The following is a 72,089-nucleotide window of genomic DNA, read 5'->3' as shown; positions in this document are numbered from 1 at the left end:
TTTTCTCTAATATGATCTAAAGGGAAGAAGCCTGATTAGTAGATATTAAATTAACCCTTTTTGATAGCATTTGCACCACTCGAAAATACACAATTTTGTAGATCTGTGAACATTTCTAAAGGAGAACATAAGAACCGGAAGTACAGTAGATGCATTTTTCTCCCTTTGGTACAGACTGGTACTGTATCCTAATGTCTGTGGGTTATGGCCTACCAGAGCTGGTAGCTATACTGAATACTACATCATACAGTGCATTCAGAAAGTATTCAAACCCCTTCACTTAAAAAAAATAAATAATACGTTACAGCCTTACTCTAAAATGTACACTGCCGTTCAAAAGATTGGGGACACTTACAAATGTCCTTATTTTTGAAAGAAAAGCAAAACATTTTGTCCATTAAAATAACATCAAATTGATCAGAAATGCAGTGTTGACATTGTTAATGTTGTAAATTACTATTGTAGCTGGAAACGGCTGATTTTTAATGGAATACCTACATAGGTGTAAAGATGCCCATTATCAGCAACCATGTTAGCACAGCTGAAAACTGTTGTTCTGAAAGAAGCAATAAAACTGTCCGTCTTTAGACTAGCTGAGTATCTGGAGCATCAACATTTGTGGGTTCGATTACAAGCTCAAAATGGCCAGAAACAGAGTTTCTTCTGAAACTCGTCAGTCTATTCTTGTTCTGAGAAATTAAGGCTATTCCATGCGAGAAATTGCCAAGAAACTGAAGATCTGGTATAACGCTGTGTACTACTCCCTTCACAGAACAGCGCAAACTAGCTCTAACCAGAATACAAAGAGGAGTGGGAGGCCCCGGTGCACAACTGAGCAAGACGACAATACATTAGAGTGTCTACATTGAGAAACAGTGTAACGACTGTCTTCGGGTGAAAGAGAGGAGGACCAAGATGCAGCGTGAATATCATCCATATTTAATGGGAAATACTTAAACACGGAATAAAACAACAAACCGACAAAAAGGAACGAAGAGGATACAGTCCCGTAACGTGAACACTAACACAGGAAACACTGGAACAGGAACAATCACCCACAAACAAACAGTGAAAACAGGCTACCTTAATATGGTTCCCAATCAGAGACAATGAAAAACACCAGCCTGATTGAGAACCATTTTAGGCCAAACAACAAACCTAACATAGAAACACAAAACATAGAATGCCCACCCAGCTCACGTTCTGACCAACTAAACAAAGACTAAACAAAGGAAATAAGGTCAGGAACGTGACAGTATCCCCCCTCCCAAGGTGCGGACTCCGGCCGCAAAACCTGAACCTATAGGGGAGGGTCTGGGTGGGCATCTGTCCACGGTGGCGGCTCTAGCGCTGGACGTGGGCCCCACCCCACCATAGTTAATTCCCGCTTCCGTGGCCTCCTCTTAACGGCGACCCTCCAAATTAACCCCACTGGACTGATGGGCGCCTCTGGATGGAGGGGCAGCTCCGGACCGAGGGGCAGCTCCGGACCGAGGGGCAGCTCCGGACCGAGGGGCAGCTCCGGACTGACTGACGACTCTGGCCGGTCCTGGCTGGCTGACGACTCTGGCCGGTCCTGGCTGACTGACGACTCTGGCCGGTCCTGGCTGACTGACGACTCTGGCCGGTCCTGGCTGACTGACGACTCTGGCCTGTCCTGGCTGACTGACGACTCTGGCCGGTCCTGGCTGACTGACGACTCTGGCCGGTCCTGGCTGACTGACGACTCTGGCCGGTCCTGGCTGACTGACGACTCTGGCCGGTCCTGGCTGACTGACGACTCTGGCCGGTCCTGGCTGACTGACGACTCTGGCCGGTTTTTAAAAAACAAAAAAAATCCTTATTTGCATAAGTATTCAGACCCTTTGGTATGAGACTCTAAATTGAGCTCAGGTGCCTCCTGTTTCCATTGATCATCCTTGAGATGTTTCTACAACTTGATTGGAGTCCACCTGTGATGAATTCAATTCATTAGACATGATTTGGAAAGGCACACACCTGTCTATATAAGGTCCCAGAGTTGACAGTGCATGTCAGAGCAAAAACCAAGCCATGAGGTCGAAGGAATTGTCCGTAGAGCTCCGAGACAGGATTGTGTCGAGGCACAGATCTGGGGAAGGGTACCAGGGAGGCGACTAAGAACCCAATGGTCACTCTGACAGAGCTCCAGAGTTCCTCTGTGGAGATGGGAGAACCTTCCAGAAGGACAACCATCTCTGCAACACTCCACCAATCAGGCCTGTATGGTAGAGGACTCTCAGACCATGAGAAACAGGATTCTCTGGTCTGGTGAAACCAAGATTGATCTCTTTGGCCTGAATACCAAGCTTCACGTCTGGAGGAAACCTGGCACCATCCATACCTACATGTACATACTACCTCAATTAGCCGAACTACCCGGTGCCTGTATATAGCCTCGCTACTGGTATAGCCTCGCTACTGTTTAATTCAATGTCTTTTTAATGTTGTTTTTTAATTCTTTACTTATCTATTGTTCAAAAGTGCACTGTTGGTTAGGTCCTGTAAGTAAGCATTTTACTGTAAGGTTGTATTTGGTGCACATCACAAATACACTTTGATTTGATTTGATCCCTACGGTGAAGCATGGTGGTGGCAGCATCATGCTGTGGGGATGTTTTTCTGTGGCAGGGACTGGGAGACAAGTCAGGATCAAGGCAAAGATGAACGGAGCCAAGGACAGAAAGATAATTGATAAAAACCTGCTCCAGAGCGCTCAAGACCTGGGTCGAAGGTTCACCTTCCAACAGGATAACGACCTTAAGCACACAGCCAAGACAACGCAGGAGTGGCTTCGGGACAAGCCTCTGAATGTTCTTGAGTGGCCCAGCCAGAGCCTGACTTGAACCCAATCGAATATCTCTAAAGAGACCTGAAAATAGCTGTGCAGCAATGCTCCCCATCCAACTTGACAGAGCTTGAGAGGATCTGTAGAGAAGAGTGGGAGAAACTCCCCAATTACAGGTGTGCCAAGCTTGTAGCGTCATACCTATGAAGATTTGAGGCTGTAATTGCTGCCAAAGGTGTTTCAACAAAGTACTGAGTAAAGGGTCTGAATACTTATGTAAATGTAATATTTTTTTTTTATTTTTTTAATACATTTGCAAAAAATGTCTAAAACCTATTTTTGCTTTCTCGTTATGGGGTATTGTGTGTAGATTGATGAGAGAAAACAATTGAATCCATTTTAGAATAAGGCTGTAACGTAACAAAATGTGGAAAGAGTGAAGGGGTCTGAATACTTTCCGAATGCACTGTATACGTCAACCCATTAATGTGATATACATAGAAGCACACAACGTTCATTTTGCCAAGTACAATCCTTTTAGTGATTGAGGGTGAATGCGGGTGTCATGTCTACATACAGTATATACTGTAGTAGCACCCATCCTGCCTCTCAATCATTGGGGTAATCACCGGAGTGTATAGTCTTCTTCCTACCCTGCTGTCTGTTAGCTACCTGCCTTTACCACTGAGTCGAGCTGGGCTATTTAACTCAGATGGGAGGGAGGGATAGAGGGAGGAAAGGAGGGAGGGAGGGATTTGTGATCTCCCATCAACCGCTCAGGAGAGCGAAGCAGCAGCCTCCCGCGGCATTAAGATTGATGACACCCTCCGGAAGAAACAAAAGATGTGGCGTCTGCGAGAACGGGCTTATGAAACCTGATAGACTCGTCTCTTAATAAACATCACTGATATGTCAGCCACTACACGCTGTGGTTCCACCAGGAGACCTGCTGCTGCCTGCCTGCCTGCCTGCTTGCCTGCCTGCTTCGTGGAGCAGAGAGAGAGAAAGAGAGAGAGAGAGATTTATTTTTCTCCATAAAAAAAATCTTAAGTTAACATGCAAATGCCATTTAATTTATGGTCATTTATTTATTTGAAATGCTCCATAAATGGCCATAAATTAAATAGCATTTGCATCTTAATAACTTGATTGGCGCAACTGACAAATAAATAATTGGTGAAAATGAACGAAAGAGCGCACCGTAGAAAATGGGGCATTTTGAATAATTTCCACAGGCAGCAGGTTACCTGGAAACCAAGCAACACTGGAACATATAAGGGCAGTTTTCACTCTGAGCTCACCATCTTTATTGACTGTCTACTATTTACAATATTCTGTATTTACACGCAGAAAGTGTTGTATCTGTCACAATTCTATCTCCCTGAGTCTGCCTCAACACTGTATAATGCTAGTTAAAGCCACCCGGGTGTGAAATAGTGTTTGGAAATAAATGAAACCGACCAGGAAAGTGAGGACGGGGGAATATTGCCATGTCAAGCTGACAGACAGGCAGTGAAAATGTAACAAGAGCTATCATCTTAAGGAAAACCGGATTAAATAAGAACCTACGACCGTCGGTGCATCTCCCGCCCTGATATTGACAAGCCACTGGCGGGGGCCATTTTTCATTGTCTCATCAAGACCAAGCATTATGGGAGATCAATCTCGCCTCTCTCATCTCTATTCCTGCATCAGATAGGCCCCTGGTAGGCTGTCGGTGTAGAATGGCTTGGTGATGCTACTCTTATTATGCCTGGCGGAGACTCAGTCAAAGTTTTAGACACAGTGGAGTGGAGAGATTGGTACCTGGCTGTCTCAGCTGTGGTTGGCTGTTTCCTTGGAGTGAGTGCATGTAGTATGTGATGGATCCTGAGGGTCTCTGTCCAAGCCTAGACCAGTCCAGTTGATCTCCATGCAATGTTGCACCTTGGCTCTACCGCAGTGGTGGCTGGTGGCACTTCAAAATGGGGAGGACGGGCTCATAGTATGTGTTTGATACATCGCCATTCACTCCATTCTATTCATCCTTATGAGCCGACCTCCCCTCACCAGCCTCCTCTGATATGCAGTACAAGTATCCTAGATTAGCACAAACATACTCAGAAGCAGAGAAGACCTACGGATAAGATTTACAACTTGCATTACTAGACAATTTTTATGTAATTCTATTTTAATATAACAAAGCACTGCAGGTCCAAGCCATCTGACAGAGTTGTGAATCGATTAAGAAAATGAAGAACAACATCAAAATCCAGACTTAAAACCAGGTGTTGGCTTCATCCATTCTGAACCTCTCTGAACCATGAGAAAATAAACCAACCACAGCACACTCAGCACCTTCACTCTATGCTGATTTAACCAGCACAGCATACCTCGTTACGCAACCCTACCAAAACAAAAGCCTCCATTTTTATTTTGGCCAGTGGGAATAAGAGCATGGAAGCAGTTCGGCTTACAGTAATTACTACATTAAATCATATATCATGGCTCTAACATTGAGAACTTGTATATCTTTAAGGGTCGTTAATTTTACAAGTCCACCGTTAACCTGGCGTGAGGTGAAGCGGTGAAGTAGCGATGACAAGCCGATATAAAACAAACGTAAGCAGACGATATGGAGACAGAGAGACAAAATCCAAGTAACTGGATTTACTAAAACTATCTGAGAATTGAATGTATATATTTTTCCATGTTCGTACAAAGTTACAGTAGTTGGTTGCTGTTGAGGTCTTGCTTTTGGCCCTGTTGCTCCACTATATACGTATAGGAGGGTACTATAATTACATAATTATAACCTATTTCCGCAGAAAGTTACAGTTTAAAAAAACAAAACTCATTGCAATATCAGCTCCCCTCCATGTGAATGTGAACACATCATGCTTCCTGGTTCCATCTGAAGCATAAACAAACTACTACCGTAACTCGTCTCCACCAGTGAGCTCCACAACCCTGCTCTTCCCCAGAGCGCCGGCCCTGACTACGTCCCAAATAGCACCATAATATTTACTATAGTGCACTACTTTTGTCGAGGCCCCATAGGGAGCCATTTGGGAAGCAGCCCGACTGCAGTACAGAACCCAGTGGTATAAACCGTATAGCCCCACAGGGAGTTAGCCATGGAGCTTTGGCTCAGCCTGTTGATTGCACTTTGCCCGATCATTTCCTTGAACCTCTGCAGAATGTCACATTCGAGGAGGTTTCTGTTCGTCTCGCCAGAGCAGTACAAAGCTAGTTTTCACTTAGCACTCTGTTAAGAACCCCAAGTCGAACCACGATCAAAGAGGAACGATCTTGTCACTCTCCCCAACTTCCCAGTTAGAATGTCATCATTCATCTTTGTATCATGGGAGGGGGAAAAAAATATTTTCACATTTTGTTTGGACTGCGTGGCCTGCCCAGCCTACCATATTAAACTAATAAAGAAAAACTAAGCATATTGCCTCTCTAAATCAAATACCTGTTCATCAAGCATACACTATGCTAATGTTTAACTCACTCTTTACTTAATTGTCCATGGCTAACAAATGCTTATTTTCTTAATTACATTTCATAATTCTTTTTCTGGCATAAATCAAAGCCAAGCCAGAGACAACCTCTTGCATGTCTCTAGACTAGCTACACGTGATCTATTAGTTTGCAAAAAATGCATTCCATTGTTATGATGAACATCATTTTCCACCGTTCTTTGAAAACGCTTCTAAAACAGCAAAAGCATGAAGAGATTGGTTCACCATACTAGCTGACAGTAAGAAGCAACCCCAGCTTGTTCTTTCTGAGCTTCTTCTGCGAGCTGCGTTGGTCGGTTTAGAAGGATTAAGATGTTTGACTAGCTAGCAGGGACCCCTGCTTGCCGTGACCAACGACGCGAGGGAGTCGGTTTCTGACCACAAATAAACATCAGTCTGGATGGTAGGGTCCCAGTGCTCAGGCCTCAGCACCATCAGCTACAGGAGCGCATCAATCACAGCTGGACTGGGCTGAGGTGGGGGCTGGGAGCTGTGGGTTAGGGCTAGGGGCTGAGATTGGGCAAAGGCAGAGCACAGGAAAACAGCCTGGACCAGCTGCTGCTAATGCACACACACACACACACACACACACACACACACACACACACACACACACACACACACACACACACACACACACACACACACACACACACACACACAGAGAAGCACAGTCACACACGCACACATATTCGTAAACTGTACACACACACACACACAGAGAGAGAGAAAAACATGGATACACACAGTGACGCACGGATTGCCACAAACAGACACACAAGAACACACACGTCTTAATCCCCTTTCAACGGCTGAACTCTGATAGACACTCCATGCAGAGAGAGAGAGAAGAGGAAGGGAGAGAAAAGGAAAGAGAGAGAAAGAAAGAAAAAAAAGAGTAAAGGAAAGAGATAGGAGGGGAGGAAGAGAGGGAGCAAAATATGAAATCGATAGTGTCAAGCAGAATTGACTATGGTTTATTCAATAACTTGTTTTGTTTTCAGTTGCCAGCTCATCATTGCATTTGTGATCATAATGTGAGTGTATTCAGTCAACCCACATCTGGATATTGTACCTAAATATAAAAATACACAGTAAAGTATATGTCCTATAGGGATACATACTACAGGAATAACAATAAGATAGTTAACAATATCACATATTTTTTTGTTTACCTAAATATGAACCAAAATCCCTTATAATTCGGTGAAGGCTTTTCTACCACCTGACAGAGGTGAAAATAAAGCCTATGCATAATATGCAGTGATAATAAGATAGTACCAGTGTGTTAGATTATAACGTATCCTGAACTCATGGATGTGATAGAACAATTCTATTTTGCAACTTGATTCAGATGTGTGTGTTAAAATGTCTGCACATACCGCATCCATTATTCATTAAAATGAATAAATGAATTCAGATACAACATCAGGGAAATGGAAATATTAAATTTAGTTTGTTTATTGTAGCCTATACTTTTCATCGTTTTGTGCTCACTCTCATGATAATACATTCATGCTTATAAATCTGGTAATAGTCAATGCCTTTGTAATTGTAATCAAATTTGATATCAAATGAAAATTCGATTCTAAATCACAATAACATAAAAGCAAGCACGCACCAAATGAAAAAATAAATCCTGATGTGCAAAATTGACAGCTTCATAGAGAGAACCTATTTTTCTAAAGATGTCAACCTAATTTTACTTTATTTGCAGTATTGAGATCATGTAGAAGGTATTATGGGTTTTCCTGAAGAACTTGGCCTGCTGTTCCTCTGTTTATGTCCCCTGTCCAAGGCGATGTGGTTCAAGACGTGGAGGGCGATCCACTGATCACCTCGCTCGGTTATACTGCCCCCTGGTGGAATGAAAGCGAAAATGAACGTCGACAGTAGACTACATTAGTGCAAGATTATAAAACTAAGAACATGTAATTGTAATTTATAAAGTGTACTATTATAACGTCGATTAATACTTCAGCTAGAAAATGTTTAGAAACATAAACATTTGTATTTTCTGGATTTGACACTCACCTTCAGCTTCCTTACAATTTGTGGAGTGAATATTCTGGTAGGTCTATCTCTGGGAATGTTTTAAAAACGCCAGCATTAATCTTTGCGATGTGCACAAACAGCAAACTCTATCAAACTGCTGAATATTCCGGTTTCAGAACGCAGTGTGAGCAAATTAAAAGAGCTGACCTCAACTGCTGCTTCGCTGGATTTATAACTGACCGTCACTGATTGATTGATATCTCTGTAACAAGTGTAAGGACCCAGACAGACAGAACGAAGACTCACCTGTCAAACGGACGATTATGGTTCGGCACACCTGATAAAATAAAAGTTCTGCACTTCTGAGCGCTTTTATTACCATGAATGCACTAGATTTGTCATATTTATGTTAAAATATGTTATATTTTATATGAAAAAGTTACTGTTATGGATAATCCCATTATTATTAAGTAACTGTTTTCTATAACCAAATGAATAAATTAAATGTCACACAATCAATATGTTCCTGTGTTTTCTTTGTAGGCTACATTATGCTATGGTCTCATGAGTCATGACCTACAAACGCGTTTTAGTGATTAAATTTAAATTAAATGGTTATAACGATGCATTAATTAGCCTAGTCAAGGATTCTTCCCTCATAGCTCCCCTATTATTAACATCGGCCATACAAGCCATTTCATGTAATTGATATTGTGAAAGAAGATCATAAAATATACCTAAATCAAATAAAAATGGTTAATTGGCAGAGTTATTACATTCCGGAGTCTATCATTAAGAATTATATTCAATGAAACCTCCCTTTCTTGTAATTTATTTTCTGAGGCCGGTAATTGAATTTGTAATAGGAAACGCCGTTTTTGAAATGACCTTTTTGCAATAATGCTTCGTTAATTGAAAGTAAATCTTTTTTTTTCTATCACTGAGTGTTAAACGATTTTCTAACTATGCTGGTCTTAGAATCAGATCTTCTCAGAGTAAAGAACAGCTCTGCACCATTGGGTTGTTCCACCTTAAAAAAACAAGAAAGAGGATTTTGACACCTACCATCTCAGATTGTTCTGAAATCGTTTCTGTTCTTACAAACATATAGGATTAGCATTCCTGCAAAATTATATTTGTCGAAATATAATCAGATCTCTGAGAAATAAAGCCAATTGATTGCATCCAAATTGGCCAAAATGGTGGGTGTCATGGGTTGCTGAAATGATATGGAACGACCCCATTAACACGACCTTTTCAGTTAGGCTGTGACATTGACAATCTCTGTAACATTGACAAACTGTCAATTCAATATAGTCAACATTATTATTATTGTTACTTTTATTACTGATAATAATATTTAGGAGGGAAATAACTTAATGAATACTTGAAGAGTTAATTTCGAAAACACTACATCCACAATTTTTTCACATTTGTTTGTTTCATCAGAAATGATTGTTTATGGGTACCTTCATGTGTGTAAAATATTACTGTTCTCAGATTTTTAATTAATCGATTTAAGATATGTATGAAAATGTGTTTTTTTGCTAAATGCTATACAGTATATTAGTATACATTGTTTAGCTGGAATGGAATGTCCATATCCTGTATACACTGTGTATACAAAACACATGCTCTTTCCATGACAGACTGACCAGGTGAAAGCTATGATGCCTAAATTGATGTTACTTGTTAAATCCACTTCAGTCAGTGTAGATGAAGGGGAGGAGAAGCCTTGAGACAACCGAGACATGGATTGTGTGTATGTGCCATTCAGAGGGTGAATGGGCAAGACAAAATATTTAAATGCCTTTGAACAGGTACAGTAGGTGCCAGGCACACCGGTTTGTGTCAAGAACTGCAACACTGCTGGATTGTTCCCGCTCAACAGTTTCATTTGTATATCAAGAATGGTCCACCACCCAAAGGAGATCCAGCCAACGTGACACAACTATGGGAAGCATTGGAGTCTACATGGGCCAGCCTTCCTGTGGAACGCTTTTCACACCTTGTCCAACAAATTTTCATTGTTGGACATAAAAGATTGTAAAAACACCAGGAAATCAGCTCCAAGTGATTTTAACTTTGGAAATCTGTTGCCAAGTATTCCCACGCATGACAGACAGATAGAGAGACGTGACCGCATACTAATATAAGCAAGGTCTGAAAATATTATGTTTTAGTCAAATATTATATCTGTTTGGGCTACTTGCAGTCAATTGGCAGTCTACAAATGATTTGTAACTATGTTCCGGCCCCCTGACCATCTGCTCAAGAAAAATAAAATAAGAAAAAATGTTAAATTTTTTATTATTTTTTTTAATCAGGCTTGCGGCTAAATCTAGTTGATGATCCCTGTTCTGGAAAATGTTAAACATTTTAAGGATTTTTTGTTGTTGCAGTATGTAAACTGAACATGAAGAACAGGAATGACATTTACTCTCACGAATGGCCAATAAGACCTACCTGAAAGCCACACCCCTAATAAGCCACGCGTCCTGGAAATAACCTAAGGATTACATTAAAAAAGACCCAGCTGCTAGGTTAACCCAGCATGAAAGTAAAAAATAACAATTGACGGTAAATCAACCTGTTTGGGGAATCCCAACAACCCAACTGGCTGTGTCAAAATTACCCAGCATGTGATCTGTCCAATATTTAACCAGTGCTGGGTTATCAATCATTTTGTTTGAGTGTGAACAAGTTGAGGAGACTAAACTTCTTGGTGTCACCTTAGATTGTAAATTGGCATGGTCAATGCATATTAATTCAATTGTAAAGAAGGGGAGAGGTCTGTGTGTGATAATGAGAACTCAGCATTTTTAACACCACAGTCGACCAAACAAGTCCTGCAGGCTCTAGTTTTATTGAATCTTGACTACTGCCCAGTGATATGGTCAAGTGCTGCAAAGAAGGATCTAGAAAAGCTGCTGCTGGCCCAGAACAGAGCAGCATGTCTTGCGTTTTAATGTACAGAGGGGGTGAATGTCAACAGTATGTATGCCAGTCTCTCTTCGCTCAAAGTAGAGGAGAGATTGACTGCATGACATTTTTAAATGTTCTATTACTGTGCTGAAAATTCCAAATTGTCTGTATAATCAATAATCAGGCTCTGACAGACATACTTACCCCACCAGGCGTGCCATCGGGGGTCTCATCACAGTCCCCACATCCAGAATGAATTCAAGGCAACGCACAGTATTATATAGAGCCATGATCACATGGAACTGCCAATGACTGCTGCCAATGACTGGAACGAATTGCAAAAATCACTGAAGCTGGAGACTTATTTTTCCCTCACTAACTTTAAACATCAGCTATCAGAGCAGCTAACCAATCGCTGCAGCTGTACATAGTCCATCTGTAAATAGCCCATCCAATCTACCTACCTCATCCCCATATTGTTTTTATTTACATTTCTGCTCTTTTGCACACCAGTATTTCTACTTGCACATCATCATCTGCTCATCTATAACTCCAATGTTAACTTGCTAAATTGTAATTACTTCGCGACTATGGCCTATGTACTACCTTACCTGCTCACTCCATTTGCACACACTGTATATAAATTTTCTTTTTTTCTATTGACTGTACCCTTGTTTATTCCATGTGTAACTCTGTGTTGTTGTTTGTGTCGCACTGCTTTGCTTTATCTTGGCCAGGTTGCAGATGTAAATGAGAACTTGTTCTCAACTAGCCTACCTGATTAAATAAAGGTTAAACATTTTTTTTTTTTAAGAACTGCCTTCAATCTCAAATTACTCAAACAGCTTAAAAAAAACCCAAATAAAACAACACCTTACAGCACAGCGCCTCTCCCCTAACTGACCTAATTAACAAAAAATGCACATGTACAGTTGAAGTCGGAAGTTTACATACACCTAGGATGGAGTCATTAAAACTCGTTTTTCAACCACTCCACAAATTTCTTGTTAACAAACTACAGTTTTGGCAAGTCGGTTTGGACATCTACTTTGTGCATGACACAAGTAATTTTTCCAACAATTGTTTACAGGCAGATTATTTCACTTATAATTCAATTTCACATAATTCCAGTGGGTCAGAAGTTGACTGTGCTTTTAAACAGCTTGGAAAATTCCAGAAAATTATGTCATGGCTTTAGAAACTTCTGATAGGCTAATTGGCATAATTTGAGTCAATTGGAGGTGTATCTGTGGATGTAATTCAAGGCCTACCGTCAAACTCAGTGCCTCTTTGCTTGACATCATGGGAAAATCATAAGAAATCAGCCAAGACCTCAGAAAAAATATTGTAGACCTCCATAAGTTTAGTTCATCCTTGGGAGCAATTTCCAAACGCCTGAAGGTACCACGTTCATCTGTACAAACAATAGTACGCAAGTATAAACACCATGGGACCACGCAGCCGTCATACCGCTCAGGAAGGACACGCGTTCTGTCTCCTAGAGATGAACGTACTTTGGTATGAAAAGTGCAAATCAATCCCAGAACAACAGCAAAGGACCTTGTGAAGATGCTGGAGGAAACAGCTACAAAAGTATCTATATCCACAGTAAAATGAGTCCTATATCGACATAACCTGAAAGGCCGCTCAGCAAGGAATAAGCCACTGCTCCAAAACCGCCATAAAAAAGCCAGACTACGGTTTGCCACTGCACATTCGGACAAAGATCATACTTTTTGGAGAAATTACCTCTGGTCTGATGAAACAAAAATAGAACTGTTTGGCCATAATGACCATCGTTATGTTTGGAGGAAAAAGGGGTTATGCTTGCAAGCCGAAGAACACCAACCGTGAAGCACGGGTGTGGCAGCATCATGTTGTGGGGTGCTTTGCTGCAGGAGAGACTGGTGCACTTGACAAAATAGATGGCATCATGAGGGAGGAAAATTATGTGGGTATATTGAAGCAACATCTCAAGACATCCGTCAGAAAGTTAAAGTTTGGTCGCAAATGGGTCTTAAAAATGGACAATGACCCCAAGCATATTTCCAAAGTTGTGGCAAAATGACTTAAGGACAACAAAGTCAAGGTATTGGAGTGGCCATTAAAAAGCCCTGACCTCAATACTATAGAAAATGTGTGGGCAGAACTGAAAAAGCGTGTGCGAGCAAGGAGGCCTACAAACCTGACTCAGTTACACCAGCTCTGTCAGGAGGAATGGGTCAAAATTCACCCAACTTATTGTGGGAAGCTTGTGGAAGGCAACCCGAAATGTTTGACCCAAGTTAAACAATTTAACGGCAATGCTGCCAAAATACTAATTGAGTTTATGTAAACTTCTGACCCTTCTGTGAATGTGATGAAAGAAATAAAAGTTGGAATAAATTATTCTTTCAACTATTATTCTGACATTTCACATTCCTAAAATAAAGTGGTGATCCTAACTGACCTAAACCAGGGAATTTTTACTAGGATTAAATGTCAGGAATTGTGAAAAACTGAGTTTGAATGTATTTGGCTGAGGTGTATGATAACTTCTGACTTCAACTGCATATGTACTGTATGCTTGTAATTGTTCATAGGAGCTTTTTTGGTTCTATTGTTCTTATTTTACATTTATGTAGTTCTGTACTTGTCTATTAATGTTCTGTATTATGTCATGTTTTATGTGGACCAAAGGAAGAGTAGCTGCTGCTTATGCAATAGCTAATGGGATCCTAATAAAATACTAAAATCATTGCACAGCACCAGGGACCTGAAATGGTCCCACCACACGACACCATGATGAAAAAGGAGGCTAAAGAAATTTGGCATGTCCCTTAAGACCCTCACGATTTTCTACAGATGCACCATCGAGAGCATTCTGTCAGGCTGCATCACAGCCTGGTATGGCAACTGCACCACCCGCAACCACATGTCTCTCCAGAGGGTGGTGCAGTCAGACCAACACATCACAGGGGGCACAATGCTTGCCCTCTTGGACAACTACAGCACCTGGTGTCATAGGAAGGCCAAGAAGATCATCAAGGACCTAAGCCACCCGAGCCACAGGCTGTTCGCCCTGCTATCATCTAGCAGACGGAGACAGTACAGGTGCATCAAAGCCGGGACCGAGAGACTGAAAAACAGCTTCTATCTCCAGCCCATCAGACTGTTGAACAGTCATCACTAGCCGGCCAGCCCCCGGCACATTAGAGACTGCTGCCCCATGTATATAGAGACATTGAACACTGGTCACATTAACAATGTTTACATACCGTTTAACCTGCTTTATACATATATACCATATTCTAATCATTGCTCATCCTATATAACTACTGCTGTAAACACCTTTTCTATTCATATACTGTCCATGATGTCTATAGACACCATTTATATACAGTAAATTTAAATGAAATTACATTTCCGGACTCTGACATTGCTCGTTCTGATATTGATTGCTCATATATTTCTTAATTTGTATTTGTTTTACTTTTTGTTACGCTCGATGAGGATAAAGGTAAGGAGTCAGGCGCAGAGAGCAAAGGTAACGGGAAAAAAACCACTTTTAATGTCCACCCAGAAATACAACTGGTAATGTCAAAAAAACATTGGCGTACAACTCCAACCTGAATAAAGTCCAAAACTGGAAACATAAATTCAGTCTGTGGTAAATCCCAATGAAAAATAGCAACCTCAACATACAAACAGAGAAACAAGCCCGCACAAACATAAACGGGCTAAACGAACTTAAATAACCCCACCCTAACAACCAAACACTAAACAGGTGAAATCAATTAGACAAAAACAAACGAAAAGGAAAAAAGGATCGGTGGCAGCTAGTAGACCGGCGACGACGACCGCCGAGCGCCACTCGAACAGGAAGGAAGGCCACCTTCGGTAATACTCGTTACACTTTTTGAACGATGTGTGTATTATTGTATTGCTAGATATAACTGCACTGTTGGAGGTAGAAACATAAGAATTTCACTGCACCTGCAATAACATCTGCAAATCTGTTTACGTGACCAATACAATTTTATTTCTTCACAAAAATGTTTTAGTTATTTGTAACATTTGACTGTGTAAAACCTAGAAGTACTACTTATGTCTCAGTCTAGAAGCGCAGACAAAGGATATCAATGATCTGGAAAGATTCTGTATAGAGGAATGGTCTAAGATCCCTACCAATGTGTTCTCCAATCTCATAAAACATTTTAGAAAAATAAATATAGCACAGTATTTTGTATTGTTTATTTTAAACAGTCTTTTTTGTTCATTTTTATGGACCCCACCTACATATGCAGTTACAGTCAACATAGATATAGCAGTGTGAATCAAACAAAGCCAACATGTTCCACAACAATAACATTAGTTGTTGGCTTCCTGTCGTCGACAGGGATCAGGATTTATTTTTTTAAAGACAATAATAAGAGGGTTCGTCTCATAAAGGTCTCATCAACCACAACAACATCTGACAAACAGTATACTTTTCTTTTTTTCCCCCATTATTTGGTCGACGCAGACACGGAATTATCCCCAGATTTATGTCTCACCATTTGGCAACACAGAAATTCCTGCTGGCCGCTTCCTGTTCCAGAGCTGCAAAAAAATAAAAATAATAATAAACACACACACACACAGGGAGGGGAGACAAGTTCCCTGGCCCGCTGCTCTCTTTTGTTCCCTCCGTCAGAGGGTCTTATCCATGTCCAAAATGGCACCCTATTTCCTATACAGTGCACTCATTTTGACCAGGGCCCATAGGTACTATATAGGGGGATAAGGTGTCATTTGAGATGCACACCATGACTCGGGGAAGCTGAGTCTCTACAAGAGCCATATTTAAGCCCTAATAGGGTGGATGAGTTTTAGGAGTGGTCACTTGAAGTAGACTGCCTTTTACACCTGCCTTCCCTCTCTAGAATCATGGTTTTGTACAGCACTGCCTTTTGTACTGTTTCTACATTTCTCTATCACTGAAAGACTCAGGGCCAGTTTCCTAGGCCCAGGTTAAACCCTAGTCCTGATCTTAAAAGCATGTTCATCTCCTGGGCACAGAAACATGGAAATGGACAGGCTACAGAATCATATTTTCTAGGGAATTTCCTAGGTCAGTTCAGAATGGACTTGAGAAAACAGTATAACACTACACATATTTTCTTCAGTAGTGGAACAAAGCTCTTACTCATTCTATTAGTATATTCTGGTCATGCTCTTGGGTCATAAAAGAGAAATTGAATGTGATGTTTTGTCCGCACAAAGTATTTTGAAATACTTTTGAGGAGGATATCAGAGTTCCACATCATCCAGCAGAGTATTCACACTGTAATGAAATTAGCTTAATAAACGGGGCCAAAATACAGCCCACAACGGATGATGTCAACTTGGGTCCCCGAGCTCAACTCTAAGAGGTACAGATATGTGACAGGGTCTGACCAACAGGGACTAATAACTAGAGGAAACACAGTCTGGATCACAGATCCCAGATCCAAGGCGGGAGTTGTTTGTTTCGGGAATCTGCCCTTGTATATATCACCCCTCTAAACATGAGATGTATTTGCATGCAATGTGACAAGATTCTTCTATTCTTAACTTTTGCTCCTGTGGCTGTTGAGGGGAGGTGAGGGAGGAGGGGGGATGATGGCGGTTGGTCGCCTGCTTGACAGAGCAGCGTCTGACATGGCCTTCCTTTCTTCTCTCCTCCCTCCTCCCTACCATCCTCCCTCTCCTCCTCTGCAGGGCTGGGTTGTGCCTGCGAGGAAACGTGCAGCCATCTGCCTGAGCCCTGCCGCTGTCCCTCCCTCCTTCCTTCCTTCTATCCTGACCGGCCGCAACACACTGACAACAACACAACAAGCTAATTAGGAGTTTTACTGTGCTTATTACATATGCAACACAAGTGTTGCGGCTTAATCTGGCTTAGTGTCTCTGTCGTATGATGCGATTTACCCTGCAATTAAAAGCAATGTAGTATCTAAAAATGGTACGATGGTCTTCCTTCTTGCCCCAGCATGACACTGATTGAGACCGACACTCGACAGACAACTGGAATGGCTGAGGGCCACCTGACTACTGAGTGCTGTAAGGAGGAGACCCATCCACTGGCCCCTGGCCTCCACAGCCCCTAGCTGGATCCAAAGTAAGAAAATAGTTCAGGATGGATGTCAGACTGGAGATACTGCCCACAATTTTTAGGCCCTAATATTCAGATGGTAACACAAGGCCTCAACATGCAGTACACTCTTAGAAAAAAAGGTGCATAGTAGAACCATATAGGGTTTTTCACCATAGGGGAAGCCTTTTTGGTGGTAGGAAGAACCAATTGGAAATGGTTCTACCTACAGTAGAACCCTCTATGAAGGGATCTACCAAGAACCATTTTATCTTTAAAGGTCTCTTCCTAGAACCCTCTTTGAACGGTTCCACTAGCCTTATTAGCCTTTAAAATTAAACTCTTTATGACAAAACATTACATATATTATAAGGCCTTTCTTTGAAGGCCTAGTTATACCCTAACACAGTGGTGTTATGAAACTCCTGGTTTACAGGCCGCATCAAGCCTGCAAGTCACATTATTAGTCACAGTATGCCTCCCGGGTGGAGCAGTGGTCTAGGGCACTGCATCGCAGTGCTAGCTGCGCCACCAGAGTCTCTGGGTTCGCCCAGGCTGGGCTGGGTTCGCGCCCAGGCTCTGTCGCAGCCGGCCGCAACCGGGAGGTCCGTGGGGCGACGCACAATTGGCATAGCGTCGTCCGGGTTAGGGAGGGTTTGGCCGGTAGGGATATCCTTGTCTCAGTACGTAAAATGTAATGAAATGTAAAAAATTTAATAAAATGTATGCACTCTACTGTAAGTCGCTCTGGATAAGAGCGTCTGCTAAATGACTCAAATGTAAAATGTAAAAAAATTATGCTGGAAAGTGATGTGTAATTCCTATTGGAATAGAGTGAGAACATACACAATTAGAACTTTTAATCACCCGCAACGTGCATTCAGAATGACTGCCAGAGTAGGGAAGATTGATTAATGGGATAACCATTAAAAAATAACATTTTAGTAACGCTCTTGTCCAGAGTGACTTTGAGTAGTGAGTGCATACAGTTTCATAATTGTTCGCACTGGTCTCCCAAGGGAATCAAACCCACAACCCTGGTGTTGCAAGTGCCTTGCTCTACCAACTGAGCCACACAGGACCAATCATCTCTCACTCAACTCTGGTTATTAACAACAATACTAGGGTTCTTTTACACCACTGGGAGAACACTAGAAATGTTACACTGGAACATCAACAGGTAAAACAGGCCAATTGGCTGTGTACCATACAATACACTCCTGGTTCACTCACACTCCCTTTGATTCTTCTACTCTCTGCTCAATAAAATAAAATAAATACTTATTTGAAAGACAGAAATCATGGCAAAGAATAAGACGGTGCCGGACAAGATGGCTGATGTTTTACGTGCTCCTAACCGATTGTGTTTTTATGTTCGTTTTTTTGCTTTGTTTGTAACTTGTTTTATTACTTATTTTGTACATAATGTTGCTGTTACCGTCTCTTATGAGCGAAAATAACTTCTGGACATCAGAACTGCGATTACTCAACATGAACTGACAGAAGCTATTTTTTCCTTTAACGAGTCCGACGAGCCCGATGTGAATGACATACTGCTTTCCCGGGAACAGGCCCAAATCCCCATAATTTGCGTGAAGAGACGACGGAGAAAAAGAGGATGGATATTGGGCTGCCTTCTGGGAATTCGTAGGCGATCGAATAAACCCACCTGCCCTCCGTTCTACTAGCTAACGTGGAATCATTGGAAAATAAAATCGACGACCTACGAGAAAGGTTAAACTACCAACGGGACAAACTGTAATATCTTATGCTTCACGGAGTCGTGGCTGAACGATGACATTATCGACATACAGCTGGCTGGTTATACGCTGTATCGGCAGCTTAGAGCAGCGGTGTCTGAGAAGACAAGGGGTGGAGGTCTATGCATATATGTAAACAACAGCTGGTGCACAATATCTAAGGAAATCTCAAGGTTTTGATCGCCTGAGGTAGAGTATCTCATGATACTATCTACGTAGAAAGTTTTCATCTGTATTTTCGTAGCTGTCTACATACCACCACAGACCGATGCTGGCACTCAGACCACACTCAATGAGCTGTATTCCACCATAAGCAAACAGGAAAACGCTCATCCAGAGGTGACATTCCCAGGGGCCGGGGACTTTAATAGAGACGAACTTAAATCTGTTTTACCAAATTTCTAACGTGTTAAATGTGCAACCAGAGGGGAAAAAAACTCAGGACAAACTTTACTCCACTCACAGAGACACGTACAACGCTCTCCCTCGCCCTCCATTTGGCAAATCTGACCATAAATCTATCCTCCCGATTCCTGCTTACAAGCCAAAATTAAAGCAGGAAGCACCAGTGACTCGGTCAATACAAAAGTGGTCAGATGAAGTGGATGCTAAGCTACAGGACTGTTTTGCTAGCACAGACTGGAATATGTTCCGTGATTCTCCCTATGGCATTGAGGAGTACACAACATCAGTCATTGGTTTCATCAATAAGTGCATTGATGACGTCTTCCCCACAGTGACTTTATGTACATACCCCAACCAGAAGCCATGGATTACAGGCAACATCCACACTGAGCTAAAGGCTAGAGCAGCCGCTTTCAAGGATCAGGACTCTAACCCTGAAGCTTATAAGAAATCCCGCTACGCCCTCCGACTAACCATCAAACAGGCTAAGTGTCAATACAGGACTAAGATCAAATCGTACTACACCGGCTCCGAAGCTAATCGGATGTGGCAGGGCTTGCAAACCATTACAGACTACTAAGGGAAGTACAGCCGAGAACTGCCCAGTGACACGAGCCTACCAGATGAGCTATACTACTTCTATGCTCGCTTCGAGGCAAATAACACTGAAACATGCATGAGAGCACCAGCTGTTCCGAACGACTGTGTGATTACGCTCTCCGCATCCGATGTGAGTAAGACCTTTAAACAGGTCAACATTCACAAAGCCGCAGGGCCAGACGGATTACCAGGACGTGTACTGCGAGCATGCCCTGACCAACTGGCAAGTGTCTTCACTGACATTTTCAACCTCTCCCTGTCCGAGTCTGTAATGCCAACATGTTTTATGCAGACCACCATAGTCCCTATGCCCAAGAACACTAAGGTAACCTGCCTAAATGACTACCGACCCCTAGCACTCACGTCTGTGGCCACGAAGTGCTTTGAAAGCCTGTTCATGGCTCACATCAACACCATTATCCCAGAAACCCTAGACCCACTCCAATTTGCATACTGCCCCAACAGATCCACAGATGATGCAATCTCTATTGCATTCCACACTGCCCTTTCCCACATGGACAAAAGGAACACCAATGTGAGAATGCTATTCATTGACTACAGCTCAGCATTCAACACCATAGTGCCCTCAAAGCTCATCAATAAGCTAAGGACCCTGGGACTAAACACCTCCTTCTGCAACTGGATCCTGCACTTCCTGACGGGCCGCCCCCAGGTGGTAAGGGTGGGTACCAACACATCCGCCACGCTGATCCTCAACACAGGGGCCCCTCAGGGGTGCGTGCTCAGCCCCATCCTGTACTCCCTGTTCACTCATGACTGCAAGGCCAGGCATGACTCCAACACCAACATTAAGTTTGCCGATGACACAACAGTGGAAGGCCTGATCAGCGACAAGACAGCCTACAGGGAGGATGTCAGAGACCTGGTCATGTGGTGCCAGGACAACAACCTCTCCCTCAATATGATCAAGACAAAGGAAATGATTGTGGACTACGGGAAAAGGGGTTGTAGTGGAGCAGGTTGAGAGCTTCAAGTTCCTTGGTGTCCACATCACCAACAAACTAACATGGTCCAAGCACACCCAGGCAGTCGTGAAGAGGGCACAACAAAACCTATTCCCCCTCAGGAGACTGAAAAGATTTGGCATGGGTCCTCAGATCCTCAAAAAGGTTCTACAACTGCACCATCGAGAGCATTCTGACTAGTTGCATCACTGCCTGGGATGGCAACTGCTATACCAAGTGGTGTCAGAGGAAGGCCCTAAAAATTGTCAAAGACTCCAGCCACCCTAGTCATAGACTGTTCTGTCTGATACCGCACAGCAAGCGGTACCGGAGCACCAAGTCTAGGTCCAAGCGGCTTCTAAACAGCTTCTACCCCCAAGCCCTAAGACTCCTGAACATCTAATCAAATGGCTACCCAGACTATTTACCTTGCCCCCCTTTTACACCGCTTCTACTCTCTGTTATTATCTATGCATAGTCACTTTAATAACTCTACCTACATGTACATATTACCTCAATTACCTCAACAACCCTGTATATAGCCTCGCTATTGTTATTTTACTGCTGCTCTTTAACTACTTGTTACTTTTATTTCTTATACTTAAATTGTATTTTTTAAACTGCATTGTTGGTTAGGGCCTTGGAAGTAAGAAATTCACTGTAAGGTCTTCCTGTTGTATTCGGCGCATGTGAGTAATAAAATGTGATTAGATGAGACAAACTATGTCAGTACTGTTTATATAAAATGATTAAAGGAATACCAGATACATGCACAAATATTCCCATATAGGTAGTTTAAAACATTCACACACATCTTTCTAAACTTATCAGTATTACTTATTATCTACTTAAACTCATGTTAAAAAGTTGAAAGTCCCAAACAGTCATTGTGATTCCCACATAAAATAGACTTTGAGTGACTAAAACATCACTCATAATATTTTTTCCCCGGATAGAAATTCTCAAAACGTTAGAAAAATGACTTTTTCTTCGTGTCAAACTACAAGGACATCTGAAAAGACAGACCGAGTGGGTGGGGAGCTAGTACGCTGAGTGGGCGGGGAGATCACCGTGACTGACAGTTCTTTGAAAACACCTACTGTATGTCATGTAACATGCATGCAGTGAGCAGTGTTGCAGTGAGATTATAACAAGCAAATGTTCTGATAGACAAAGCAACTCAAACAACATTGAAATTGCATGCAACATCCAATCCTGTCATACATAAATTCTTGATTTTAGAAATTCTGTTTATCCAACTGCTGGGTTATTGTAACAGTTTTAACATAGACAACATGTTGGCTGTATAACTTAGCTAGCTACCCCAAATGAATATGTCAGCGCTGTTTTATCAAGCTACAAATAGCTAGCAAAGGCAGCATGTGAGTTTCAAGTTTGGGGAAGCACATTTCTACCATAAGAATTCAGTTTTATAATAAAGCATCATCACATTTGAAGTTTTTTTTGGAAGATAGGCTACTATTCCTAAGGTGATGAGTAGGTTACATAGTCATAATTTAGGCGAATAATATAACTATTACGGGGTAGTGCTGACACTGACAAACATATCAATAAAAAACGATGTAGTTTGATCTTAATAATAGGCGTATGAGAAGGGGAGACACAAATAAAATATGACATCCATCTAACCTGGAGGAGGAAATGATTGTCCGAAAACAAAACATTTCAAGAGCCAAAGACCCCAAAATAATAAAGAGTGAATATGCGCACTCACCGGGCCGATGCTCTCCGCAGGTGCCAATAATATAGGCTACACTGTTCACTAAATTAAGTTGAGAATTCTGATAACTAAAAGAAAGGATTTTCATTGTCTTCTCTTCTCTTTACAGCATTAGCCATTTGCTTTCAAAACTATGTTTTCCCACGATTGCATTTTTAAACCCAACAATCTACAATGAACAAAAATATAAACACAACATGCAACAATTTCAAAGAGTTAAAGTTCATATAAGGAAATCTGTCAATTGAAATACATTCATTAAGCCCTAATCTATGGATTTCACATGACTGGGAATAGAGCTATGGATCTGTTGGTCACAGATACCCCCCAAAAAAGATAGTGCATTCAGAAAGTATTCAGAACCCTTTACTTTTTCCAGATTTTGAAACATTACAACCTTATTCAAAAATGGATAAAAAAATATGTTTAAATCATCAATTTACACACAATACCCCACAATGACAAAGCAAAAACAGTTTCTTAGAAATGTTTGCTAATTTAATAATAAGATGAAAAAAATAGAAATACCTTATTTACATAAGTATTCAGACCCTTTCCTATTTGACTCAAAATAGAGCTCAGGTGCATCCTGTTTCTATTGATCATCCTTGAGATGTTTCCACAACCTGATTGGAGTCCACCGGTAGTAAATTCAATTGATTGGACATGATGTGGAAAGGCACACACCTGTCTATAAGGTCCCACAGTTGACAGTGCATGTCAGAGCAAAACCCAAGAACCTGATGGTCACTCTGACAGAGCTCCAGAGTTCCTCTGTGAAGATGGGAGAACCTTCCAGAAGGACAACCATCTCTGCAGCACTCCACCAATCAGGCCTTTATGAAAGAGTGGCCAGACGGAAACCACTCCTCAGCAAAAGGCACATGACAGCCCACTTAGAGTTTGCCAAAAGGCACCTAAAGGACTCTCAGACCATGAGAAACAATTCTCTGATCTGATGAAACCAAGATTGAACTCTTTGGCCTGAATGCCAATCGTCACATCTGGAGGAAACATGGCACCATCCCTATGGTGAAGCATGGTGGTGGCAGCATCATGCTGCGGGGATGTTTTTCAGCGGCAGGGACTGGAAGACTAGTCATGATCGAGCGAAAGATGAACAGAGAAAAATGCAGAGAAATCCTTGATGAGGTCCTGAGCACTCTGGAGCAGGTTCTCAGACTAGTGCGAAGGTTCAACTTCCAACAGGACAACGACCCTAAGTACACAGCCAAGACAACGCAGGAATGGCTTTGGGACAAGTCTCTGAATGTCCTTGAGTGGGCCAGCCAGGGCCCGGACTTGAACCCGATCGAACATCTCTGGAGAGACCTGAAAATAGCTGTGCAGCGACGCTCCCCATCCAACCTGACAGAGCTTGAGAGAATGGGAGAAACTCCCCAAATACAGATGTGCTAAGCTTGTAGCGTCATACCCAAGAAGACTCGAGGCTGTAATCACTGCCAAAGGTGCTTCAACAAAGTACTGAGTAAAGGGTCTGAATAATTATGTAAATGTGATATTTCAGTTTATTTTATAAATTAGCAAACATTTCTAAACACCTGTTTTTGCTTTGTCATTATGAGGTATTGTGTGTAGATTGATGAGAGTTATAATTATTTAAATTAGTTTTAGAATAAGGCTGCAACTTATCAAAATGTGGAAAAAGTTAAGGGGTCTGAATACTTTCCGAATGCACTGTATCTTCTTCGCATAGAGTTGATGAGGCTGTTGTGGTTTGTGGAATGTTGTCCCACTCCTCTTCAATGGCTGTGCGGAGTTGCTCGATATTGGTGGGAACTGGAACACCCTGCCATACACGTCGATCCAGAGCATCCCAAACATGTCTGGTGGTAAGTATGAAGGCCATGGAAGAACTGGGACATTTTCAGCTTCCAGGAATTGTGTACAGATCCTTGCGACATGGGGCCATGCATTACCATGCTGAAATATGAGATGATGGCGGCGGTTGAATGACACGACAATCGGCCCAGAGGATCTCGTCACGGTATCTCTGTGTATTCAAATTTTCATTGATAAAATGCAATTGTGTCTGTTGTCCGTAGCTTATGCCTGCCCATACACTAACCCCACCGTTACCATGCGGCACTCTGTTCACAACGTTGACGTCAGCAAACCGCTCCCCACACAACACCATTGTCATGACGGAAACCTCTTTGGGTACAGCGAGCACAACCCCCCCCCCCCCCACCCCTCTCTGTCTACTACACTCAGGCTGCTGCGACCTCAGGTCGTAAATTCCTGGAGGAGATTATCTCCTCGTAGCCACAGTATAGAGAGAGAGGGAGTTTTCATAGAGAACAAAGGAATTTCTTCCACCTCACAGAACTGGAGGTCCGAACAGTATTTATGTTCTGGAGAACGTATAAAAGATCGGTGAAGAATCCAGCTACGAACTGGTCCGTTTGGTGCAATTTTGTGAAACTCATGAGAGACAATACGGCCACATTACCATAGCGCTGTTTATACAATAGCCTCAGATATGAGGCTTACATCTAATTGTTGTATAAGATGAATGAGTGAGGATGATACTGTTTGAGAAATTGTGTAATGTGATTTTGGACTGTTTAATGAAGGGAACTCCAATTCCCTTTGGAGTTTAACTAAAATCAGAGGACTGCCCATGAGCACAGTTATGGTCTGGCGCCATGGGATAGGCCCTTTTCTGCTCTTCCGAATAAAACCCCCACCCGGGTTTTCTATCACCAGACCAGCTTACCTCAATAACGAGAGGGCCAAGGTTTGAGAGGTAGACCAGCTTACCTCGATAATGAGAGGGCCAAGGTTTGAGTAGATGGCTGAATCTTTTAACCATACCACGTGGTTAAAGTCTTAGACTATCGATACCGACAGAATAAGAACAAGTCTTTGATATTAATTACTAGTCTGCAGCTAGGAATTCGGTATCATTGAACGCGATGACCGACAACCGCAGAAACATCTATTCCATAACGACATGAATGAATGTCACTCTGAACTATTCATTCTAACCACGACAGAGAGAGAGGGCGGACAGACTCTCCAACAGAAACAAACTTTTCAACAGAGATCCTGACGACACACTGAGCGTAAATATATATATATTGATTGCAATTGTTCCCGAATGAGTGAGCGTTCATGTGCAAAGGATTAGCATTTCAATTGTTATAATTATCACTCTGTCTAACAAGCCGCCATACAGGTTTAGCCCACTAGGGCACATCCCCCTTTCATTTCTTTGTAAACATATCTATTTTGTTTGTTTGTGTGATGCATTTCTGTGAATTACTTAGTAAATAAATGATTTTAAGACAATTGATGTATGGATGACTCATAGTGAAGACTGGGTTCGTGCAGATAACCAACAATTTACGACGTTTGGAAAGAGACGAACGTGAGGTAAATAATAATTCATTAATCAGAACACTAATTGATCAGATATTAAGATATCTGAAAGTTATATTAGGAAAATTATAGCTTTGTAATCTGAATATTTTCCTTGGTGCCCCGACTTCCTAGTTAATTACAGTTACATGATTAATCAGTTTAATTGCGTAATAATAATTACAGAGAGTTATTTGATAAATAAGTCTTCAGTTTAATGATGCCAAAGACACGACACCATACACACTGTCTGCCATCTTCCTCATACAGTTGAAACTGGGATTCATCCGTGAAGAGCACACTTCTCCAGCATGCCAGTGGCCATCGAAGGTGAGAATTTGACCACTGAAGTCGGATTCGACGCTGAACTAGTCAGCTCAAGAACCTGGTGAGGACGAGAAGCACGCAGATGAGCTTCCCTGAGACATTTTTTTACCGTTTGTGCAGAAATTATTAGGTTGAACTTGAGACATCTGTGCAATTGTGTTGTGTGACACTTCACATTTTAGAGTGGCCTTTTATTGTCCCCAGCACCAGGTGCACCTGTGTAATGATCATGCTGTTTAATCAGCTTTTTGATATGCCACACCTTTCAGGTGGATGGATTATCTTGGCAAAGGAGAAATGCTCACAAACATGGATGTAAACAAAATTGTGCACTAAATTTGAGAGAAATAAGCTTTTTGTGTGTATGGAACATTTCTGGGATCTTTTATTTCAACTCATGAAACATAGGAAACACTTTACATGTTGTGTTTATATTTTTGTTGAGTATATTTGGTATTTGCCGTGCGAGCTGCCCAAATTACGGGCCTTTCCAACTGTAGGCAATGTGATTTAAAACTATCTACAGATAGTTAGGTCATATCATTTTGGCAATTAAATTACATTTACTTTAGGGGGAAGCTTTATGGACATTCAGTTGAAACGTTACAGGGTGAGGTCTACGTACATTTCAATAAATATATATACACTGACTGCCACACAATGTTCATACACTGAGTCTACCAAACATTAGGAACACCTTCCTAATATTGAGTTGCACCCCCCAAGTATACAATGTATAGTGTATATCAGAAATAACAATGATGTCAAGATGTTTGTATAAATCACCTGTTTGGCATGTCTCTTGATGTAATGACATAAACTGTGTAAGAGTTTGGGAAATCCTTCACGTGTTTTTGTTCTGGTTTCATCCAAATACCATCCAATTTCATGAAAAACATGATTTTGACTTTTCAGAACTTTTATAATGTAAAGGGCAACTGAAGATTTGGTTCATTAAGAAATGCTAGCAGCCATGACTGAATTAAAACGCGAGTTGGTTTCAGGGTGTGGTTTGATGTGCGTGTCTCGTGTGTGTTCGCAAGTGGGAAGAGTTAGACAAATTATTTTGCCAATTAGCTTCAGCCGGCTGGTGTGAACCCGTGGCAAAGTTGGTTTAACTTCAGATTGCCCATCTCCAGGGCTAATTAGTGACTGTAAATAAATTACACAATGTAAATGAGACAATATTTTCATGTTGCACACCTTTTGGTTCTCATTAAATGCTTTCAATATTTGTATATTAAGTGAAACAAAATGTATAGTTAATTTGAGGTTTTTAAGTCATTGAAATTTGGAACAGTTGGAAATGTACATTCTGTAATTTACTGATGGTCCCTAATTATATCTAAAGTCAACCCAAATTTACCATGACATTATGATTGGGTCACATGGAGCTGGACTCCAAATTGATGATTACTTGTGTGCTGTTGGTATGTGGGCAGGACTGAAACAAACCCAACCTTCTTTTACATTGTGAGGCGTCACAACCACAAGAATCACAAAACTCTGTTTTGGACGAGACTGACTTCATGGCCAAAATGATCATATTTACAGTAGAATAAATGTTTCTGACTCATATGGATGCCACATAGGCTGTTGTTTAAATGATAAGTTGTGTTTTAGGGGGCAGTTGCTCTTTAAACACTGAGGTAAAAACTCATGCTCAGGCACTATTTAAAAGAAGAAAAAAAACATTCAGAAGGGTTCTATGTGGAATCATTGCATTCCAATGAATCTTTCTTGCATTCCAAATAATCATCAGCACCATTTCTTTAAAAACTTAGAATGAAAAAAGTTCTAGGTAGAACTCTTTGCCTTACAAAGAACATTCGGCTTCCAAAAACGGTTCTTCAGATGAAAACAATTCTTGTTAGAACCCTATCCCCTCAACAAATAACCTTTTTGGAACCCCTTTTTCTAAAAGTGTATTCACTGCCTTGTAACTCTAGTCCACAGAACACAATTAAGACATTTTGCATGTGTGTGTGTGTGTAGCGTGCCTCCTGCACCTTGCATCCTAATGTGTTTAATGAAGCATATGACTGGGTCTGAAGAGAGACAAACTCAAGGCAGCCTCAAAGCCACATCTTACATTTTAAACACAACAGATTGGATTTGACACTCAATCTAATCAGGTAATAGCTGAACACGACAGAATGAGTTAAACAGGTGCTACCTAGTATCTTGGTCCTGCGCATGTCAGCATCACCACCACCATTTACCAGGGTCAAGTAGGCCGAAATTGTGACCAGGTCTATACCAGTAGCCCCTGCTACTGTGTAACCATTCCACAGAGGCCACAGCACACTCATTACTGTTAGTACTAAAGACCATAACAGTCTGGTTTCTGGTAGTGCTGGTGAGTGGAACCAGAGACAATGGACACATTCCAAATGGCACCCTATTCCGTTGTAGTGCACTACTTTTGACCAGGACTCATATGGCTCCGGTCAAAAGTAGTGCACTATATAGGGAACACAGTGCAATTTGGGACGCCGCCAATAATAAGGACTGGAAACACCACAGGGTCTGTAAATATGAATGAACTCCTCCTCACACAGGAAATTCTACGACAGTCTCTCACCATTTATATTTTCCTCTCCCCTCTTCATGGCCATTTGTTTAATTAAAAGTGTGTTTTAGGGAAATTAGCCATTCGTTGTCTAATGCCTCTGGCAGGTCTCCTTCTCTCCCACTCTCTACCTCCCTCCCCCTTTCACCAAGACTACAAACTAGAGACTTGACATTTAGCTGAGAAGAGGAGAGGAAATAAAAGGGGGTTGCATGGCATACTGACTGAGTTGAGGCAAGAGATCGCACAGGAAACACTCATGAGTGTAGAGATCTGTATAGAAATATACTGTATTGTGTACTCATTCTAAACATTTCAGTATTACTAAGGTTTAAGTCCACATTTGTAATGATAGTGTTAACCTTTGATGATTTACATTCTAGGTTAAAACCACAAGTGGCACTAATCAATTCCAAATGTTAAATGTATTTATCAGAATGAATTCAACATTTTAATGCTCTCGTATTCTAAGCAGAGAACAAACAAACAAACTGAACAATGACAGCAGCAGCGCCACTTGAAAGTGTAATGTGAGGGAGTTGAAAGAAAAGACTAACTTCACAATACATAATAAAAACAGGGCCTAAGGCAGCATTCAGATTCACACTGTGCAGACCGTCATTTTTAATAACTCTGACAAGGTTTCAGATAGACTCATATTCTCTGTCACAATAACATGCAGAAACAGGATTTCCGTCGCCAAGAATTAGCGCAGGCAGTGCCTTTGTTCGCCCTCAGCCGAACATTTTCCTCCTCTCAGACCTTCATTCACGCCAAGCCACAATGTAAATTAGCCTACCCTAATATTTAAGCAGAGTGGGCATGAGGATTTTTTTATTATTTTTATTAAGACAGCAGAGCTGACAGTTTCTTTAGGAATAGAAACACACAAATCTCCCGTTTTAATTGCTTTTCTACAGTGGTAACAAAGGAGGTAATATACAACGAGCCCAGACCCCATAAAATAACACTTTTCTACTGGCCTGCCCTAGTTATTCCCTGTTGGAAACTTTTAAATTCAAACTACCGTGTAGATCAATTTTCTGATATGTACAGCATTGTTCTACATACTGATTTGACACAGTTTTTAATGTTGCAAAGCAAGGCTTTTCACTGAGGCTTAATTAAAAGGGATAGTAAGGGCTTTTATGGCACACGTTAGAGCTGAAATTAGCCAATTACTGTACCCTTTCTGTTAGCGGGAGGAATCCCAATGTTGAGACTCGATTCCCATTTAAGTGCCTGACTTAATAGCCTTGAGCTAAGCCCAATATATATATATATATTTTAGAAACACAGCCTAGGAGGAGAGCAGAGCAAATTATTTACTAGTTATTTATTCTGCCTGTAAAAATAAGCTTTAGAACCACATACTTACGATCTTACAAGGGTTACAGAAACATTGTATTGGTTGCTCTGTTGTTTTCTTCATAAAAATGATGTGTAACAAATTAGAAAAAAATAAGTGCCACCTTTGTGATTTTAGCTTTTTGGGAAAAAAATCAATAAGAAAATCTAACGCATGAGTAAATTAGTATTGTTTATTCAATGCAACTGGCCGCTCTAGTTGTCCTCACTGATCAGAAAGAGGATCCGTCTTGGCCTATGCTGCTCTCTGCTGGTGGTGGGTGGAAACTACAACAACAACAAGGGCAACGAATTTGACTAATCATTTTGGCATTCTCGAAAACAAATCAGACAAGTAACTCATTTTGAGGTCTAAAGAATCATCTCCCTCCTGCTGATGTGTGGTATAGGTCTGGGTTGTGAGCGGAGCGATTGCATCCCCTGGTGCTATGCATAAGATGAGACACAAACAAGAAAGCACTCACCTGTGTCGCTGGGGTTTGTGATGTGCGTCCAACACTGGGTGGCTGGAAAAAGACAGATCACACATATAACCCGTATATATTTACATACTGTACATGCCCAGGTGTCTGTCTCCAAATAGTGGAACAACCGTTTGACATCAATCAAGCACATTTTTTCCCCACTTAATACAGAAAAACATACTCAGCGTGTGGCCCACTGTAGGATGGCACAAATCTCTGGGGACTGGGGGCCTTGTGTGGCAGTGGCATATTATTATGTGACCGCTTCAGATCCAGTATGGTTTGAGGCAGGATCAGTTTGAGTCCATGGTGAACTGTAAACCTCAGAGTGGTGTGGTCCTCTGTTGAAAGAGGTGTCACTTCTCAAACAACCAACCGGAGAGTCTTTAGCCAAACTGTACTCCATGTCTTGTATCATCTATATGTACAGTACATTTATTTACTCCGAGCCGTGCACCATATTGCTCGTCCGGGCTTATAAAGATTCCCTACTCTGCTCTCTAACTGTCTTGGACAGTGGAACCGACCTGTCATGGACATGATGGTTTTGACCTTGCGGTACCAGTCGTTGTCTATGAGCAGCGGGCCCATGTAGTCTGGGATGGAGGAGACCTCCTGCTTCTTAGTAGCCTTGACTCCATCCAGGTTCTTTGTCAACTTCTGATTACAGAACCTAAAGCAGGGAAGGGATCAGTTTACTCAGCAATGTCCGTTCAACTAGCCCGGGTGCCAGTCTGTTGCTGCTTTCTTACTGACTGGTATACAGGCCATAATTCAACCATTATGGGGGAAAGTAATATCAGACTGTTGCCTCGTGAAATGTTGTATTACATAAACTCACAGATAAAGAGGTCTCCCTAAATACCAAAACGTATAACAAACATGCACTGTAATATCATTGCAACATTAGTGAAAGTAATAATAACACTAGCTATAGGTCACTTTTTCCAGCAGAAGACAAGGTTGGGGAAGATGGTTATGATAGCTGGGTGGAACAGTCCTCTGTCTACTTTCCCTGTGGAGCACAGCTGCAGTATGGCATCCCTCTGGGTCTCAGCTATGTTTATCTACAAACAAAGCAGCACAGAGTTACCATATGATATTAACCATAACACGATATGGGATATAAAAAGACAGCCAATGGGACTGCAGATGAAAATATATTTTTTTAAGTATCATATAAAACGTGATATCATATAAAACCATAGTACCGTATAGACATCTGAACTAAGTAGTCCTACCCTGAGTTTGGGAGAGATCTCTGACTTGAGGAAAATCTTAATGATCATGTCAGCCTTCTGGTGTAGCATAGCATGGTCATTCTCTCCATACATCCCTGCAGACGCCATCACTGTGCCTGAATCTGCCAGGTTCCTGAACCTGCAGCACAACGACAACAAACACAACAGGTTAGCGGTATCAGGACACAGGGACAACAGGCACAGAAACCCACATTAAAGAGTCGATGTCCACGCCCCCGCGGATTGCTGATTTGCATAATAAAAACATCCCAATAAAAATCTGTCTTAAAGCTAGAGACATCATGGGGTGTGTCTCAATGCACCACATCCGCCGATGTCAGCCTTCCCCATCTAAGGTGGAAAGTGGCAGAACTACAGCTGTGTTTTTCAGATCAGGAGACAGAAGCGCAGTAAAGAGGTCAATGGGACGCAGACCGCGGGGGATAGAAGAAAGCTGCCGGATTGGCGCACATTCAACAAATCTGATCTAAAGCGTAAATTTGTCAAATCCGTCATGCTTGACAGATTGTAACAGGCCCACAACGTGGTTACTACACTCCGATTTGGATATATTTGGCTGTTTTCACTGCATAACATTTAGAAGTAGTACCTTTTCAGGTTTAGAAGAAGTGACTGTTAAATACTAACTCCCGTTCGTATAAGCTGGTAGCATAGATAACATACAGAAATCGGTGGTGGTAGGCAGTCGTTTAACTGATTGGGGTTGACATCCATACAAATCAAATCAAATGTTATTAGTCACACGCGCCGAATCCAACAACAGGTGTAGACCTTACAGTGAAATGCTTACTTACGAGCCCCTAACCAACAATGCTTTTTTTTAAATACGGAAAAGAATAAGAAATAAAAGTAACAAGTAATTAAAGAGCAGCAGTAAAATAACAATAGAGAGACTAAATACAGGGGGGTACCAGTACAGAGTCAATGTGGGTGGGGCACCGCCGGTTAGTTGAGGTAATATGTGTAAAGGGGGGGAGGGGGGTCAATGAGAATAGTCTGGGTAGCCATTTGATTAGGTGTTCAGGAGTCTTATGACTTTGGGGTAGAAGCTGTTTAGAAGCCTCTTGAACCTAGACTTGGCGCTCCGGTACTGCTTGCCGTGCCGTATCAGAGAGAACAGTCTATGACTAGGGTGGCTGGAGTCTTGACAATTTTTAGGGCCTTCCTCTGACACCGCCTGGTATAGAGGTCCTGGATGGCAGGAAGCTTGGCCCCAGTGATGTACTGGGCCGGTCGCATTACCCTCTGTAGTGCCTTGCGGTCGGAGGCCGAGCAGTTGCCATACCAGGCAGTGATGCAACCAGTCAGGATGCTCTCGATGGTGCAGCTATAGAACCTTCTGAGGATCTGAGGACCCATGCCAAAACTTTTCAGTCTTCTGAGGGGGAATAGGTTTTGTCGTGCCCTCTTCATGACTGTCTTGGTGTGCTTGAACCATGTTAGTTTGTTGGTGATGTGGACACCAATGATCTTGAAGCTCTCAACCTGCTCCACTGCAGCCCTGTCGATTAGAATGGGGGTGTGCTCGGTCCTCTTTTTCCTGTAGTCCACAATCATCTCCTTTGTCTTGATCACGTTGAGGGAGAGGTTGTTGTTCTGGCACCACACGGCCAGGTCTCTGACCTCCTCCCTACAGGCTGTATCGTCGTTGTCAGTGATCAGGCCTACCACTGTTGTGTCATCAGCAAACTTAATGATGGTGTTGGAATCGTGCCTGGCCGTGCAGTCATGAGTGAACAGGGAGTACAGGAGGGGACTGAGCATGCCCCCCTGAGGGGCCCCTGTGTTGAGGATCAGCGCAGCGGATGTGTTGTTACCTACCCTTACCATCTGGGGTTGGCTCATCAGGAAGTCCTGGATCCAGTTGCAGAGGGAGGTGTTCAGTCCCAGGGTCCTTAGCTTATTGATGAGCTTTTAGGGCACTATGGTGTTGAACGCTGAGCTGTAGTCAATAAATAGCATTCTCATATAGGTGTTCCTTTTGTCCAGATGGGAAAGGGCAGTGTGGAGTACAATAGAGATTGCATCAGCTGTGGATCTGTTGGGGCGCTATGCAAATTGGAGTGGGTCTAGGGTTTCTAGGATAATGGTGTTGATGTGAGCCATGACCAGCCTTTCAAAGCACTTCATGGCTACAGACGTGAGTGCTATGGGGTTGGTAGTCATTTAGGCAGGTTACCTTAGTGTTCTTGGCACAGGCACTATGGTGGTCTGCTTAAAACATGCTGGTATTACAGACTCGGACAGGGAGAGGTTGAAAATGTCAGTGAAGACACTTGCCAGTTGGTCAGCGCATGCTCGCAGTACATGTCCTGGTAATCCGTCTGGCCCTGCGGCCTTGTGAATGTTGACCTGTTTTAAGGTCTTACTCACATCAGCTGTGGAAAGCGTGATCACACAGTCTTCCAGAACAGCTGGTGCTCTCATGCATGTTTCAGTGATATTTGCCTCGAAGCGAGCATAGAAGAAGGACAGCTCGTCTGGTAGGCTCGTGTCACTGGGCAGCTCTCGGCTGTGCTTCCCTTAGTAGTCTGTAATAGTTTGAAAGCCCTGCCACATCCGACGAGCGTCAGAGCCGGTGTAGTACGATTCGATCTTAGTCCTGTATTGACTTTTTACCTGTTTGATGGTTCATCAGAGGGCATAGCGGGATTTCTTATAAGCTTTAGGGTTAGAATCCCGCTCCTTGAAAGCGGCAGCTCTAGCCTTTAGCTCAGTGCAGATGTTGCCTGTAATCCATGGATTCTGGTTGGGGTATGTACATACGGTCACTGTGGAGACAACTTCATCCATGCACTTATTGATGAAGCCAAGGACTGATGTGGTGTACTCCTCAATGCCATCGGAGGAATCCCCGGAACATATTCCAGTCTGTGCTAGCAAAACAGTCCTGTAGCTTAGCAACTGCTTCATCTGACCACTTTTTTATGAATCTAGTCACTGGTGCTTCATCCTTTAATTTTGCCTTGTAAGCCGGAATCAGGAGGATAGAATTAATGTCAGATTTGCCAAATGGAGGGCGAGGGAGTGCTTTGTATGCATCTCCGTGTGTGGAGTAAAGGTGGTCCAGAGTTGTTTTACTTTTGTTTGCACAAATAACATGCTGATAGAAATTTGGTAAAACGGATTTAACTTTCCCTGCATTAAAGTCCCCGGCGACTAGCAGCGCCGCCTCTGGATGAGCAATTTCTTGTTTGCTTATGGTGGAATACAGCTCATTCAATGCTGTCTTAGTCCCAGCCTCTGACTGTGGTGGTATGTAAACAGCTATGAAAAATACAGATGAAAACTCTAGGTAGAACTCTAGGTAGATAGTGTGATCTACAGTTTACTATGAGATACTCTACCTCAGGCGAGCAATAGCTCGAGACTTCCTTAGATATCGTGCAACAGCTGTTATTTACAAAAATACATAGTCTGCCGCCCCTTGTTTTACCAGACGCCGCTGTTCTATCCTGCCAGTGCAGCGTATAATCAGCCAGCTGTATGTTGATAGTGTCGTTGTTCAGCCACGTCTCCGTGAAGCATAAGATATTACAGTTTTGAATGTCCCGTTGGTAGTTTAATCTTCCACATAGGTCATCTATTTTATTGTCCAAAGATTGCACGTTTTCTAGTAGAATGGAAGGAAGCATTATACCCCGATTTTACCCCAACATAGTGTTAAATACACATATAAACAATAGCCTAAATGTAGGCTAATTTTGCTGGGGGGAATTCAGGATCTTTTCCCCATGGCAATACCATTGTCTGGGTCGAGTTCCATGGACCTCTTTACCGCATCTATCCTGAAAATTCGTCTTCTCACAAAAATGCCTGTAGTGTCCTGTTTGGGGTCCAAAAAGATGAGACTCTCACGAACATGACGGTGTTCACCGTTTTGCTCTACAACCTCCACAAGCATCACAGGACTCATCTGAAGTCGGTACCGCCGATGTGCCAACTTCTGTCTGTAGCGTCCAAACGGTTTGGGCTACACACTAATCGAAAGGTGAGATATGTAACTCAATATAGGAAGGTGTTCTCAATGTTTTGTACACTCAGTGTATATACTGTATATATTTTCACACTATGAGGTTGGAATGATACTGTGAAATTGTGAAAATTATGATAATGCCCTTTTAGTGTAACAGCGGATCCCAAACTAGGGGTCGCTGACATGAAAATGGGGTTGCGGGAGAATTTCCTAAATCCTGACAACATAAAATTTACAAAAATATAAAAACAGTATAGTATTGTCTTTGTATCTCAAAATCATTATGTGGTTAACCTTAAAAATCTAAAGGAAAATTGTTCAAATCTAAAAGATAAAATTCAACCAGATAGCGCCCTTAGATCATGGGAAAAGGCCACACTTGACCGTTGCACTTGAATCATACCCACGGTCAATGGCTATGCCCACTACGCTATCAAACCACACACTATTGCAGAGACGTTGATATTACCATCCACAACTGATATGGTGAAAACAATGTGTGGGGAGGCAGAGGTAGAGAAACTCACATCAATAGCTTTGTCAGATAACACTTAAAGAATTTATGCTATTACTAGCAATCAAGATGAAACTCTGAACGACTCAAAAACTCCCCAACTTGTGCTCTCCAAATGAACGTTAGCTGAGAGGGCCGAGATGCTCATGCATTGACTTTTGTTCGCTTTACATGTCTGGGGATGCTATTCACAAGGACACATTGTTCTGTCTCACTATTCCCGAGCATGAAATGGCACAGGGGATGTTCAGTGTGCTGCGTGGCTTTTGATGATGAAAAACAGACTCCATGAGATGGAATGGTGGGCTTTTGCACAGATGGGGCTCCATCTACAGTATGGCGGGACAGCGGGCAGGGGCCTCTGCACTCTAGTTATGAATGTGTCTCCCTCTGCCATATGGGCGCATTGTTTGACACACTGAGAGAAACTGGCATCAAAAGAGCTGAGCACAGAACTCGGAGATATACTGCAGCAGGTAACTTCATTTGTAAACTACATCAAAACACACCAACTGTGCGCACGCCTGTTCCCAAAACTTTGTGGAGATGTGGAATCAGAGCATGACAATGTTCTATTTCACACTGAGGCTTGGTGGTTTATCGAGGGGGAGTGTTGAGTTTTGAGAGAGGAACTGTTGTCATTCACAATGGATGTAAAAAAATATATATATATTTTAAAGACTTGGTTGACTTTCTGTGTAATGAAGAGAAAATATCTCCTTGCCTATGTAACAGACATATTTGGGATCTGAACAAACTGAATGCAACCATACAGGGGAAATACAAAAACATTCTACAGATGACTGACCAAATCAGTGGATTCAGAGGAAAAAATTCTTATTGGAGAGAGAGTCTTTCAAAATTGAACCATGTCCCCTTCCCTCAGCTGTGTATGTTTCTAACAGAAAACAGCATCAGTAGGTATCCCACACGAGTGATGACTGCTCACCTCCAACGCTTGGAAGAGCACTTTGGGATCTACTTCCCAATCCGTTTGACTTTGATCCTGTCTCAGTTGACATGCCGGTATGTGAAATCGAACAGCTGATCGAGCTGTCATGTGACCGAATGCATTCACTGGTCACTACGGAGGAGTTTTGGTTCCTGAATAAAAAAGGAATACCCTGCCGTCTCCCTTAAAACTCATTGTACCCTTCGCCAGCTCATATCTGTGTGATTCGGTGCTCTCGTCTTCATTAAAACCAAATATCGATCCAGGTTGGATATGACAGAAGGGATGAGGTGCGTACTGTCGACCACACCCTCTGACTTTGAGAATCTCCGATGTGACATCAAGCACACCCATCTCATTAGTGGTGCTGAGATACGATGCATTATGTCAGACACATTTGCAATTGACTGTCATTAGCCCCACGTAAAAATGATGTCATGGTGAGTTGAGAATACAGTCATAAATGCTGTTAGAATTTCAATTGACTGCCATAGCCCCAAATAAAAAAGTAAACATTTGCTGTTAATTACATCATTTTTTCCACATGGTTTGGGTCGTGAGAATTTTCAGATATCAAAATGGGGTCTAGGGCCCAAAAAGTTTGGGAACCCCTGGTGTAAGAGCTGTTTGAAAAGATCACCTGAAAGTTCAGCCTATTTTGGCTAGTAAATTTGTTTATAGACCAATAAGAAAGAGAGTTCCACATCTCTGTCAATAACAGCTAATTTTCAGTTTTCCCCACTCAGACAGTCGTAATTGTAATTGAAAACAATCACAGCAAAGTATTTCTGTCAATAGAAGTGAACGTCAATAATGTAAGAAGGAAAACATATTTATGACCTTGTGAGACGATTCAATCTTACCTCTCACTCTCCAGGTAAAAAGATAGGTCGTTGATGAGGAAGTCAATGATGATGACTTTACCGTTAATGACCCTTCTCTTCATGTGGGAGGTATCCCCCTCTTCTTTAGGAGGGGCACGGGAGTCACATGCTATAGGAGACAAGGTCAACTTAGTGGTGTGTACTGCTAGCACCAGAACTAGATTTAAAATCCTGACGAAGGTCTAACATCGAAACATTGGTTTGTGGAACATCCAAAATCAGTGTAATGGAGTTTTGTCCTTTAGGGGTTTTGTCCTTTAGGAACAGAATGAAGAGAGGGGACTGAGGACAGCTTACATTCGGAGAAGTGGCGGTAGCTCATTCTCAGGTACAGCTCAAACTCAGTCCTCGTGCGAGGATCCTTCATGGCGGTTTGAAACTTACAGACTGTCTTGATGAATCGGCAAAACACCAGCCAGACATTTTTCTTCAGGGTGAGGTGCATAAGGAGTGAGTGAGTGAATGAATGACAGAACATTTTAGATACCATTGCCCAAGAGGGTTATACAGTGATTGTACAACTGTCTAGTGTCTAACAGTATATAGAGGATGAGAGGCTGGGTGTTGTTCCTACCAGTTTGGTCTTCAGTATGGCTCCTCTCAGGCAGGAGTCTGAGCCCACAGCAGGACCGGGTGGGAACGTGTCTTGGTACTGCTTGAACCTGCAAGGAATCATCCAAACACACACATCGGATTAACACACACTGTTTCGTCTGCCTCCAAACACACACACACACATCACATCAATCACACAGTTCTGTCAAGTAGCATCAATCATCCATAGCCTGGTCCCAGATCTGTTCGTTCCGTCTTGCCAACTTCTAAAGTTATTGTCATGTTTAGCATAACAACGACCATAGGAGTTGGCTATACAGCACAAACAAATATAGGACCAGGCTAAATCAACTCACGTCCACAAGGATAAATAATCCTAATACCATGTTCCTTCCAGTGACTTGGTGACCAGGTCCTGGATGGTGTAGAGAACCTCACAGGAAACGGTTCTCATCTGTGCCGCCTGGGAGATGATGTCAGCATTGCACTGCAGGTAGCCCACTGTGGGACGATGCTAGTTAGCGTTTAAACTTCACTGTAGCTCCAATATATTACTGTAGAGGGATACTAGTCGTGTTAGCCTTTTCAATACAATACATCTCTTTCAGTGTCATACAAACAGTCCTTTAAGACTATTAGCAGCAAAGTGAATAATGCCACCATTGATGTCAGCTTGGCTAAAGGTCACCAAGGACCCTACTCTAGACAGAATCTGACAGGAATAATGAATAAGGATTTGAGGACTGTACTGGGGTCCTCCCGGCGTAAGAACTTATTCACAATGGCGAGGATTTTGATCTTCTGAGGTTTGGGCCGGTCGATGGCTCTCAGCTTCTCTACTTCCAGTGTGAAGAGCAGCGCTCCTTGGGCATAGTGGAAACGCAGAAAGCGCTTGAAATAGTCCAGACTCACCGGGTTCCGGAACACATCTCCAAAAGACCTGTAGCAAAGAGACAAACAATACAGCCATATACAAATGAACATTTGAGTCATTTAGAAGGTGCTCATGGAACTCTTATTTCACTAAAGTAGGTAAAACAACCACTTATCACAATCATTGCAAGTAAACCCTTCTACAAAACAGCCGGCTTCTGCAAAATCAGCGGTAGCTGAAGAATCTAACTTATGCTAGATTAGATACCCTCATTAGATAAACAATGAACAAGGACGCATTTAAGGTGGTGTCCCAACAGTACCTTGGCCTCATAGACGGCGCGCGAACAAAACTGTTGTCTTTCTTCAACATCAGAGGGGCTTTCTTCATCAAGGAACCAGCGGACACTGGCTTAGAGCTTTCGCCGTCTGAGAAAGGCTTCTTCTTCTGATACAGCAAATAGTTAACACTCAGATTCTCCAGTGCCAGCTTTGGGTACCTCACCGCCAGCAAGTCAAACGGCAGATCAAGTGGCTCTAGAGACAGACACAATGACAGTATTCACAGGGCCTAGAGTCCTTATAAGTCTGCTCTCCACATACAGTTGAAGTCGGAAGTTTACATTCACTTAGGTTTGAGTCATTAAAACTCGTTTTTCAACCACTCAACAAATTTCTTGTTAACAAACTATAGTTTTGGAAAGTCGGTTAGGACATCTACTTTCTGCATGACAAGTCATTTTTCCAACAATTGTTTACAGACAGATTATTTCACTTTTACCTCACTGTATCACAATTCCAGTGGGCCAGAAGTTTACATACACTAAGTTGAATGTGACTTTAAAAAGTTTGGAAAATTCCAGAAAATTATGTCACGGCTTTAGAAGCTTCTGATAGGCTAATTGACATAATTTCAGTCAATTGTAGGTGTACCTGTGGATGTATTTCAAGGCCTACCTTCAAACTCAGTGCCTCTTTGCTTGACATCACGGGAAAATCAAAAGAAATCAGCCAAGATCTCAGAAAAAAACTGGATACCTCCACAAGTCTGGTTCATCCTCGGGAGCAATTTCCAAACACCTGAAGGTACCATGTTCATCTGTACAAACAATAGTACGGGAGGAATAAACACCATGGGACCCCGCAGCCGTCATACCGCTCAGGAAGGAGACACGTTCTGTCTCCTAGAGATGAATGTACTTTGGTGCGAAATGTGCAAATCAATCCCAGAACAACATCAAAGGACCTTGTGAAGATGCTGAAGGAAATGGGTACAAAAGTATCTATATCCACAGTAAAACGAGTCCTATATCGACATAACCTGAAAGTCCGCTCAGCAACTGCTCCAAAACCGTCATAAAAAAGCCCGACTACGGTTTGCAACTGCACATGGGGACAAAGATCATACTTTTTGGAGAAATGTCCTCTGGTCTGATGAAACAAAAATAGAACTGTTTGGCCATAATGACCAGCATTATATTTGGAGGAAAAAGGAGGATGCTTGCAAGCCGAAGAACACCATCGCAACCGTGAAGCACGGGGGTGGCAGCATCATGTTGTGGGGGTGCTTTGCTGCAGGAGGTACTGGTGCATTTTGTGGATATTTTGAAGCAACATCTCAAGACATCAGTCAGGAAGTTAAAGCTTGGTCTTCCAAATGGACAATGACCCCAAGCATACTTCCAAAGTTGTGGCAAAATGGATTAAGGACAACAAAGTCAAGGAATTGGAGTGGCCATCACAAAGCCCTGACCTCAATCCTATAGAAAATGTGTGGGCAGAACTGAAAAAGCGTATGCGAGCAAGGAGGCCAACAAACCTGACTCAGTTACACCAGCTCTGTCAGGAGAAATGGGCCAAAATTCATCCAACTTATTGTGGGAAGCTTGTGGAAGGCTACCCGAAACATTTGACCCAAGTTAAACAATTTAAAGGCAATGCTACCAAATACTAATTGAGTGTATGTAAACGTCTGACCCACTGGGAATGTGATGAAAGAAATAAAGCTGAAATAAATTATTCTCTCTACCATTTTTCTGACATTTCACATTCTTAAAATAAAGTGGTGATCCTAACTGACCTAAAACTATAATTTATACTAGGATTAAATGTCAGGAATTGTGAAAAACTGAGTTTAAATTTATTTGTGTGAGGTGTACTTCCGACTTCAACTGTAATACAAATGTTGCAATGCAACTATAAATGGATTTTAAACTTATCATTGAGCTTTCATTTTTCACGCTGTAGTAACACCAGCATTGCTCTCTCGTAGCCTTAGCTACAACTGAATCTGCACATTCCCCTTATTCTCATTAACTCCTCTGTGTTAGCCCTTGGTTATGTTCCTACCAGTCTTTTTGTAGTGCAGGTGGACAGACCCTCCTCTCTTCACATCCTCTAGAGCCATCAGGGCCCAGTTCTCCTGCCAATCAGAGGGCTGCTCTGTGGCTCCATGGCTACAACAGGACTGACAAAGGGCCAGAGCCTCCCTCATCCTCCTGACCTGCTGCTCTTTTGTGTTCTGGCCACTAGCAGATAACCTCTGACCACAGTTCACACCGGCACTCTCCTGGCAGTCAAATCAAAAGGGAAAATGTGATAACATAACCCTCAACAGAGTTAAATGGGAGATGGACAGATTTGTGCATGTAAAAGGAGGGGGGGGTACACATTTCCGTTGTAGCTATGGACAATACAGTTATAATGTATAATCAATTTGCATAAAACAAAATCAAATCAGTTACCAGACAGGAACAGAAATGTTTGTCTTCTTCGTCCAAAAATGAATCGTAAGATGCACAAAGCACCTACAAAAAAAATGCCCATTACCAAGATATTGACTCAAGACATTTTCAAAGATTCACAAGATTTCAAAAACATTCAAACATTAACTGTATGTCAACATGCTGACTTTACCTTACAGATCTCATGTTTGGCTGTGTATATCCACGGTATGACTGCTCCAGAGGGCAGGAGTCTACGGAGCTGCCTGCTGGTGTCGCTCTCCAGGAGGCCTACCCTCTCTGCGTTCTCCCCCAGGTAGGTGTGTGTGATCCTCCTGGCCACAGCCTGTCTCTGGCTGTGGAGGGAGTCATCTCCCTGGGCCCTGAGTATGGAGGATATATTACAGTCAAATAGAAGATAGTTTACAAAAGTGAACGAGTCATCAATACCAAAAACAAATCATTATTAGCACATCAATACAACAATGTTCATTTCTGTTAAACACAGCACATTTTCCAAATATTTCTTGCTTTGGGCATTTTCACAGACCTTTCATTTTTAAAGTTGCATTCAGTATTTTCACAACAACACATTTGTTTGTGATTCATTTTTCAATAATTTACATTATTTTGTAAATATATTCATACCTGAGCACCAGGCTAAGGACCAGCTCCAGGTCCTGCCAGAGCCCCAGATGCTGCAGCTCTCTCTCCAGTCCCCTGGCCCTCAGGAAGGCAGCTAAGGGCCCACCAGCCAAGCTGTCAGCCGACAGGGCAGGCTGAAGGTAGTTGTAGCGGTGGGACTCTGGAGTTGCTGGTGCAGGGGGAAGTGGTAAGACAGACGGCTGGTAGTAGGCAGGAGTCTCCATACAGGTGTGTGGAATAAGTACTTCTCCCTCCTGGACCCCTTCAACATCAATGTTTGGGAGAAAGTTACCACTTCTGTGGCTGGACTTGAGGTTATCCACTTTGCTGGTTTGTTTGCTGCAGGTTTGGGATTTTGCATCGTCAGGCATGTTGCGGTATTGTTCAGTTGTGGCATCAATCTGGTATTTGGTTTGACTTCTATGCACAACATTAGTGCACTGTTCCTGGTCTGTTTCACCCCCAAGACGAAGCCACTGGCAACAGAGACGTCCATCTTGGATGTTCTCAGCCTCCCGGGCTGCCATTACGGATCTGTTCTGTGGTTCCTCATGGCTCATCCAGAGGAGTCTCTTGGTGTTTTTGGAGCAGTAGGTCCCAGTTGCACTCCCAGCCAGCTCTGCCTCCTTCACCTGTCCCAGGCCTGGGTCCAGTCGAGCAGGTATACCAGGCACATCCTCAGGAGCAGAGTGGGATGCGATGGCGCTGTACTCTTGAACGATGTGGCTGCACTCTGCAGCTCTCCAGAGTGAGTCCTTGCAGTATCTTAGAAACTGAGGAAGCCAATAGTGCTGCAGCCGATGTAAAGCTTTGTTATACATCTGACCGATGATCTGCTTTCTGGCACTGTCGGGTAGCTCACCGGATAGAATGCTAATCATTGTATCTACCAGACAGACACAGGAGAGCACAGACAAAGGGATTTAAATGAAGAAAATACATCAACATAGCACAAAGAGTATGTAGACCTATAGGTCAGAGAAGGGGCAGGTGAGTAGTTTCAGGACAGGTAACGGTGATGTGGCCTGGCCATCTCTTGAATGAATCATCTTTATTCATGGTGACTATCGATCCCAGGGTAATGTACTTTGTCACCAGTTTAGTCTCTTTACCTCGTGGTATGTGACAGATAGCCATGATGCTGGATCCCTCTGTGAGATGGATGGCTCTGATGACAGTCAGCAGGGCCAGGTATCTGTGTTTCTGACCTGCGTCCTCACAGTCCATGTTGAACAACCTGGACACTCTCACACAGAATGACACCAGCTCCTTCCCTGCACACACACAGGAAGCATGAGTCGATGAATGACCACATGTGGAAAATTCACAGTAGCATACAAAATAAATGAGTAATGCCACTTCATAGGCCAGGAACACACACACACACACCAACACCAGTCACCTACCACAAGTGCCCTTGATGAAAGTGCTGAATCGTCTCATCCCTCTCCCGCTCCCAATGCATCTCCTCAGTAGCCACTGGTCTGCTGTTGTCCATTTCAACACTTTAACCAACAAGAATCTCAAATTAGCATTGTACAGCAGTGACCTTACTCTGAATCTGTCAGCAGGGTTTTCACACAGACCTTCATGGAATTGACAGTAAACACATGTGCCATAAAGACACGGTGGATAGGGCAGGGAAGCGAACTCGTTCCCTCCCACACCGGCCCATTTTTTCCCCTCAAGGCCTCCACACTGGCCCATTTTCTTCATTGAGGCCCCCATTATTAGCCAGATAATGATCATTTTTCACAAAAAAAAAAACAAGTTAGACAGGCCCACTTGGCTAAAAATAGACCAGCCCATCTTGCATTTGCCTGAAATGCCAGATGGCCAGTCCACCCCTGGTGGGAGGCAGATATAAAAAAACAAGCAACGTTTATTAAATGACTCAGGTTTTCTTATTTGTAAAAGGTTAAAAGAAAGGTTTACCCAAACTCCTGGAATTCCCAAGTGATTCCATACATTGAAACTAATTCAGTGGAGTTTTCCCTCTCCTCTCTCTCTCCCTGCAGTGCTGTACTGAAACAGCTGTAAAAATGGGTCACGTGACTCATTACATTGCTGGATGCAGGTCTCGCTCTGCTCCATTGCCAGTTCATGATTCATGATTCAGAAATCTGTGAAGTGTGGATAAATTTGTTGTTTTATTGAAAGCGTACGGCCAAATGAGCTATTTAAAAAAAATAAAAAGTACTATTGGTTTTAAGTAAGTAAATGTGTACTTTTCCAACTAAAACATTTGCGATCATTTTAAATAGTTATTTTATGTAGCTGACTGCCACAGCAGCAGAGATGGGTAACAACTGTGCATGTGCGCTATATATCTTTTTTTTTTTTTTTAAATTTATGTAGTTGTCACGCCCTGACCTTAGAGATCGTTTTTATGTCTCTATTTTGGTTTGGTCAGGATGTGAGTTGGGGTGGGTATTCTATGTTCTATGATTTGTATGTCTATGTTGTTGGCCCTATAGCCTTTAGCTTCACGGTTGTTTTCTCGTTTGGTGTTTTGTTGGCGTCATTTTTTTAAATAAAAGAAAATGTACCCTTACCACGCTGCACCTTGGTCCTCTTCTTTTAACGGCCGTGACAGTAGTGTTTTGTGGAGACTACTGTAGTATTTACTACAGTGTTTCTTTGCGGATAATACTGTAGTATTTACTCTAGTGTTCTACAGTTTACTACAAATGTATTGAATAAGTACTACAAATGATCGAGGGATACTACAGTGTGTAGTATAGTATTCTACAGTATACTACAATTTACTACAGACTTCTATAGTAAGTACTGGAGTATTTATTCTATAGTAAACTACAATTTTTTCATGTGGGTATTTTTTGGCAGAGAAGTGAAGACCACCTTACACATTAGTTAAACAAAGTAAACAACAACCTACGAACATGTCTGACGATGAAATACTGGTGAGTGATGAAGAAAACTACTGGAGGGCAGTGGCGGTTTTAGCATGTACATCTTGGTGGGGCAAACAAACAAAAAGTGGGACGCCTGCCAACAAAGCCACTACGCAACACATTAATTGCACTATAACGGTGACAAACGGTGCCCACAAACTGTTAGGGCCTACATAAAGCTGTCCCAACAGCAGAGTCCCAACAGCAGTCTCAACACCTTACCACTGCTACACCTGGCTATCAGCAGAGACTGTGTCTGGCAGCAAAATTCAGTACATTCAGCCTCATTTACTGCCTTTAAAAAAAAAAACATAGCAGATTTGGCTGAGTTGCTTAAACAAATGTGGTTTCTACTGACAATTGAGATGCACAAACTATGGCATAAGGGGACCACAAGTGGATAAGAGGCTATCCGTAATTTTGATTAAGACATTAATGAGCGAGCGACGACGGACATAGTCAATATAGCTATTTGTTCAGCACTTTTGAAATGTAGAGTGACAGTATTCAGAACAGCTTACTACACAACATACACTTAGTATTACATTCTTAGCTACAGTATACATATCTCCCTTGCATATTACATCGTTTATGCAGCAGCATAACGTTACACAACATTTTTGGACTCACTTGGTGCTGTACTCACTTAAACAGGAAGGTGGCGCTGATGTCCTTTGTGGGTAAATTTTGTCCTCAAACTTTGTCATCAAAGTCTGGCATTCACTGGATTTATGGTGGGAACTCGGGGGGGAAAAACACAGCCACTCATTTGAATAGCAGGCTAGTGGTTGCTTTGCAATGCTTGCAGTTAGCCACTGATTCCATCCAAACCACTCATTGTTGAATTTGCGATTTCCAACGTGTTATGTAATGTTTATGTCCAACGGTCGATGAGCACTGATACGTTTTATCTATAATATCTCTTCATTATTTCTCTTCATATGACAAGAATTAGAAAGGATTTGCCAGTAGATTGTCGACTTGATTCATGATGATGACTGCTAGCTAAGATTTTGAACGTAAGATGTTGACATGATCAGTCCAATCAAAGCTACTGTACATATGTGATTTGATGTCATTTTATCTGTGGCCAATGACCTTGAGCTTTCTTGGAAGGGCTCTTCTAATGTAACTCTATGGCAGGACCCAAAGGGCTTAAATATTCTATGTCTACCCTTACTAAGGACTTAGACTTGGCCTGTGATGTAATGTCCCCATGAGTGACAGAACAATGCGCCAATCACGGCACAGTGCTCCTATTTTCTGCTGGCTTGCCCCACCACCACAGAAATCACTGAGCTAGGCTGAAACACCAGCATTTTTGAGCTACCTTAATCAATGCAGCTTTATTAACTCAATGACATATATATATATTTTACATTGTTTGCAAACTGATATGTGACACATATTAATGCCAAAATAACATGCAAAATAGTTAAGCCCCCCCCCCCCAAAAAAAAAATATATATATACATTTTTATTAGATTTTTTTTTGTTGCTAAAAATGTGGGTCTCAAAACAGAGCCCCACCTGCACTGAATGACGGGTCGCCACTACTGGAGGAGCACCGATGGTGTCTTCGAAATTGTATTTATTTATTTGAGCCTGAGTATTCAGACAAAGAATTTAGGAAAATTGAGCTTTAGATGGCCACTCTAGCCACCGAAGCTGTAGCAACAGCTAGACCACAGCCCCAACCCATCCCCAGGATCAACATAGACTGGTGGTGCAGTTGAGGCAATTGCGCTCCAATGCCGACAGATGAGGAATGTCTGTGCTGCAGATAATTTGAATACGTGACTACAATTCTTACAAAAATGGATCAACGCAATGATGATGATGTGCAGTCAGATTGCTTTTGTGACCACATTGCTTTTGCTGCCATCCAACTCTTATGTTTTCACATTAGCCCAAAACACTGTATAGCATATGTTTATTTATCACCATGTTTTTGGGATATTCTATTCTGCAATGTAAGGTGACAATGCCTATTGTCTCTCAACCCAATAGCTGTATATTTGAGTATCCTTCGATTTTCTGCCCCCATAGTTTCCGACTGCATATCTCGCTCATATGCATTGTCGCTGAAGTGGTTGCTACACACATGCAGCGATGCAAGGTCGGCTGCTGGAGAATTGACATCATATTTACTATTTCAAATTACTACTAACCATCTTCTGCATCTCTATCTTTTATCGGAAAACAGTTACATTTGGGGCCTTCTTCCATTGATTTCCTGTATATAGTGCAGCCAGGGACCGAACACCAACTTGCTCTTGCTGTCATGTCTTTTTCCACTTTTCATTACAAATTTTACCTGAGCCTAACTCTATCAACTTTCGCCCAATGTACAGTTGCTATCTCCGCTGCTGTGGCAGTAGGCTACATAGAGTAATAATATAAAATAATAGCAAATATTTTAGGTGGAAAAGTACACATTTTCTGACTCAAAACCGTTGGTAAAAAATGGCTAATTCAGCTGTACGCTTCCAATAAAACAACTAATTTGTCAACACTTTGCGGATTTTTGAATCATGAATTAACCGGCAACAGAGCAAAGAGAGGCTTGCATCCAGCAACGTCACGTGACCCGTTTTTACAGCTGTTTCAGTTCAGCACTAGAGAGAGGGCGAACTCCAATGAATTAGTTTAAATGATTGGAATCACTCAGGAGTTTCTGTATTTTGGGTAAACTTCTCCTTTAATGTAAGGGGCTCAATACAGTTGTATTCCAGCCACTAGGGGGCATTCGGGCAAAGCCCATGGGAAATAACAAAAAAGTTTGAGTTTGAGTGTGTTAGAATAAAAAAATACTGCAAACTGCTGTTAACCTGACAGTTAATCATGTCAGCACGAGTTAACAAATGGGTTACTCTTTCTATGAGTTTATAATGTAAGCTTAAATGCCAGCGGGATGGTACTGTTTACTTAACTTTCAATCATGTTAGCATGAGGTAACAGCAGTTTACTGCATTTTTTGTTATTTTCTTATTCTAACACATTGAACTCACATTTTACTGCAGTAATGAGCCCATTACATTAACAGTACACAACATTAACAGGATTACATTAAAGGCGTCTTTGATCTTACTTTCACTAAATAGGACTGACAATCCTAAAGTATTACAGTGCTTTCACAGCCTCAGATGACTATAATTTTTGATGACTGAGTTACACAAAACAACCCTGAAGCCAAACACATGGAATAATCTGCAACCAACTTCCCTGAAAACTCTCGACCACACCCCAAAAACGTTGTCAAAACTGAACGGTCACAAAGTAGTTGCTCTCACACAAATAGACTACAGTAACAACACAAACTCCACACAGGGCCTTCAGGACAAATACCTTCTTCTTCTATGATATAATGGCGGTCGGCAAACAAACGTTAAAGGTGCATGCCGCCACCTACTGCGGTGGAGTGTGTGGTCAATCGCAGTTTACAACATTTCTAAATCCTACTACCTAACTCCGTACTACTGAGAAAATAAAAACGAGCCCTACTAACTTCTAATAGACCCTCCCCCAAATCCCTTCTGAACACCCCCAACCCCATCCAACCTCAATGACCATACACTTCCATCTTTCCCTCTCTTCAACATACTTACAACAATATAACACATGCTCCACTGTTTCCTCAACCATACACTACAGACACAAACCTTTCACATGCTTGCCAACCAGATATAATGATGAATTCAATGTACTAAGTCCTAAGCGCAATCAAGAAAACACCACCTCTTCCTTCCTAATCTGACCCTTGAATCTTGGTCCACCAACCTTTCTTTGGAGGGCATCATATCAATTATATCTTGTTTCAAAGCTTTTGGCTAACTCGTCCACATTTTCCTTCCCTTTCACACCCGGAAGTGCTGCGACCCAGCATAATCTCCCTACTACACCCAGTCTCTCAATTATCCATCATAACATGAATACTTCCAATAGTAGGTCACTCCTATTCAATTTACCAGATGATAAACTATTCAATACAGACAGAGAATCTGAGCATACTATAATTCAAACAGGTTGTATGTCCTTCACCCACTGGAGGGCAACTACTATCGCCAACAATTCAAACTGAATATATATTTTAGTCTTCTACATATCTGCACATCAAATTCAGGAATGTAAACGCCTGCTCCTGTGCGCCCACTATCTGGGTCTTTGGATCCATTGTGAAAAGTGGTATTAAAAAAAAGGATAAAAACTTGTACCAATGTAATTGTCAACCAGTTTCCCTAGATCACTGACTTCTGACCAATCTTTCCTTTTCGCTACCAAGGTTAGATCAACAGGATCTGGGAGTAACCATGGAGGAACATCCTCTATCACCACAGAAGGGCCAACCTCCAACCACTCTCATCAACAAGCTTTCCAACTGTCCAACCAAAACCACTGCCTACTAGTATTCCCAACAGTCATCTAGAACAGTAGCAGTGGGATGCTCAACCTCACAGCCTTTCAACCTAACCGAACAAGCTAATGACAATTTTTTACGCCGTATATCCAAAGGCATCTCACCCGCCTCCACTAGTAAGGCACATACAGATGTTGATTTAAATCCACCAATACATATCCTTAAAGCTATATACTGTATTCTGTCCAGCCTCTGAAGCCAAATCTTCACCGCTTCCATAAACTATACACCCGTAATCAAGTGTCATTCTAAGCAGAGCTCTATAAATATCCATCAACGATTGTCTGTCAGCACCCCATTCATAACCAGAGACCGAGCGCATATGATTCACCACCTTCTTACGCTTTGTTTCAACATTTATGGCATGATCTTTTCATGTATATCGCTCATTGTACCCTTATTAACCCAACTATTGTACTTAGAAACCCTCCCCATACTTTGTCACTTTCAACAGGTAAAGGGTGCTTTTATACCATTTAGATGTTCATCACTAATAAGAGTCAACAGGGAAACGCTGACCAAAACTATGGTTCCTTCCCTGTCACGTTTCTCTATGCTTTAGTTTTACAGTGCCGCTATCATACTGCAAAAAATATATATATATATAACTAATCGGATTACCTTCTGAATGATGGTTTGAGAACTCCAAGAATTCTTTACAGAGAGTGTAGTAATGGAACCACTCTGTTTCCTTGAACAAGGTGAAGCGATGAGCAGTCAACCACTTCTGAAATCCTCCTCTGTTCACGTCCTGTTATGTCAAAAATAAGAATAGCATATAAATCATAACATTTTAACAAAGTATAACAAATTCAGGGGGTAGCCCTGACCAGGACTTGAACACAGGTCTAGCGACTATTAACCCAACACCTTAACCTTTATGACAAGTGGTCTGAACCTCTTGCTGAGGTTGATAGGTGTTCAGTTAAGGTCGCTACAATATTAAATAAAAAATACCCAGGCCTATTGACTTTTTTTTCAAAATGAAGAAATTCATTTGTATTGTCTTTCTCATTGTTATGTGAGTAAAAGTTCTGTTTTGAACTCTATTTGAACCCTATGGTTCAAATTTAAAAAATAATAGCAGCGAGTACTGTTTCATAAATGAACCACAGGGGGGCGCAATTGGTTAGGTTTTGGATTCTCTACCTGGCCTTGAAGTAGCTCAGGACAAGTTAACCATTTGTTGTCCAACAGAAAGAAGAGAGGAGTTTGACCAAACACCTAGGCAGAAAACAGATTGAAATGTGACATACATTCTGTGACAGTTATTTTATTCTACTCAGTTATGTTCTAGTATAAATTCTGTGAAATATATATTCTGTTCAGTTATATTCTATTCTAAATTCTGTGAAAGAGATGTGTTCTATTTTATATCGCAGAAGGGGCTCACCGGTAGGTTCAGAAACGTGTTAAAGAAATCCACGAAAACGTCATTTTTCAGAAGATCTGACAGTTGGTCATCATCTCCACCTTAAATAGATACAAATGTGAACAAGTTGTGGTGTTGTTGAAAAAAAACATAGGTCTACATTTTATCATGTTAAGTGGGTCATGTTAGGCTTCAGTAAATAATGTAGGCCTAAGGAATGGCATTGTGCAGGCCTACCAGTATTATAGTATTTTGCCTACTGTATTATTATGCAGAACATACCAGATGGTTTCAGTATTGATGAGTTGTTGGTCATTTTTATTCGTTCATTCTACAATACCTCAAAAACGCAGGTTGTCTACTAGGCAGACTGTGCCTTTATTCAGCCATGTCGTTTCACATACAGACGCTCTATATCACCAATGACGTAATAATTTAATCACAAAATCGTAACGTAAACCTAAATGAATTGTTACAATTCATTACGTTGTTGATTAATTGGCTTGTAAATCGGTAGGCTGTATTTTTTTTCATTCTCGTTTCTTCATCATAACAATAACAATAAAATAGTACAGAACGTCCATATTTTAGTCAATAGAAGGCAAAGAACAGTCAAAGAGCATCATGGTCTTATTTTTCATCATTTAAGAACGTTTGTTCTTTAGAGCCACCACAACATAATTGATTCTAGGAATATGCAGCTTTCATTTCGTCAGGGGGCGTATTTTACTTCATCGTCGTTCTTTAAAATTACCATATTATAGAAATTATACCATGCATAATCTTTTTCCCCGTTTCATATTTTTTAAACAAGTTATCATACTGTTCAAATAAAGAAACGTATTTTAGGTTTTGGTAAGGATAGTTATCATTCATTTAGCAAACAAAGAGTAGAGTCTTGAAATAAATACTTGTTTGGAAGGATTTTAGCCAGGGTATTGAATGAAACTCCACATTTTTCCAGACGACCAATGAACGCAAACCATGAACTCCCCATCACCTGATCACGAAGGGATCACGTTCCTTTCTAGCCAATCTGAGGCGAGGGGGTCATATCTCCCTTTTATAAATGGAACCGTTAGGACAAATTTTGTGGTAGAGAATGAAACAAAAACATTTGGAATTATACAGAACATTTACAGAAGGCTGTACCAGGCTTTTGATCCTAATTCCTTACTTGATATAAGGTCATTATTCCAAAATTATTTTAAAAGTTCTAGGAGCTACTACGACAATTACATTGTGTATTTTCATCATATTGACTAATTGGTGTGCCGTTTCTCTTTGTAGTTTCGCACCTCTTAGCCGAATTGTGGTGAATTGCATTTCTATTAGTTATTTATTATTGTTGTTGATTATGTGCCATGTATGGATAGTGCATACCAGACGTGTTTGACTATCATAACCTGGTGACAGAAACCATTGCTCTTTTATTTTCCATCATCGTAACCAGGCGTAAACGGGCATCAGTATTGTAACCTATTGTAAGCTGTCATAGCAGCATGCTCGCGTACGTGCTTTATTGTAACCCGGACTGTTTTCTCTTGTGGAAAACGTTCGTAGATTTAAGTCGATATTGCAGGATGTTGATTGCGTTCTCATATTACACGTTGGTACAATAGTAATTAGACAAACTTACAAAACATCAGTTTTGAAATATTTTAGTTTTTTGTTACGACTTTTTGAGTAGATCAACTATTACTATAAATCACTGGGTGGGCATAATACAATAGTTGTAGACCTCAAATGGCTCAATTCTAAGAATCAAATGCTTCAAGTGGATTCCAAATGATTGCTCTTTGTTCCAAGGTTTTCCAGGCGCTCATTGAAAATGGCCACGTCAGAGAGTGCCAGTTTGAGTAAAACTGTGAAGCAGCAGTTTATGGACCTTCCTCAGGGAGACAAGGTCCAGGCCATGTACATCTGGATAGATGGGACTGGAGAGGGGCTCCGCTGCAAGACCAGAACTCTGGATTCTGAACCCAAGACCATTGATGGTAAGATCTGACACTTGATTTACATTGATCTATGCCTGGAGAAATGGTTAGTAAACTTTTGTGCTACACCCAGTGTTTCCCCTAATGTTTTTTCAGCGGTGGGGGGGGGGGGGTATTTTTGTTGAGTGAAGGTAATTTCTGATTTACTTGTGGACACTAATCCAAAATGCACTAACATTTTATTACATTCTCTTCTGAAACTCGTCTGACAATTTTGGACAGTTTAATTTTCTCTTGATCTCAATGGCATCACCAGCCAATTCTATATTACCCAAACAATGATTAAATGCTTCTATTAATAGGGTTGGCTACACTTCAAGGATTGCAAGAAAACTAGTTACCTTGGTGTTTTCTCTCTCAATCTGATGAGAAGCTGAGGAAGATTTGGAACTTGTTGTGCTACTCTTAAAGGCGCATCTCGGCAGAAATTACTTTTTTGGGGGGTGATGGGTTCAGAGTGGCGGAAACTATTTTCTAAATGAATATAGATGAGAATGATTACACCCTTGTAACACATTGCTCAAAAAGCGCCAACAGTTGCTTTTCTAATACAGCATAAATTCAAAAATACGGGTTGCTTTAACTAATAACCCTGAACCTAATGGGTATTTGAATCCCTGAGTTGCTCTTATCGCACGGATCCCTCCCTCTCTCCTTCAGATCTCCCAGAGTGGAACTTTGATGGTTCCAGTACGTACCAGTCGGAGGGCTCCAACAGCGATATGTACCTTATCCCTGCTGCCATGTTCAGAGACCCCTTCAGGAAAGACCCCAACAAACTGGTCCTGTGTGAAGTGCTCAAATACAACCGCAAGCCTACAGGTAAGCCTAAGTAGTAAAGTGACATTGGGGGTCATATTCATAGGAGCTCAAACATTTTAACTTAATTGGATACATTTGGATAATACCACCCTGTTTTCTTCCTTTTCATGCCTGCTGAACATGTCCCAGCCTTATTGAACCCAGGCCCCATTGGCTCAGTGTAGCAGAAATGGTTTGAATGACCAATACAATGTTTGTTGCCCTCCAGAAACTAACCTCAGGCTGATGTGTAAGAAGATCATGGAGATGGTAGAGAACCAGGTGCCGTGGTTTGGCATGGAACAGGAGTACACCATCCTGGGAACAGACGGACATCCCTTTGGCTGGCCTTCCAATGGCTTCCCTGGTCCACAAGGTTCGTTTGAGATGTTAAGTTTAAATATAAAATGACATTCATTAGCAGATTTTATCCATGGCAACTTTCGGTTGGTATATTCAATTAGAGCACAGGTGTCAAACTCATTCCACGGGGGGCGAGTGTCTGCGGGTTTTTGCTCCTCCCTTGTACTTGATTGATGAATTAACATCACTAATTAGTTAGGAACTCCCCACACCTGGTTGTCTAGGGCTTTATTGAAAGGAAAAACCAAAAACCTGCAGACACTAGGCCCCCCGTGGAATGAGTTTGACACCCCTGAATTAGAGTATTAAATGTTCAGCGTTTTAAACTGTTGAGCCTGATGATGCAGTGTTTTTGAGCAGGGCCCTACTACTGTGGTGTGGGAGCAGACAAGGCGTATGGTAGAGACGTCGTAGAAGCCCACTATAGAGCTTGTCTTTATGCTGGGGTTATGATCTGTGGCACCAACGCTGAAGTCATGCCAGCTCAGGTAAGAACCACTTTACTATTATACCGAACAAAAATATAAATGCAACATTCTAGTTCATATAAGGAAATCGGTTAATTTAAATAAACGAGGCCCTAATCTATGGATTTCACATGACCGGGAATACAGATACCTTTATATAAAAAAGTGTGTGGATCAGAAACATGTCAGTTTCTTGTGGCCACCATTTGCCTCATGCAGAGCGACACTTCTTCGCATAGTTGATCAGGCTGTTGATTGTTGAATGTTGTCCCACTCCTCTTCAATGGCTGTGTGAAGTTGCTGTATATTGGCGGTAAGTGGAACATGCTGTCGTACACCTCCGTCCAGAGCATCCTAAAAATGCACAATGGGTGACATGTCTGACTATGCAGGTCCTGGAAGAAATGGGATATTTTCAGCTTCCAGGAATTGGGTACAGATCCTTTCAACAAGGGACCGTGCATTATCATGCTGAAACGTGAGATGGCAGCGGATGAATGGCATGAGAATGAGCCTTGGGATAGGTATCTGTGCATTCAAATTTCCATCGATAAAATGCAATTGTGTTCGTAGCTTATGCCTGCCCGTACCATAATCTCACTGTCACCATGGGGCACTGTTCAGAACGTTGACATTCCCAAACTGCTCGCCAACACGATGCCGTACAAGCGGTCTGCGGTTGGACGTACTGCCAAATCTCTAAAACGATGGTGGTGACGTGTGGTAGAAAAATTAACATTCAATTATCTGGCAACAGCTCTGGTTGGCATTCCTGCAGTTACCATGCCAATTGCACGTTCCCACAAAACTTGAGACATCTGTGGCATTGTTGTGACAACTGCACATTTTAGTGGTCTTTTATTGTCACCAGCACAAGGTTGCACCTGTGTAAGTGTAACGGATGTGAAATGGCTAGCTAGTTAGCGGGTACGCGCTAGTAGCATTTCAATCAGTTACGTCACTTGCTCTGAGACTTAAGTAGTGTTGCCCCTTGCTTTGCAAGGGCCGCGGCTTTTGTGGAGCGATGGGTAACGACTGTGCTTCGTGGGCGACCGTTGTTGATGTGTGCAGAGGGTCCCTGGTTCGCGCCCGTGTCGGGGCGAGGGGACGGTTTAAAGTTATACTGTTACATAATGACCATGCTGTTTAATCAGCTTCTTAACCCATCCACCTGACAAGTGTGGCATATTATCTTGGCAAAGAGAAATGCTCACTAACAGGGATGTAAACAAATGTGCACAATTTGAGAAATAAGCTTTTTCTGCAAATTGGAAGTTCTTGGATAATTTTTTACATGTTGCATTTATATTTTTGTTCAGTATACACATTAAGCATAGTCCTAGAATTAGATTCTTCGTGCAGGATTAGGCAAAATCTGTGTCCATGAAACTCTGTAAATATTCAAAACCATCATCTCTGACTCCTATTGTCTTCCAGTGGGAGTTCCAGGTTGGGCCATGTGAAGGTATCAACATGGGTGACCACCTCTGGGCTGCTCGGTTTATCCTCCACCGGGTGTGTGAAGACTTTGGCGTGGTGGCCTCATTCGACCCCAAGCCCATCCCTGGGAATTGGAACGGCGCTGGCTGCCATACAAACTTCAGCACCAAGGAGATGAGAGAAGATGGTGGATTGAGGTAGACATGGATTCAATTGTGCTGTAAACCCACTGCTTATTTTTAGGGCTGGTTTTCCTGGACCCATAGTAAGCCTAGGCCTAGACAAATGGCAATTCTCCATTGATAATGTTCTTAGTTGAAGACTAAGCTTAATCCAACCTGGGAAACCAGCCTCAAGGTTAAGTCTCAAGTCTCTTTAGCAGTGGATTAAAACCCTTCTGTCTTCTATCCACACAGGGGCATCGAAGATTCTATTGAGAAGTTGGGAAGGAGACACCGCTACCACATCCGTGCCTACGACCCCAAAGGGGGGCTGGACAACGCCCGGCGCTTGACCGGTCACCATGAAACGTCCAACATCCACGAGTTCTCAGCCGGCGTGGCAAACCGCGGCGCCAGCATCCGCATACCCCGCTCGGTGGGTCAGGACAAGAAGGGCTACTTCGAGGACCGCCGCCCATCTGCTAACTGCGACCCATATGCAGTCACGGAAGCTCTGATACGCACATGTTTGCTCAGTGAAGAGGGGGAGGAGCCTAAAGAATACAGCAAATGAACTAGATACTCTTTTGGTCTGAAATAATCTCCCTCCTGTCCTATTGAGCTACATCTCAAGTGTCATTCCAAGTACTGTTTTGTCTGTGGCTTTGTAAACCCCTTGCATATTGCAAGTCTTGACCATCCATGTATGGCTTGCTTTTTAACCCTTTTCATGGGAGAATCTTCAGTACATTCTGTGTTCAGGGTAGAGTAGACCCCTACCTTTTGATCACTTCCAACATTGCCCTTTTTAATTGATGCTATGGACTTAACAATTCCAGACAGATGTCTGTTGGAGGGATAAATGTTTTCTATGTATAGGTCTACTTCTAGTTATGTGTATCAATTTGCTACTCATAATATTGTTTAACATGATTTACTAACCAAGATGCTGTAGATTTTGTGTGGGGGGTGCGTCTCTTAAGGATTTGTATACTGTTCTAGTGGCCAGCTATGGAATTTATATTGCAAGTGACCGGTTCTGTCTTTTTTTGTAACATAAAAAAAAATCTAATTTTACCATAATCTTTCTTGTTTGACTTTAATAGTATATTTTATATCACATTTATGGATGCAATAACTGGCCATCCATGATATCAAAATGATAGTTTACAATATTGAGGCAATTTTACTGAGTAAAACAAGCTTATTTTGGGTTCTGATGGGGTATGACAGTTGAACTAATCTCATGAGGCATTTTAATTTAATCTTCAATAATCAATGGGTACAAATTAAGTACAAAAACAGCTGTAGCAACAGCTGATTGCCCTTTAAACGTTGCTTTACTGTAACCTGGACTAGATCTCCAAAGATCAGGCAAAGCAGAAGCGAGTCCACAGAGCAAAATTTTGTAAGACTGTAAAGGTAACCTTGTCAGATCAACACTGAGGACATGTGCTTCTCAATTTAGACTTTTAATCAGGAGCATAACCTTGGATCAATCAATGACGTGATGAAAGTACGAGTATATCATTTCCCTCCTGTCCTCTTCACTCAGCTGGTCAGATCTTTTAGGGCATCTTGAATTTACTAGTTTCATGAGACTGATTGAAATTGGCCAAATAACTTACTGTAGGAAAACTTGTATATTGAGTGTTTAACAATTTAATTAAGATTGATGCATACTGAATACTCATGATGGCACAGACCAGACTTAATTTTCACTTGAATAGGTATCAATTTAACTTTATCTGTATTTCAAACGGTGAAGATTCAGTGAGGGAGGAAGTATCTGAAGACAATAGCCTGACCACACATTCTTGTCAGGTTTTTGCATATTTCCAGAGAAGCTTTGGCACAAATCACAATAGCCACACAAGGAATTGCACAACCAATTATTAGTATACTGAGAGAGCTTCCAACATCCATCCAATCACGTTCTGCTCTTGTAGATGACGACACACTTGGCAAGTAAGGGAAACGCGTCTGTTTTGGGACCTTTAGCCTAGTTCTGCAGACAGGCAGTCACAAAAGGTGTGCCTGCCTGTTCCTGAGCCACTTTAAAGGCTGCAAGGCAAGGCAAGGAAACCTGGAAACCAGCCACAGTGGAAACCTCTTTCAAACTGTCTCTCCCTTGGTTTAGATTTAAAGATACTTATCCAGGTTCAAGAGTTTTAATCAAATTTGTAAGTTTAGACATTACATAGGGCTGATGTGAATATTTCCAGTATGCTATTTATCACTATACCTACTGGAAGGTTGTTGACATGTTTGTCATACATCTGATATAAGACAACTGGGAAATCGAGGTCAGATAATGACGTCTCTGATCTTCAGGTCGGAAAGTTGGAATTCTAGAAAGATAACCAAGTTTCAGATTTCGAATTCCGAGTTGGATGATCGTTCAAATTTGTCATGTTGAACGCGGCATCTATACCTACAGTGCATTCGGAAAGTATTCTGACTCCTTCCCTTTTTCCACATTTGGTTACGTTACAGCCTTATCCTAAAGTTGATTAAATAACAATTCTCATCAATCTACACACTACCGCATAATGACAAAGCAAAAACAGGTTTTTAGAAATCTTTGCAAATGTAAATATTAAAATAAATCCTTATTTGCATAAGTATTCAGACCCTATGAGACTCAAAATTGAGCTCAGGTGCATCCTGTTCCCATTGATCATCCTTGAAATGTTTCTACAACTTGATTGGAGTCCAACTGCAGTAAATTCAATTGTTTGGACATGATTTGGAAAGGTACAATTTTTTTTTTTACCATTATTTTAGCAAGTAACTTGACTGAACACATTCTCATTTACAGCAACAACTTGGGGAATAGTTACAGGGGAGAGGGATGAGTGAGCCAATTGTAAGCTGGGGATGATTTGGTGACTGATGGTATGAGGGACAGCTTGGGAATTTTAGCTAGGACACTAGGGTTAACACCCCTACGATAAGTGCCATAGAATCTTTAATGACATCAGAGAGTCAGGACACCTGTTTAATGTCCCATTTGAAATATGGCACCCTACACAGGGCAGTGTCCCCAATCACTGCCCTGGGGCATCTTTTTTAGACCAGAGGAAAGAGTGCCTCCTACTGGCCCTCCAACACCACTTCCATCTGGTCTCCCATCCAGGGACTGACCAGGACCAACCCTGGTTAGCTTCAGAAGCAAGCCAGCAGTGGGATGCAGGGTGGTACACTGCTGGCATACAAACCTGTCAATAGAGTTCTCACATGTGACAGTGCATGTCAGAGAAAAACCAAGCCATGATGTCGAAGGAATTGTCTGTAGAGCTCCAAGACAGGATTGTGTTGAGGCACAGATCTGGTGAAGGGTACCAAAAAAATTCTGCAGCATTGGAGGTCCCCAGGAACACAGTGGCCTCCATCATTCTTAAATGGAAGAAGTTTGGAACCACCAAGACTCTTCCTAGAGCTGGCCGCCTGGTGAAACTGAGCAATCGGGAGAAAAGGGCCTAGGTCAGGGAGGTGACAAAGAACCCGATGGTCACTGACAGAGCTCTAGAGTTCCCATGTGGAGATGGGAGAAACTTCCAGAAGGACAACCATCGCTGCAGCACTCCACCAATCAGTCCTTTGTGGCCAGACAGAAGCCACTCCCCAGTAAAAGGCACATGACAGCTCACTTGGAGATTGCCAAAAGACAACTACAGGACTCTCAGACTAGAGGTCGACCGATTATTTTTATTTAAAAAAAAGATATATATACATTTCACCTTTATTTAAACAGGTAGGCTAGTTGAGAACAAGTTCTCATTTGCAACTGCGACCTGGCCAAGATAAATCAAAGCAGTGCGACACAAACAACAACAGAGTTACACATGGAATAAACAAACATACAGTCAATAATACAATAGAAAAAGTCTATATACAGTGTGTGCGAATGAGGTAGGGTAAGGGAGGTAAGGCAATAAATAGGCCATAGTGGCAAAATAATTACAATATATGATCTGTGAGCTGCTCTGACAGCTGGTGCTTAAAGTTAGTGAGGGAGATATGAGTCTCCAGCTTCAGTGATGTTTGCAGTTCATTCCAGTCATTGGCAGCAGAAAACTGGAAGGGAAGGCGGCCAAACAAGGAATTGGCTTTGGGGGTGTCCAGTGAAATATACCTGCTGGAGCGCATGCTACGGGTGGGTGCTGCTATGGTGACCAGTGAGCTGAGATAAGGTGGGGCTTATAGAGCTCCAAGACTTATAGATGACCTGGAGCCAGTGGGTGGGTTTGGCGATGAATATGAAGCGAGGGCTAGCCAATGAGAGCATACAGGTCGCAGTGGTGGGTAGTATATGGGGCTTTGGTGACAAAACGTATGGCACTGTGATAGACTGCATCCAATTTGCTGAGTAGAGTGTTGGAGGCTATTTTGTAAATGACATCACCGAAGTCAAGGATCGGTAGGATAGTCAGTTTTACGAGGGTATGTTTGGCAGCATGAGTGAAGGATGCTTTGTTGCGAAGAAGGAAGCTGATTCTAGATTTAATTTTGGATTGGAGATGCTTAATGTGAGTCTGAAAGGAGAGTTTACAGTCTAACCAGACACCTAGGTATTTATAGTTGTTCACATATTCTAAGTCAGAACCGTCCAGAGTAGTGATGCTGGACGGGCGTGCAGGTACGGGCAGCGATCGGTTGAAGAGCATGCATTTAGTTTTACTTGCATTTAAGAGCAGTTGGAGGCCACGGAAGGAGTGTTGTATGGCATTGAAGCTCGTCTGGAGGTTAGTTAACACAGTGTCCAAAGAAGGGCCAGAAGTATACAGAATGGTGTTGTCTGCGTAGAGGTGGAACAGAGAATCACCAGCAACAAGAGCGACATCATTGATGTATACAGAGAAGAGAGTCGGCCCGAGAATTGAACCCTGTGGTACCCCCATACAGCCTGTCATAGGTCCGGACAAGACGCTCTCCGATTTCGACAGAGTCAAAAGCCTTGGCCAGGTCGATGAATACAACTGCACAGTATTGTCTCTTATCAATGGCGGTTATGATATCGTTTAGGACCTTGAGCGTGGCTGAGGGGCACCCATGACCAGCTCGGAAATCAGATTGCATAGTGGAGAAGGTACGGTGGGATTCGAAATGGTCAGTGATCTGTTTGTTAACTTGGCTTTCGAAGACCTTAGAAATGCAGGGTAGGATAGATATAGGTCTGTAGCAGTTTGGGTGTAGAGTGTCACCCCCTTTGAAGACGGTGATGACTGCGGCAGCATTCCAATGATTTGTAGGGGTCCAAATTTTGCAACTCTTTCAGAACATCAGCTATCTGGATTTGGGTGAAGGAGACATGGGGGAGGCTTGGGCAAGTTACTGTGGGGGGTGCAGGGCTGTTGACCGGGGTAGGGGTAGCCAGGTGGAAAACAAGGCCAGCCGTAGAAAAATGCTTATTGAAATTCTCAATCATCGTGGATTTATCGTTGGTGACAGTGTTTCTTAGCCTCAGTGCAGTGGGCAGCTGGGAGGAGGTGCTCTTATTCTCCATGGACTTTACAGTGTCCCAGAACTTTTTGGAGTTTGTGTTACAGGATGCAAATTTCTGTTTGAAAAAGCTAGCCTTTGCTTTCCTAACTGCCTGTGTGTATTTTTTCCTAACTTCCCTGAAAAGTTGCATATCGTGGGGGCTATTCGATGCTAATGCAGTACACCACAGGATGTTTTTGTGCTGGTCAAGGGCAGTCAGGTCTGGAGTGAACCAAGGGCTATATCTGTTCCTGGTTCTACAATTTTTCGTATGGGGCATGCTTATTAAAAATGGTAAGGAAAGCACTTTTAAAGAATAACCAGGCATCCTCTACTGACGGGATGAGGCCAATATCCTTCCAGGATACCCGGGCCAGGTCGACTAGAAAGGCCTGCTCGCTGAAGTGTTTTAGGGAGCGTTTGATAGTGATGAGGGGTGGTCGTTTGACCGCGGACCGCGGATGAGGCAGTGATCACTGAGATCCTGGTTGAAGACAGCAGAGGTGTATTTGGAGGGCAGGTTGGTTCGGATGATATCTATGAGGGTGCCCATGTTTACGGATTTGGGGTTGTACCTGCTAGGTTCATTGATAATTTGTGTGAGATTGAGGGCATCAAGCTTAGATTGTAGGATGGCCGGGGAGTTAAGCCTGTCCCAGTTTAGGTCACCTAACAGCATGAGCTCTGAAGATAGATGGGGGGCAATCAATTCACATATGGTGTTCAAGGCACAGATGGGGGCAGAAGGTGGTCTATAGCAAACGGCAACAGTGAGAGACTTGTTTCTGGATTATGATTTTTCAACGCCGATACTGATACCGATTATTGGAGGACCAAAAAAAGCTGATACCGATTAATCTGACAATTTTTATGTATATATTTGTAATAATGACAATTACAACAATATTGAATGAACAATGAACACTTTTATTTGAATTTAATATAATACATAAACAAAATCTATTCGGTCTCAAATAAATAATGAAACATGTTCAATTTGGTTTAAATAATGCAAAAACACAGTGTTGGAGAAGAAAGTGAATGTGCAATATATGCCTTGTAAAAAGCTAACGTTTAAGTTCCTTGCTCAAAACATGAGAACATATGAAAGCTGGTGGTTCAATATTCCCAGTTAAGACGTTTTAGGTTGTAGTTATTATAGGAATTATGACGTGTTGACTATTTCTCTATACCATTTTGTAGTTCATATACCTTTCAATATTGGATGTTCTTATAGGCACTTTAGTATTGCCAGCCTAATCTCAAGAGTTGATAGGCTTGAAGTTATAAACAGCGCTGTGGTTCAAGCATTGCTAAGAGCTGCTGACAAACACAGTAAAGTACTGTTTGAATGAATGCTTACGAACCTGCTGCTGCCTACCACCGCTCAGTCAGACTGCTCTATTAAATTATAGACTTAATTATAATATAATAAATACGAGCCTTTGGTCATTAATTTGGTCAAATCCGGAAACTATCATTTCGAAAAACAAAATGTTTATTCTTTCAATGGAATACAGAACCGTTCCGTATTTTATCGAACCCTAAATCTAAATATTTCTGTTACATTGCACAACCTTCAATGTTATGTCACAATTATGTAACATTCTGGCAAATTAGTTCACAGTTCGCAACGAGCCAGGCGGCCCAAACTGTTGCATGTACCCGGACTCTGCTTGCACTGAACGCAAGAGAAGTGACACAATTTCCCTAGTTAATATTGCCTGCTAACATTCATTTATTTTAACTAAATATGCAGTTTTAAAAATACATACTTCTGTGTATTGATTTTAAGAAAGGCATTGATGTTTATGGTTAAGTACATTTGTGCAACGATAGTGCTTTTTTCGCGAATGCGCTTTTGTTAAATCATCACCCGTTTGGCGAAGTTGAAGTAGGCTGTGATTCGATGATAAATTAACAGGCACCACATTGATTATATGCAACACAGGACAAGCTAGTTAACCTAGTAATATCAACCATGTGTAGTTAACTAGTGATTATGTGAAGATTGATTGTTTTTTATAAGATAAGTTTAATGCTAGCTAGTAACTTACCTTGGCTCCTTGCAGCCACTAGGTGCTTTTGACGCTGCACTCACGTAACAGGTGGTCAGCCAGCCAAGCAGTTTCCTCGTGGATTGCAATGTAATCGGCCATAATTGGCGTTCAAAAAGGAAGGTTACCGATTGTTATGAAAACTTGAAATCGACCCTAATTAAATTGGCCATGTCGATTAATTGGTCGACCTCTATCTCAGACCATGAGAAACAACATTCTCTGGTCTGATGAAACCAAGATTGAACTATTTGGCCTGAATGTCAAGCATCACATTTGGAGGAAACCAGGCACCATCCCTACGGTGAAGCATGGTGGTGACAGCATCATGCTGTGGGGATGTTTTTCAGCGGTAGGGACTGAGAGACTAGTCCGGATCGAGGGAAAGATGGACGGAGCAAAGTACAGAGAGATTCCAAAAGGACAATAGGCCTAAGCACACAGCCAAGACAATGCAGGAGTGGATTTGGGACAAGTCTCTGAATGTCCTTGAGTGGCCCAGCCAGAGTGCGTACTTGAACCTGATCAAACATCTCTGGAGAGATCTGAAAATAGCTGTGCAGTGTTGCTCCCCATCCAACCTGACAGAGCTTGAGAGGATTTGCTGAGAAGAATAGGAAACACTCCCCAAATACAAGTGTGTCAAGATTATAGTGTCATACCCAAGAAGACTCGAGGCTGTAATCATACTGAGTACTGAGTAAAGGGTCTGAATACTTATGTTAATGTAATATTTCAGTTTTTTGTTTGTAATAAATTTGCAAAAATGTCCAAAAAACTGTTTTTGTTTTGTCATTATGGGGTATTGTGTGTATATTGATGAGGAAAAAAGTTATTTAATCAATTTTCAAATACGGCTGTAACGTAACAAAATGTGGAAAAAGTCAAGAGGTCTGAATACTTTCCACATGCACTGTACGTGGATAACCACATGATGACGTCATCATCCCAGCTGTAGGGGGAAAGCGTGAGAGTTGCTGACCTGTTCAAACAAACAAGCTTGGAAGAAACAACCATGTTAAAAAAATTCCCTTATGGATAGAAACAGTCCCACAGGTCCAGACATGTGCCACTCCACTGCTGGAGATGGAACATAAGCTGTACACAGCTGTTAACTACTGCAGCTCAGGTCAGTGACAAAACAAACACCCAGCCAAATGTTTTACTTTGACTATCTCATAAGCAAGACAGGCAAAGAAGAACAAGCTGGTTCTCTCTTGGTCTTAATTCAACCCCCTGGTTGCGTTCCAAATGGCAACATATTCCATAGGAAGCCCAAGTCAGATTCCCCCCCCCCCCCCCAATTGTTCAGAAGATATGATTGGTCAAAAAAACAATTAGTGGAAAAATATTAGAATTGGGCTGTCGAGGGAAACAGATGAAGGATCTTCATTTGAGCCAGTTTGCTACATCAGGAAATAATTCTGCAGCAACAGGAAATGTGAATTATTATGTGGATTCTAATTAATGGGGATGTAACATTTATTGACAATTTTGAAACCTTCTGGAAACAAAGCTTGTATTATAAGGAGGACGTGATCCACCCAAATCAGTTGGGTTCCTAGATCCTTTCACAGCATTATGTGGGGACGGCAGGTAGCCTAGCGGTTAGAGCGTTGGGCCAGTAACCCGAAAAGTTGCTAGATCGAATCCCCAAGCTGATAAGGTAAAAATCTGTCGTTCTGCCCCTGAACAGGGCAGTTAACCCACTGTTCCTAGGCTGTCATTGTAAATAAGAATTTGTTCTTAACTGACATGCCTAGTTAAAAAATGATAAGTCTGCGTTGAGACAATGACATAAGTCCAGCTCATTTAATCCCTACCATTATGTCGCAGAGTTGTCATAATGCTTCAGCAAATGTACATTATCCTAGGGGCGTTGGAAGACACAATGCAAGTAACATAATTTATGTCTCTCTTGCTGCCCTGAATGGCTCTGCTGATCATACAGCTATTGTATGCCGTAATCATATGTCCATAAACCAGAGAAATACTGTTAGCACTGAGGTGGTAGGAAGTCCACTGTGTGCAGCTCACCCTGCACTAATAAAAATAACCTGAGCATGTCTACCTCTACTAAGCTTCCCAGTAAAGCAAGAAAAACAATCAAGAATCCCAGAAAAGTGTTAAAATAGCTCACATTAACATATGTAGCTTAAGAAACGAGGTTCATGACATCAATAATTTGCTAGTAACAGATGACATTCTGACCATCTCTGAAACTCACTTAGATAATGCATTTGAAGATATAGTGGTAGCAATACATGGTTATAAGATCAACAGAAAATACAGAACTGCCGAAGGTGGAGGTGTGGCCATTTATATTCAGAACCACATTCATATAAAGCTTAGAGAGAATCTCATGTTAAATACTGTTGAAGTAATATGCTACAGGTTCATTTGCCTCACCTAAAGCCAATTCTGGTGGGAAGCTGCTATAGACCACAAATTGCTTACAGTCAGTATCTGGATAACATGTGTGAAATGCTTGATAATGCATGTTATATCAATAGAGAGGTATACTTTCTGGGTGATTTAAATATTGCATGGCTTTCATCAGACTGCCCACTCAAGAGAAAGCTTCAAACTAACTAATGCCTGCAACCTGGTCCAGGTTATCAATCGACCTACCAGGGTAGTTACAAAGAGTACAGGAATTAAATAATCGACATGTATTCATCACATCTTTACTAATGCTGCAGATATTTGTTTGAAAGAAGTATCCAAATCCATCGGATGTAGTGATCATAATATAGTAGCCATATCTAGGAAAACCAAAGATCCAAAGGCTGGGCCTAATATAGTGTATAAGAGGTCATACAATAAGTTTTGTAGTGATTCCTATGTTGTTGATGTGAAGAATATTTGTTAGTCCGTGGTGTGTAATGACAAGCAACCAGACGCTGCACTTGACACATTTATGAAATTGCTTATCCCAGTTACTAATAAGCATGCACCCATTAAGAAAATGACTGTAAAAACTGTCAAATCTCCGTGGATTGATGAAGAATTTAAAAATGGTATGCTTGAGAGGAATGAGGCAAGAGAGATGACAAATATGTCTGGCTATACAACCGATTGGCAAACGGACTGCAAATTGAGAAATCATGTGACTAAACTGAATAAAAATAAGAAAAAACTATACTATGAAACAAAGATAAATGACATAAAGAATGATAGAAAAAGCTTTGGAGCACCTTAAATGAAAAAGGTAAACTCCGCTCCATCATTTATTGAATGAAATGGCTCATTCATCACAAAACCCACAGATATTGCCAACTACTTTAATGATTTTTTCATTGACAAGATTAACAAACTTAAGAATGACATGCCAGCAACAAACGTTGACACTACACATCAAAGTATATCTGACCAAATTGTAATTTTGCATTGTATATTTTGAATTCTGTAAAGTAAGTGTGGAAGAGGTGAACAAATGATTGTTGTCTATCAACAATAACAAGCCACCGGGGTCTGACAACTTGGATGGAAAATTACTGAGGATAATAGCAGACGATATTGCCACTCCAATTTGCCATATCTTCAATTTAAGCTTACTAAAAAGTGTGTGCCCTCAGGCCTGGAGGGAAGCTAAAGTTATTTCCCTACCTAAGAATAGTAATGCCCCCTTAACTGGCTCAAATAGCCAACCAATCAGCCTGTTACCAACCCTTAGTAAACTTTTGGAAAAAATGATGTTTGACCAGATACAATGCTATTTTACTGTAAACAAATTGACAACAGACTTTCAGCACGCTTATAGGGAGGAACATACAACAAGCACAGCACTTACACAAATGACTGATGATTAGCTGAGAAATTCATGATATAAAGATTATGGGGGCTGTTTCGTTAGACTTCAGTGCGGCTTTTGACATTTTAGATCGTAGTCTGTTGCTGGAAAAACGTATGTGTTATGGCTTATACCCCCTGCTATATTGTGGATAAAGAGTTAGTGTTGTGAGGATCGACGCTGGAGACAGAACGCAGGTACAGGAAGAACATTTCATGAATAACAGACATAAAACAGGACAGGAACATAATCTGGACAGGGGACAAAGTAACATCAATGCAGACGCAGGGCTGAAACAGAGGAAACAGACAGATAAAGGGGAGGCAATCAAATAGTGATGGAGTTCAGGTGGGTTCAATGAGGCGCAGGTCCGTGTAACGAAGGAGACAGGTATGCGTAATGATGGGCAGTCTGGCGCCCTCGAGCGCAGGATAGGGAGAGCGGGAGCAGGCGTGACACCTGTCTAACAGAACACAGAGGATGTTCTTTAATGGAAGCCTCTCCAACAAAATCCAGGTAGAATCAGGAATTCCCCAGGGCAGCTGTCTAGGCCCCTTACTTTTTTCAATCTTTACTAACAACTTGGCAGTAAAGCCAGTGTGTCCATGTATGCGGATGACTCAACACTATACACGTCAGCTACCACAGCAACTGAAATGACAGCAACACTTAACAAAGAGCTGCAGTGGCAAGGAATAAGTTAGTCCTAAATATTTCAAAAACTAAAAGCATTGTATTTGGGACAAATCATTCACTAAAACCTAAACCTTAACTAAATCTTGTATTGAATAATGTGGAAATTGAGCAAGTTGAGGAGACTTAACTGCTTGGAGTTACCCTGGATTGTAAACTGTCATGCTCAAAACATATTGATACAACAGTAGCTAGGATGGGGAGAAGACAGTCTATAATAAAGTGCTGCTCTGCATTCTTAACAGCACTATCAACAAGGTAGGTCCTACAGGCCCTAGTTTTGTCGCACTTGGACTACTGTTCAGTCGTGTGGTCAGGTGCCACACTTAAGAAAATTGCAATTGACTCAGAAAAGGGCAGCACAGCTGGCTCTTGAATGTACACAGAAAGCTAACATTAATGATATGCATGTCAATCTCTCCTGGCTCGAAGTGGAGGAGAGATTGACTTCATCACTACTTGTATTTGTGAGAGGTATTGACATGTTGAATGCACCTAGCTGTCTGTTTAAATTACTGGCACACAGCTCGGACGCCCATGCATACCCCACAAGACATGCCAACATATGTGTCTTCACAGACCCCATGTCCAGAACAGACTATGAGAGGCACACAGTACTACATAGAGTCATGACTACATGAAACTCTATTCCACATCAAGTAACTCATTCCAGCAGTAAAATTTGATAAAAAAACAGATAGAAATACACCTTACGGAACAGCGGGGACTGTGAATCAACAAAAACATAAACACATGCACACAAACATGTATGTAACATGTAAACGCAGCCTATGCCATTTGGGACGGCCCTCTCTAACAACTTACATGGTTCACTAATCTACTGGTTGATGAGAAAACATCTGACATTACCATCTCAGAGAATATAAAATGTTAACATTTTCACTGTCCCATAGCCTATTTCCTGTAAATTCACATTATCTAGTATGCTACGAGTGTGTTCTGTAGAGAGCTGATGGACTGTTTGATTTCAAAACAACTGCATAAAGACGTCTCTGTCATACGCTGTACCAGACCTGAGGCCAGGAGGGGAGGGTAAATATGAATAAACATGAATACACTATTTCATATCGTCCAACTTATTTCACACAATGTGTCCCCTACATAACCCCACTCTTGTCCTTCCTCTTTCTGTGTGTGGGGAGATTGAAAGTAATGTTTTCACCCCTACCTTGTCTTAGTGTTATGTCATATTTTTGTATATCAATATCTATAGCACGTGTCAAACTCATTCCACGAAGGGCCGAGTGTCTGAGGGTTTTCGCTCCTCCCTTGTACAACAAAAGGTATGAAAATGTACGCACTCACTACTGTAAGTTGCTCTGGTTAAGAGCGTTTGCTAAAAGGCTAAAAAAATAAATCAAATCATTGATCAATTGAGATCACTAATTAGTAAAGAACTCCCCTCACCTGGTTGACTAGGTCTTAATTGAAAGCAAAAACCTACGGAGACTAGGCCCTCCATGGAATGAGTTTGACAACCCTGATCTATAGGGTTTAAGCATATGTGAATCTACTGATTGGGAGTTGCTCCAGTTACAGTGGTGATCATTAGGAGACAACGTGTGACAGTAATTAGACAACATCACAGGAGGCTGCTGAGGGGTTGATAGCTCATAGTAATGGCTGGAACTGAGCGAATGGAATAGCATCAAACACATGGAAACCATGTATTTGATACCATTCCACTTACTCTGCTCCAGCCATTACCACAAGCCCATCCTCCTCAATTAAGGTGCCACCAACCTCCTGTGCAAACAGATGGTATAGAGGCTGTAGTAGTGAGAGGTAGTTTGGGGCCTAACCGTAGCCAATCCTAACACACACCATCATGACAAACTCAGCCAGTACCAATTTTCTCCCTCCCTACACAACAAACATTGGATGGCTAAGGCCAATGGGAAGGGATAGAGAGCGAATTTGGGCTGACTGAGTGAGTTTTGACCAATGCTCAATCCCTTTGTCTTCTCCTGCCTTCCTCAAGCGGTTTAGTAATGGATAGAGGCATGGTCTGGGGCAGTCATGTGCACATCACATGCCGTTCTGCATGCTCCACAGAGCGTGCTCTGGAAGAAATGCAATTAAAATATCCACTGCCGTTTAGAACCATCCCTCCATCCAGTCCAACAGACACACACAGACAGAGCTTTAGGCAACGTTGCAAATCAGGAGAGTAAACATAACAGCAATGTGAAGGTGAAGGGACGCTGCAGCTTGTTTGCCATGGCACCCACTCAGTCCAATCTGTGCGTTGTGTGTGTGTGTGGGTGGGTGTGTGTATGGTGAAAGAGAGGGGGTGGGGTAGCATAGCGTCTATATATCCCCCTCTAAACAAAGACCTCCAGATCGATGGACCATATACTGCAGTTATTGTTCTTTAAACAAACAGGCTACATATGCTAGGTCTTGGCAATGGCTTGAGGAAAGGGATGTAATTTATGTTGAAAACAACAACAACATAGTGTATTTTGTATCAGGGTCTTATAATCCAGAATGAGTCTGATTATTCATCAATACTATAAGATGGTGAACATGTATACATACACTGAGTGTACAAGACATTATTAAGAACACCTGCTCTCTCTATTCATTTTTGATATTTTTTATTTAACTAGGCAAGTCAGTTAAGAACAAATTCTTATTTACAATGACGGCCTACCGGGGATTAACTGCCTTGTTCAGGGGCAGAGGGACAGATTTTTACCTTGTCAGCTCGGGGGTTTTATCCAGCAACCTTTTCGGTTACTGGCCCAACGCTCTAACCACGAGGCTACCTGCCCCCCCCATGACATAGACTGATCAGGTGAATCCA

At 41.9% G+C, this 72,089-nt stretch overlaps 2 protein-coding genes across 2 annotated transcripts; one reads left to right on the top strand and one right to left on the bottom strand.

The window, feature by feature from the left end:
• Positions 1-31,889: 31,889 nt before the first annotated feature.
• Positions 31,890-52,102, bottom strand: LOC129855456 (regulator of G-protein signaling protein-like; the record flags this gene model as incomplete). The annotated part of the gene is made up of 15 exons (XM_055923125.1): positions 31,890-31,979; positions 32,154-32,292; positions 39,075-39,162; positions 39,439-39,556; positions 39,805-39,995; positions 40,252-40,465; positions 42,278-42,497; positions 42,673-42,735; positions 42,845-43,034; positions 43,300-44,182; positions 44,409-44,570; positions 44,703-44,801; positions 51,250-51,379; positions 51,778-51,852; positions 52,022-52,102. Coding segments are annotated over 14 exons (2,577 nt in total), but the record flags the coding sequence as incomplete, so codon positions are not given.
• Positions 52,103-53,048: 946 nt separating this feature from the next.
• LOC129855455 (glutamine synthetase-like) lies at positions 53,049-58,306 on the top strand. The gene is made up of 7 exons (XM_055923124.1): positions 53,049-53,187; positions 53,810-53,997; positions 54,658-54,819; positions 55,028-55,174; positions 55,522-55,649; positions 57,066-57,265; positions 57,485-58,306. The coding sequence occupies exons 2-7, from the start codon at positions 53,832-53,834 to the stop codon at positions 57,801-57,803; spliced, it is 1,122 nt and encodes a 373-aa protein (XP_055779099.1). The 5' UTR covers positions 53,049-53,187; positions 53,810-53,831; the 3' UTR covers positions 57,804-58,306.
• The last annotated feature ends 13,783 nt before the right edge of the window (positions 58,307-72,089 follow it).

Source organism: Salvelinus fontinalis, chromosome 5 (assembly GCF_029448725.1).
Source record: "Salvelinus fontinalis isolate EN_2023a chromosome 5, ASM2944872v1, whole genome shotgun sequence".
In the NCBI taxonomy this organism is placed as follows: Eukaryota; Metazoa; Chordata; class Actinopteri; order Salmoniformes; family Salmonidae; genus Salvelinus; species Salvelinus fontinalis.
This window is presented reverse-complemented; position numbering and strand designations above follow the sequence as displayed.

Excerpts from the sequence above, each read along its gene's own strand:
- LOC129855455 (XM_055923124.1), top strand. The coding sequence starts at position 53,832 with ATGGCCACGTCAGAGAGTGCCAGTTTGAGTAAAACTGTGAAGCAGCAG. Across the intron at positions 54,820-55,027 it reads ATACAACCGCAAGCCTACAG|AAACTAACCTCAGGCTGATG; the intron begins GTAAGCCTAAGT and ends GTTGCCCTCCAG. Across the intron at positions 57,266-57,484 it reads AGAGAAGATGGTGGATTGAG|GGGCATCGAAGATTCTATTG; the intron begins GTAGACATGGAT and ends CTATCCACACAG.